The sequence below is a fragment of the Alternaria postmessia genome (genome assembly GCF_024291825.1).
Source record: "Alternaria postmessia strain BMP 2775 chromosome Unknown scaffold_59, whole genome shotgun sequence".
Classification (NCBI taxonomy): Eukaryota; Fungi; Ascomycota; class Dothideomycetes; order Pleosporales; family Pleosporaceae; genus Alternaria; species Alternaria postmessia.
This window is the reverse complement of record NW_026260132.1, coordinates 1-66,611: the sequence shown is the minus strand read 5'-3', so window position 1 is coordinate 66,611 and position 66,611 is coordinate 1. Positions and strand designations below refer to the sequence as shown.

General features: G+C 51.9%; 22 protein-coding genes and 1 non-coding gene across 23 annotated transcripts; 11 read left to right on the top strand and 12 right to left on the bottom strand.

Annotated features, from left to right (window-relative positions):
• Positions 1 to 746: 746 nt before the first annotated feature.
• On the bottom strand, positions 747 to 1,764 carry J4E82_007963 (uncharacterized protein; the record flags this gene model as incomplete). Its single annotated transcript, XM_051734203.1, has 2 exons — positions 747 to 1,577; positions 1,633 to 1,764. 2 exons carry the CDS (start codon positions 1,762 to 1,764, stop codon positions 747 to 749), a joined length of 963 nt encoding a protein of 320 aa, XP_051586022.1.
• A 259-nt stretch (positions 1,765 to 2,023) lies between these two features.
• Positions 2,024 to 5,688, top strand: TOF1 (Topoisomerase 1-associated factor 1; the record flags this gene model as incomplete). The annotated part of the gene is made up of 4 exons (XM_051734202.1): positions 2,024 to 2,107; positions 2,155 to 2,386; positions 2,433 to 4,604; positions 4,652 to 5,688. 4 exons carry the CDS (start codon positions 2,024 to 2,026, stop codon positions 5,686 to 5,688), a joined length of 3,525 nt encoding a protein of 1,174 aa, XP_051586021.1.
• Positions 5,689 to 5,976: 288 nt separating this feature from the next.
• J4E82_007961 (uncharacterized protein) lies at positions 5,977 to 7,526 on the bottom strand (the record flags this gene model as incomplete). The annotated part of the gene is made up of 2 exons (XM_051734201.1): positions 5,977 to 6,513; positions 6,759 to 7,526. 2 exons carry the CDS (start codon positions 7,524 to 7,526, stop codon positions 5,977 to 5,979), a joined length of 1,305 nt encoding a protein of 434 aa, XP_051586020.1.
• Positions 7,527 to 9,227: 1,701 nt separating this feature from the next.
• Positions 9,228 to 9,610, bottom strand: RPS28 (40S ribosomal protein S28; the record flags this gene model as incomplete). Its single annotated transcript, XM_051734200.1, has 3 exons — positions 9,228 to 9,289; positions 9,348 to 9,431; positions 9,550 to 9,610. 3 exons carry the CDS (start codon positions 9,608 to 9,610, stop codon positions 9,228 to 9,230), a joined length of 207 nt encoding a protein of 68 aa, XP_051586019.1.
• A 587-nt stretch (positions 9,611 to 10,197) lies between these two features.
• Positions 10,198 to 11,886, bottom strand: J4E82_007959 (uncharacterized protein; the record flags this gene model as incomplete). Its single annotated transcript, XM_051734199.1, has 5 exons — positions 10,198 to 10,393; positions 10,902 to 10,959; positions 11,025 to 11,177; positions 11,236 to 11,427; positions 11,484 to 11,886. 5 exons carry the CDS (start codon positions 11,884 to 11,886, stop codon positions 10,198 to 10,200), a joined length of 1,002 nt encoding a protein of 333 aa, XP_051586018.1.
• Positions 11,887 to 12,867: 981 nt separating this feature from the next.
• On the bottom strand, positions 12,868 to 14,034 carry J4E82_007958 (uncharacterized protein; the record flags this gene model as incomplete). The annotated part of the gene is made up of 2 exons (XM_051734198.1): positions 12,868 to 13,718; positions 13,767 to 14,034. The coding sequence occupies 2 exons, from the start codon at positions 14,032 to 14,034 to the stop codon at positions 12,868 to 12,870; spliced, it is 1,119 nt and encodes a 372-aa protein (XP_051586017.1).
• Positions 14,035 to 14,353: 319 nt separating this feature from the next.
• On the top strand, positions 14,354 to 14,845 carry J4E82_007957 (uncharacterized protein; the record flags this gene model as incomplete). The annotated part of the gene is made up of 3 exons (XM_051734197.1): positions 14,354 to 14,380; positions 14,430 to 14,514; positions 14,571 to 14,845. 3 exons carry the CDS (start codon positions 14,354 to 14,356, stop codon positions 14,843 to 14,845), a joined length of 387 nt encoding a protein of 128 aa, XP_051586016.1.
• Positions 14,846 to 16,797: 1,952 nt separating this feature from the next.
• On the top strand, positions 16,798 to 20,313 carry J4E82_007956 (uncharacterized protein; the record flags this gene model as incomplete). Its single annotated transcript, XM_051734196.1, has 3 exons — positions 16,798 to 17,783; positions 17,832 to 19,397; positions 19,449 to 20,313. 3 exons carry the CDS (start codon positions 16,798 to 16,800, stop codon positions 20,311 to 20,313), a joined length of 3,417 nt encoding a protein of 1,138 aa, XP_051586015.1.
• A 3,717-nt stretch (positions 20,314 to 24,030) lies between these two features.
• J4E82_007955 (uncharacterized protein) lies at positions 24,031 to 26,290 on the top strand (the record flags this gene model as incomplete). Its single annotated transcript, XM_051734195.1, has 5 exons — positions 24,031 to 24,182; positions 24,242 to 24,276; positions 24,335 to 26,034; positions 26,094 to 26,184; positions 26,247 to 26,290. 5 exons carry the CDS (start codon positions 24,031 to 24,033, stop codon positions 26,288 to 26,290), a joined length of 2,022 nt encoding a protein of 673 aa, XP_051586014.1.
• A 373-nt stretch (positions 26,291 to 26,663) lies between these two features.
• On the bottom strand, positions 26,664 to 28,109 carry J4E82_007954 (uncharacterized protein; the record flags this gene model as incomplete). The annotated part of the gene is made up of 1 exon (XM_051734194.1): positions 26,664 to 28,109. One exon carries the CDS (start codon positions 28,107 to 28,109, stop codon positions 26,664 to 26,666), a length of 1,446 nt encoding a protein of 481 aa, XP_051586013.1.
• A 1,286-nt stretch (positions 28,110 to 29,395) lies between these two features.
• Positions 29,396 to 30,385, top strand: GLD2 (Glycerol 2-dehydrogenase (NADP(+)); the record flags this gene model as incomplete). Its single annotated transcript, XM_051734193.1, has 1 exon — positions 29,396 to 30,385. The coding sequence occupies one exon, from the start codon at positions 29,396 to 29,398 to the stop codon at positions 30,383 to 30,385; it is 990 nt and encodes a 329-aa protein (XP_051586012.1).
• Positions 30,386 to 30,749: 364 nt separating this feature from the next.
• On the bottom strand, positions 30,750 to 32,036 carry J4E82_007952 (uncharacterized protein; the record flags this gene model as incomplete). The annotated part of the gene is made up of 1 exon (XM_051734192.1): positions 30,750 to 32,036. The coding sequence occupies one exon, from the start codon at positions 32,034 to 32,036 to the stop codon at positions 30,750 to 30,752; it is 1,287 nt and encodes a 428-aa protein (XP_051586011.1).
• A 405-nt stretch (positions 32,037 to 32,441) lies between these two features.
• On the top strand, positions 32,442 to 35,467 carry J4E82_007951 (uncharacterized protein; the record flags this gene model as incomplete). The annotated part of the gene is made up of 3 exons (XM_051734191.1): positions 32,442 to 32,724; positions 32,806 to 34,565; positions 34,631 to 35,467. The coding sequence occupies 3 exons, from the start codon at positions 32,442 to 32,444 to the stop codon at positions 35,465 to 35,467; spliced, it is 2,880 nt and encodes a 959-aa protein (XP_051586010.1).
• A 1,713-nt stretch (positions 35,468 to 37,180) lies between these two features.
• Positions 37,181 to 41,170, top strand: J4E82_007950 (uncharacterized protein; the record flags this gene model as incomplete). Its single annotated transcript, XM_051734190.1, has 5 exons — positions 37,181 to 37,466; positions 37,535 to 38,139; positions 38,715 to 38,834; positions 38,885 to 39,345; positions 39,403 to 41,170. 5 exons carry the CDS (start codon positions 37,181 to 37,183, stop codon positions 41,168 to 41,170), a joined length of 3,240 nt encoding a protein of 1,079 aa, XP_051586009.1.
• A 2,721-nt stretch (positions 41,171 to 43,891) lies between these two features.
• Positions 43,892 to 44,998, top strand: J4E82_007949 (uncharacterized protein; the record flags this gene model as incomplete). The annotated part of the gene is made up of 2 exons (XM_051734189.1): positions 43,892 to 44,820; positions 44,878 to 44,998. The coding sequence occupies 2 exons, from the start codon at positions 43,892 to 43,894 to the stop codon at positions 44,996 to 44,998; spliced, it is 1,050 nt and encodes a 349-aa protein (XP_051586008.1).
• Positions 44,999 to 48,821: 3,823 nt separating this feature from the next.
• Positions 48,822 to 50,466, top strand: J4E82_007948 (uncharacterized protein; the record flags this gene model as incomplete). The annotated part of the gene is made up of 3 exons (XM_051734188.1): positions 48,822 to 49,131; positions 49,197 to 49,551; positions 49,602 to 50,466. The coding sequence occupies 3 exons, from the start codon at positions 48,822 to 48,824 to the stop codon at positions 50,464 to 50,466; spliced, it is 1,530 nt and encodes a 509-aa protein (XP_051586007.1).
• A 164-nt stretch (positions 50,467 to 50,630) lies between these two features.
• Positions 50,631 to 50,780, bottom strand: J4E82_007947. Its single transcript is given in 2 exon segments — positions 50,631 to 50,724; positions 50,743 to 50,780. It is a non-coding gene; the product is annotated as a tRNA-Ser (tRNA).
• A 556-nt stretch (positions 50,781 to 51,336) lies between these two features.
• On the bottom strand, positions 51,337 to 52,745 carry J4E82_007946 (uncharacterized protein; the record flags this gene model as incomplete). Its single annotated transcript, XM_051734187.1, has 2 exons — positions 51,337 to 52,430; positions 52,484 to 52,745. The coding sequence occupies 2 exons, from the start codon at positions 52,743 to 52,745 to the stop codon at positions 51,337 to 51,339; spliced, it is 1,356 nt and encodes a 451-aa protein (XP_051586006.1).
• A 565-nt stretch (positions 52,746 to 53,310) lies between these two features.
• ERG25 (C-4 sterol methyl oxidase) lies at positions 53,311 to 54,248 on the bottom strand (the record flags this gene model as incomplete). Its single annotated transcript, XM_051734186.1, has 2 exons — positions 53,311 to 53,967; positions 54,021 to 54,248. The coding sequence occupies 2 exons, from the start codon at positions 54,246 to 54,248 to the stop codon at positions 53,311 to 53,313; spliced, it is 885 nt and encodes a 294-aa protein (XP_051586005.1).
• Positions 54,249 to 56,114: 1,866 nt separating this feature from the next.
• Positions 56,115 to 57,431, bottom strand: J4E82_007944 (uncharacterized protein; the record flags this gene model as incomplete). Its single annotated transcript, XM_051734185.1, has 5 exons — positions 56,115 to 56,981; positions 57,029 to 57,086; positions 57,146 to 57,156; positions 57,204 to 57,270; positions 57,319 to 57,431. 5 exons carry the CDS (start codon positions 57,429 to 57,431, stop codon positions 56,115 to 56,117), a joined length of 1,116 nt encoding a protein of 371 aa, XP_051586004.1.
• Positions 57,432 to 59,356: 1,925 nt separating this feature from the next.
• J4E82_007943 (uncharacterized protein) lies at positions 59,357 to 63,106 on the top strand (the record flags this gene model as incomplete). The annotated part of the gene is made up of 1 exon (XM_051734184.1): positions 59,357 to 63,106. One exon carries the CDS (start codon positions 59,357 to 59,359, stop codon positions 63,104 to 63,106), a length of 3,750 nt encoding a protein of 1,249 aa, XP_051586003.1.
• A 992-nt stretch (positions 63,107 to 64,098) lies between these two features.
• Positions 64,099 to 65,349, bottom strand: J4E82_007942 (uncharacterized protein; the record flags this gene model as incomplete). The annotated part of the gene is made up of 1 exon (XM_051734183.1): positions 64,099 to 65,349. One exon carries the CDS (start codon positions 65,347 to 65,349, stop codon positions 64,099 to 64,101), a length of 1,251 nt encoding a protein of 416 aa, XP_051586002.1.
• A 218-nt stretch (positions 65,350 to 65,567) lies between these two features.
• J4E82_007941 (uncharacterized protein) lies at positions 65,568 to 66,278 on the top strand (the record flags this gene model as incomplete). The annotated part of the gene is made up of 1 exon (XM_051734182.1): positions 65,568 to 66,278. The coding sequence occupies one exon, from the start codon at positions 65,568 to 65,570 to the stop codon at positions 66,276 to 66,278; it is 711 nt and encodes a 236-aa protein (XP_051586001.1).
• Positions 66,279 to 66,611: the final 333 nt, after the last annotated feature.

Here is a 66,611-nt window from a genome sequence, read left to right as displayed (position 1 = left end):
GCTGAGGTTTTGGATATTTTAATAGGGCGTGTGGGTAGCGAGCGTAGAAACTGATGGGCCTATCTGAGGTACCTCGCTATGAAATTTTTCAATGTGATATGCCTAGCTAGCGATTAATTGCATCTTTTTGACAAAGACTGGTCCCTTCGCGTAATCTGCTGAGCATGCGACGTACTTTGGGACGCGGCGAAGAACTCCAAACTTTGCTGCCAATGATGTGTTACATAGGACGCTTGGGGACGCGAAATTCTGGTAGGGCAGATGATAAACTAGACGTAAAATCGGATGGCCCAAATGTGGTACCGTTATACACATGCTCCACTTTTACGCGTTCGACCGAAGATACTAAAGAGAAAGAGCTCAGAATAAGGTTCGACAGAATAGTTTTGAGGAACACGTCACGCTAGATCTTACGCGTTTGAAAACACGGTCTAAATCAAGTGAGGCTATCAGGTGTGAATATTGGTGATGCAAAAGGGCATTTGGGTGTAAAGTTGTATGATGGGAGCGATGAGCCGACAAGTCTATGGATGCTAGCTTTGAGAGAGTGGGTATGGGCAAAGGAGAGTTGGGCTGGGGAGTAGTTGTGTTGTCGCAATGGGTCGATACTGGAGTTCTGGTGATGTGCTATAGGCTACGTGATCCGCGCTACGGGTTGTCAGGAAAATTACTGCGAGGACGTTCAGGGCGTGCTTTGACGAAATAAGTTGCTATTTATCAATGCTCATGTTTGGGCTGCCACTCTCCTAGTAGTCATAGAACCCTTTTCCGCTCTTCTTTCCCAACCACCCTGCATCCACCATCTTCTTCAACAGCACCGCAGGTCTGTACTTGGAGTCACCCGTATCATGATACAAAACCTGCATAATGGCCAAACACGTGTCGATACCAATGAAATCCGCCAATTGTAGCGGGCCCATAGGTACGTTCGTGCCGTTCTTCATAATACTGTCAATATCCTCCTTGGCACCTACGCCTGTCTCTAAGCAGATGACGGCCTCGTTGATGTACGGCATGAGAATGCGGTTCGCGAGGAAACCTGGGCTATCGGCGGACTTGGAAGCGATCTTGCCCATCCTCTCGCAGAAGGCGATTGCGGTATCGACGGTATCCTGTGAGGTCTGAAGGCCGGTGATGATCTCTACGCCTTTTTGAATGGGGACCGGGTTCATAAAGTGTGTGCTGATGACACGCGATGAGGCCGAGAGGTCGGTTGGGTCGGTGGTTGTACTCGCTGCGATCTTGGTAATCGAGATGGAAGAGGTGTTGGTGGCTAGGATAGCGTGTGATGGGCAGATTTGTGCGAGTTGCGAGAAGATCTTGTGTTTGAGGTCTGGGATCTCCGGTACGGCCTCGATTACGAAGTCGACGTCTGAGAGGTCGTCCATTGAGGTACTAGACGTTAATCGCTCTCTTGCTGCGACGGCGTCATCTTTGGAGATCCTGCCCTTTCCGACGTCCTTTTCCAGAAGCTTGTCCGCAAACTTTAGGCCCTTGTCGATTGATGCTTGGGAATTGTCAATTAACCGGACTGGTACAGAGGCTTTCTGTGCTGCTACGAGAGCTATTCCAAGGCCCTGAAAACGTCAGCTCCGAAGACTCGCCTGTATGATCGGGTCGGCCGTTGCACACCATTTGACCTGCTCCAATGACACCCAGCTTCTTGACCTCAGCAGCAGCCCCCACGGAGGGAGTCGAGCTGAAGGCACGGCAATGCTGCCTCACTGCGCATCGTGCGACCTGTCTTGAGGCTACGGAAAACATGGTGAGTATATGCTCGAAGGATTGCAAGCAAATTGTGAGAGTTGCACACACAACATGTGATGGGGAACTTCTTTCCCCAGGCCGATGAGAGCCGCCGCGGGCTAGCCGAGGCATGACGTTGACTGGCGGCGGGAAGGAGCGAGGATCAGCCTGGGCTTGGCGGATTTGAGCGGTTTGTCCCGCATGTGGCACTTTACGCGTCGACGCGTCTTTTGGATTATCGCGACACCGGCGGGCAGTCCGAGCATCAACCACAACAATGCCTCAGACGACGCTGGACGATTGGGCGCAGGACACTGTGAACCCAGAAGTTCGCGCTCACGTCTCCAGTCTAATTTCTGCTGTATGTATCCTGCTTTGCCAATGCAATCGTCACTGACATGCGCACAGCTCGGCGGTATTGGTGATGATGGCACGTATGCACTTGGACACGACGCCCTGCTGTGTCTCAAGGACCTGCGGAAATGGCTAAAATTCGCCGACGGGCAGTACAATCGACGCGATGTTGCACGATGCATGGCCGAAGCAAACCTCGTAAAGGGCGACTTACTAGAGATACTTGCCAAGATATCACCGACTGTAACAGAAAGCGCGTGGAAACACAAGATTGCAGTTGCGACATGTATGAAAGTATGGCTGACGTACTTGGACTGTACTGACCACTATAGTGGAACTACTTGTGCCTTTGACATGGCCCAACGAAATCGACCCAACCGAAGCGACCGTAAACCACCATCGACATGGCCCCTACATCGGGCTCGCCCAGATTGGATACAAGCGTGCTATCCTGCAATTCGACCGAGACAGAATCCTTCAGACTGCCGTCAAGACTGCGCTTCCTTCAATGGCAGTACCCCTCCGCGAACGAACACCACGAGATGAAGGCATCATCAGGATCGCGCTGTATTTCATACGCAATATTGCCATGCTTGCACCACCCAACGATGCACATATGGACACTGACGAAGCCGAAGTCTCTCGATCTGCAACGATTGATACTTTCCAAGAACAGGATCTATTCCAGGTCATTCTGAGTATCGCGTCCAGCATCGGAGAGGACTTTGTCACGCAAGATGTTGTCATCCTCGAGATCTTGTTCTTCCTGCTCAAGGGTATCGATGCTGAGAAACTCTTCATGGAAGACAAGAAGCTCAACGCTAAAAACACAGATGAGCTTAAGGACTTGATGCAAAAAGAGAAGGCCATGCTCGCAGGCTACGCTCGGCATGCACCAACCCGGCACAACCGATTCGGAACAATGATATGGATGAAGCGGGATGACGAAAAGGTCACGACTATATCTGGGCAGGATGTGCTAGGAAAGGCGCAGGCTAGCATGGACAAGATGGATGCTACGAAGAAGTGGAACAAACCTCGACAAGGAAGGCGCAAGCAGGATGGTAGCGAAGAGAGAGAGGAGTTCGACCTGCCGGTGTCGCTGACATCTTCTGCACGGAAACATATCAAAGCCTTTGTTGAAGAGTTTCTCGACTCGTCTTTCAACCCTCTATTCCTGCATTTACGGAAAGCTATCGAGCGCGAGACTGAACGTGTGGAAACACGGCATTCTAGACAGTACTTCTATCTCGTATCGTGGTTCCTGAGGGCAGAGTGCGCGCGGCGGCGGACTATGAAGGAGAGGGCCGCAGACCCCAAGAGCCCAGAAGTTCTGTCTGCTGAGGATGAGAGCTACGGGCTAGTAGCCGAAGTCATGAACCAGGAGACGTTCATTCTACTCAACCGCTTCATGCAAAAGAGTCAGGACGAGAAGGCATGGCGAGATCTGAACGCCGGACTGAAGTGCTTTACCCAGATCTTGCTCACCGTGCACGAAATGTCCGAGTCAGCACTTGAAGAGGACCAAGAGATTGCTGAGAATATCCAGAACCGTATCTTCTATGAAGAGTCAACACATGATAGAATAGTCATGATTCTAAGGTCATACAAGGATCAAGGCTTTGGCTATCTCGATGCGGTCACTGAGCTTTCTCATGTCTTTTTGCGGATGCTTGAGCGCTATGCAAAGCAGAACGTGGATATGCAGATCCGCTCGAAGCGACGAGCTCGAAAGATCAAGAAAAAGAAAGCTGAAAAGCAGGGCGGAGACGGAGAGGAAGAGGGTAACGCTTCCGAGACTGAAGACCTTCAGGAGGCACAGAAGACGGTTTCGGAACGCAAGTTCGATTTCACGAGATTTGCTGCAAAGTTTGTCAACCAAGCCAGTGTCAACACTTTCGTGGCGTTTGCCAAGTATTTCAGCGATCTGGATACCGAACAGCTGAAGCGCGCGCATCGCTTCTTCCACCGTGTCGCTTTCAAAATGGAGCTTGGTGTTCTACTGTGCCGGGTGGACATCCTGCAGCTATTCAATAAGATGATGAAGGGTCCGGGCGGCCTGGACCCTGAGTCTCCTGCATACAGGGAGTGGGACGACTTTATCAAACACTTCTTTAGGCAAGTCGTAAAGAGAGTACAGGAGAGACCGGAGCTGGTAGTAGAGATGCTGTTCAGCAAGATCCCTGCAACCATCTTCTTCCTTGAACACGGCTTCGATAAGGAGGTAAACACCAGAGCGCCACGAGCGCCAGCAGAGCTGGAAGTCAAACCTGGTATGGAGCTACCGGATCAGATTGGTGTCGCTGTTGGTGTTCTTGTAAACCAGTCAAAGTCGGACCATCTCCGCTGGGTACGAGACGTACTCACATCAGCAGCTGAAGAGCGCAAGGCATGGGAAGAGGCAGCCGAAGCACAAAAGGCTTTAGTGACGGACGCAGAAGAGCGTCCAGAGGGCGAGGCAGCGGCCGATTCAGATGCCGAAACGTCGAAGCCACCGTCAATCTGTAAGTCCCACTCTGCTGCTACAAAAAAGTCTACTAATAAAATCTAGTCATCAAGCACGACACCGAAGAGCGCCGTATAGCGATGTTCAAAGACAACAAGCTACGACTACTTATGAACTTAGTCGGCTTCGAGAGACTAGGAGAACACCATGACCCAGACGCTGCATGGATTAATCCTTCATCGCTTACGTCAACACAACTACAGGAAGCCATCGATCTCATTCGTAAGTTCGAGTTCGACCCGCCGACATACGAAGACGGTAAAGCACCAGAAGATCTGCTCCGCAGCAAAGCCGCAGCAGCTCGTCGGTCTACCCGCCGGGCCGAATTCGACGATGACTCCGACGGCATAGATCGCGACCTAGAAGAAGAGGATCACGGAGAATACGCCAAAGGCGGACCGACTACGCGTGACGCAGACACTGATGTTCCTCGCAAAACACTGAAGCGACGGCGCCGACAGAAGACTCCCGTCGAGCTCGATGAAGAAGAACAAGACCGCCGAGCCGAAGCACGTCGCAAGAAGGAAATTGAGGGAAAAGCTAAAGCGTTGAGTAAGATGTATGTCTATGACTCTGGCGACGAGGACTGGGACGCTGAGGAGCATGCCGCGTTCTTTGCAAGAGAGGAGGCGATCCGTGAAGAGAACCGGAAGGTGTTAAAAAAGTCTCTGGTGTTGGGGACTGTGGAGCCGGCTGTTAGTGTGGGGAAGAAGAGGAAGGCTGATGCGACGGTCAAGAAAAGTAAGAGGAGTAAGAAGAAAGCGTTGTTTGAGGATAGTGATGATGATATGGAGGATGCAGAGAGTACTCAAGCTGCATCTGTGACTGAAGATAATGAAGACGAGGACGAAGACGGAGAGGGAACGACAGATACACCGCTTTCGAGTCAGAATGCCAATGCTATGACGGCAGAGAGCGATACGGATACGCCTAGGAAACCAGCAAGTAGTTCAGCTAAGGCTGTGGACACTGCAATGGCAGATGCAGATACGGATGACGATGAGGACGATGCACCCGTGGCGCGAAGAGCAGCACCACGAAATACAAGGGCAGGGTTTGTCATTGACAGTGACTCGGAGTAAGATACTATGTGGGGAAAAGGGGCTCACGGTATGATCTGGAATTTTAGGGTCGCATAGCGTGGTTGTTCCATATTTGCTTTCTTTGTAGGCTTTGAATACCCATTATCTCTGTTGTTGAGACAATTCCATCTCGTCCGGTACTATCACGACTTCTCAGGTTCCTGCTGTAGGCGAAGAAGCAGATGGCTTCTATCGGCAGGAACATCCAGATCCCTGCCTTAAGTGCCAGTGTACGAAGTCGGTGTATGTCTTGTAGGCAGTTCATACAAGGACGTTACATATCTGTACTTATCCATCATCGTCATTGTCCCCAGGAAACCCCACAACAGCCCTCCTTAGCCTCACCTCGCTAACTGCCCCATCAACCTCCCACATGGCCTTGCACTCGTACCGTCCCTCGAATCTAATCCAGATGTCTCTCAGGAAGAACCTTGCCAGCACCCTGCTTTGGTATAGCACAAACTTTTCGTCTGTCGGGTTAATGGTATCGTTTTCTTCTTCATTGTCTTTCTTCGGACTCTGCGTCCACTGCGGAGGTGAAGTTGGACTGGCTAAGAGTATCTTCCGAGGCGAGGACTCCAACGGCACGGTGGATTGTTGCGACTGGGATGATAACGGTGGCGGGAGGAACGACGAGGAGACGGGAAAAGAAAAGGGCGCGTTGATGGGTATGAAGGTATCCCAAGCTGGTACTCCGTTTACAATGGGACTTGAGCCCGCGACGGGCGACGCAAAGGTTTCGTACCAGAGGCCTGTGGCGCTGAACGATGCTCTGACGTACAAGGTCCATGATAACGAGAAGCCTAGGTTACGGTAGGAACCAGCCTGATTTGTCTCGTTAGTCAGCTCAGTGCTTATCGTGATGATGGAAGAGATGGTATTTGTAGGACTGGGAAAGGGGAATCGTCAACAGAGAAAAACTCACAATAACACTGTTCCCCATCCTCCTAATTACAAGAATATTCCCTGCAGTGCTTCTGTCTACTTCCCTCCGATACACAAATTCGTCAACCCGCGGATCAAGAAATGCTTCTAAACACTCTGTTCGTGTGACTGAGTATCGTAGCGACTGCGCTACAAAGACGCGGGTAAGCAGCTCCAACTAGTGGATCCTGAGTATTGAAGTACCGTTCCAGATCGATGACATGTGGAGCGCGGGCAAAACTTCCAGCTTGATCATGGCGAAAGTATCGGGATTCAGACAGAAAAGTGGAGGCCATGACAGCATCGTGGAGGTCTCCGGTAGGGTCTGAGTAGTACGTGTTGTCCAGCTCCTCTAGTTTGTCTCGCAGCTCTTCTTCATCGCGCAGACGGGCTTCTACGGCGAGTCTGGCAGGAGAGAAAGGCAGGAAAGATGTGATGGTGCTGCTGAAGCGAGACAGTGTGTTAGCATTTGTTGTCTTCTGCGGACTACATCGTCGCGGGTCTCTGAAGGAGGCTTTGTAAGTGGACGAGATGTGAATCGCGTGTATGTCTTCCCATTCCTCATCGTCAGGTTCCCAGAGGGGCTTTCCTTTGAAGGGAGAGAGGTCGCGCGGACTGGTTAGCATGGTGATCTCACTTTGTTGATCAGCGATTGTGGTTTGGGGTGTGAGAGATTGTATGGCAAGATGGAGGTCAGAAGAGAAAGGCGAGTTGAGGGAAAGCGTTGAGCTGCTGGGGTCACTGTCTGAGTCTTCTTGCGCAAACAATGGTGCGATTTCGGAGCCGTGCGTTGTTTGCGCTCCTCCAAAGTTGACTTCGGATGACGGCGACGGTGACGGTGCGGGTCGGGTTGGAAGTTGGTCCACCCAGCTGATTGTCCTATTCCGTCTAGCTAAACGCTGTAGCGATGGCATGATTGATGTGCTGTTGTCAGTGGGCATCAGTGCACCTCTATCAGCGATCGCGGAGGGTAATCCGGAGTGAAAGATAGATGCCGAACCCGAAAGTACCTTTGAAGAACCTCCTACCATGAACAATGGGGAGCTTGAAGACGATAGTGACCGCCTATGCTTTGGCGTGTGGGTGGTGTTATTCCCACTATCAGCTCTATCTTTGCTCTTACCCCATGACTTCTGACTCCAAAAGGAACTGAACAAGCCTCCACCACGACTGTTACTCCGTGAACGCGATGGCGTTGTCCCCAGAGTTGACTTGGAACAACCAGAGAGGTCTGTGCCGAAGATTGACTTTGGTGACTGTGGGGGTGTTACTGGTGGAGTTGCCTGTTTTGCACTTCCAGGTACATCTACGGATGGGTATTCCAAAGCCAGTGGCTTGAGCCTGATTGAACAAAGCACTGGAGATGTCGGTACTGATGCTGCAGGCGTGGTGCTCCTCCCATGCTGTGCTGGCAAGCGTACAGAAGTCTTCTGAGAGGACTTTGCCAGTACTTCGCATCGGCTTTTTGCAGCCTTGCTGTTGTCCATCGTGGTGCTTGAGAGGATCAAGAAGGAAAGTTAAAGCACACAAAGTTGACGGCGTGAAACATGGAGCGTTTGTTGCACGTATAAGTAATGAGAGGAGAAAGCGCAAAAAGCAAGGGTCGGTGCTCGATTGGACCTTTGCGAGCGGCGACCGTAGAGTGAGGGTTCACCATTGAGTAGGAGATGCGTCTTGGAATCTCCGCGGATGGCTTCCCAGAACAGACAGGCAATATAGGAGGATATCACAGCCCGTAGCGCCGTCGTAGTGGGACATTAGATACAGAACGCTCTGCGCTCTAGCGATGGCGACAGGTATCGTTACGGCTGTGAGGAGTAAGAAAGTGCCTCTGGGAGACGATATGGTGTACGAACAGTGCTTGAGCTTGAGATGGTAGATTGCTGTGTGCAATGTGTATCGAAGAAGCCGTGGAAAGCAAGACTACTGTGTTGTAGTATGAAGTTACAGCTCAATGATTCCCATGTCGCAATCCAAGAACGGCATCCGAGGGCGCTTCAGGGCTGAAGCGAGTAAATCGAACTGAAGTTGCTATGTGTACGGTGGTACCATAAGTATTGTAGCTATGGTTGCGGACATTTTTGACCTAACAATCCATAAGTATACGTCCGCAGGGCTAACATATATTTCATCAAGTTCGTCCAGTGGTATCGTGTGTCACTTGATAAGGTTATTAGCTGGTTCGGGAGCAAAGCATGGCGTGGTAGTCGGCGGAACGAACGTCTCGAGCATCTCCGAAATTATGAACCGATCGAAGGCTCACGGGGCGTGCCTAGAAGCAGATCAGTCCATATCCAATAACGTCAGCACCCATATCGTGTCCTGCCAGCAGCTTCCATATGTCACATCCACATCCACTACTCAATGGGAGTTGGTAGATTTTCGATTCATTCAGGGAGAGAACCCAGACTTCTTGATATATCGTCGTAATCGTATCTCCCACAGATCAACTCATCCCCATCCTCCGCTTCCGCAGCGCTAGCAAGAAACACTACGCCATCATATTGTCCATCCTCGTGAAGTCCGTATAGATGCCCATAGCTTTCGCAAAGAACTCCGGTAACCGAATGTAGAAAATGCCGCTTTCCCTTTTTCCCCGAGAGTTGTTTGCGGGCTTATCGCAGACGCCTGGCCTCACGCTCGGATTCGAGGAGGCAGAGAATGTCGTTCTCGCGGACTGTGGTACATGTATTAGTATTTTGGAGGGGTGCGCGGGGTAGGCAGAGAGTGCGTACCTGGGCCCTTGACGTTGCGGATGATGGAACGGGTCTGGTCGTTCATGAACTCGACACGGCACTGGGTGACACCACCACGGGAGCCTGTAATATATCCGTCAGCCTGCCATTCTCTCAAGTCACATTGCATCCTCCACGGTTCTTTGACTGCGCCCTTCTTCTTTCTCTTCTTCTTGTGGGGGAATTCGGAAATTTCGCGTACCGGTTCGGCCAAGGACACGGGTGACCTTGACGAGGTTGACGGGGGCCTTAGCAGAGTCCATTTTGTGCGATTGTGAATTTCGACGGGAGTCGGTTCGTTCGGTGTACGGAAGAGCTGGGTTGGGCGTTCGGGGATGGAGTCAAGCTGGCGATGGGTGAGCGTGAGGGCCGTCGGTGGGCAAATTTCCAATGTGCGCTAGCTAGGCGAGCAGGGGTCCGATGCGCTAGTGCATGGCCCACTCACATCAGCGGCAATGTCAACACCAACACCAACATCGCAGCCTCATTTCGTGGTTCTCGGTAGTCACACATTCTGCGGTAGTTTCTAAGAGCTAGGGGCGATGCGCTCGACGCCTGGTAACTTGCACAAAGGCCAGCGAAGCACCTAGAGGCCATTGCAATCATCCCGCCCACCAACCTTGGAGAGCACAACTCAACGACGAGCTGGGGCTATAGTTTGAGCTCAAGGCACCCATTCTCCTTAATGTTAGGAAACACAGCTTCCTCTGTCACGGATGCTTCGTTGTCCCAAGAAGCAATAGTTTCTGATGACAGTTTTCATTCCATTTATCTACTAAACATTATCAACAGACCACAGGCTACAAAGCGCCCAACCATGACAGCCACCACCACGGCAACTTGAAGAGGGCTAACCATGAGTACCGAGTGCATCCCTCCTGCTACGGAATCGACCGTGCGTAGCGTCGTAAAGACCATGAAAACGCTTCTTCTGTGCCTCGTCCCACAACTCGAAGTTGCCGCGAAGTACTTCAAGGGCCATGTCTAGACTCTCGCCACGCATCCATACTTCCATACCAGACAAGGAGTAGCAGGTAGTGCCGATCCTGCAGCTTCAGCAGTTGCGAATACCTGAATCGGCAGTCATGAAAATGAATAACTGATATCAAAATAATCTTTGTCGTAGCAGGTCTTTCCTGGCGTCGTGATGGAGATGGACACGGCAGTACAATTCGTTTTGTACCCGTCTCGTTTTTGATGCCTCAACTTCAATAGGTGCTTAAAGGGGTTTCTTCCCCTCACATATTCGCATATGCCGCTGCATTCCTCCTCGGATATCTTTTGAACATCTTTTGAGACGATCTTGCCGACACAGGAAGAGAAGTGAACGCAGCAGTAGCAGTAACGGTCACTGTCTCCGTCTCTGTCAAAAACGCAGTCGCTGTTGTAGTCCACGTAACGACACTGATATCAGTAGCAGTACCAACGATGGACAGCACAAAAGGCTCGGGACCCGCAACTTGGGGATGTGCCTCGTTTTCTCCGAGGCAGTATCCGAAGCCGGTTTGACATCCTGCATAGCAGTATTCGGGTCTGTTACCACAGTACCCGTACTGACTGCAGCAGAGGCCGTGTTGAGAGCCGGTGCAAGTGTAACCTTCGATAGGTCCGCCTGTTCGACTTTCGTTAGTGAGATGTTGAAGAGGGAAGGGAAAGGGGGTTTAGCAGAAGACCTACATTCACCATTGGGCGAGATCTTGAGCTCTTTATAGGGAACAGCTCGAGGCGGCGGAGGAGGTTGGGCGAAGGGATCTGGGATGGCTTGGTGGACTGGTGCGGAAGCACTTGGATCCTTTCCGAAGAAGGTCCTCTCGCCAGCTTTCTCGATGCCTGGGGTTATTCGTCAGTGTTCGTTCAGAAGACTTCTTTCAATCTGTCATCAACTTACATGTCTCAAGGAAAAGATCAGCACCAGCCTTGCACACCCAACTTGGCTCACCAGGATATCCACCTTCCCTTTCATAAGCGTCGGTACATCCGGTGCTGTTACAACTCCCTGTCGGACATTCGCCTTGCGGTCCTTCTGGAGTATATAGGTACGCGTCAGGAACGTAGAGCTTGATGCCACCTTCAATAAGCGCTGCAACCATCATTAGTCCACAGCCAGCCATCAAGCTTGAAGAGAAGACAACTTACGGCAATACATCGCATTCTCAGGCCCAGCAGTCAGGTCACAATCCACAGCACTAAGATCATACCACATGAATCCCTTGCTCGGCTCCAAATGGTACTCAACTTGGATAATACCCGCCGGTGCCACCGCATAGTGATCCAGGTCCCGTATCTTGAGGCTCAATCCCCCACCTAGCGCCTCTGTATTCCGCATCTCGTGGATTACCGAGCCACCACCGCCGGGAACCATTTGTCGGTAGGCATTGCTGCCGTCGATACCGGAGTCTCGGGGGCCGACTTGCCAGAAGAAGAGGGGGTAGGGACAGTGGTTTATGAACTTTACGATGTTGTGGCCGGAGACGACGGGGACGAAGAAAACCGAGACAAGACAGAGGAGAGAGATGAGGAAGGGCATGATGGGCTTCATGGTGGGTGGTTAGTAGTTGGTGGGTGGCGACCTACGGCTGAGAGAGCTTGTGATGGACTGGGTTAGGGAGTGAGGGAGGTACTCCCAGTGAGCTTCAGTGTAGGCTGGAGGAAATCTTGACGGAAACGTGAACAAAACCATGGAAGGCAGTAGATGTGGTTTTATAGGAAGAACGATACACCACTTTCGCTGGGTCGTCTCCGCTTGCGCTTTCTTGATATTTGTCAGGAATGATACTGCTTTACTGGAAGCAGCCTTGTCCACCTTCTCGAAATGGTGAAGAAACATCTATGGAGGTTAGACTGAGGGGTGGCATCGTGTGCAAAGCCCCAATAATGACTATCACAGCACCATGTTGGGTACTTGGCAAGGTATGCTCGTAATGCAGCACAGACGTATGCTCTTGTGGGGGAAGACCCTGTACCTTCCTCAGCGTAACATACATGGAGATTTGAAAGCGTTGATTACAACATGAACTCAAGATGGACGAGCAAGAATGGCTATCATACGACAATGTTGGGCAGATTAAGATAAATAGCTGGTTTGGAATCATGTACTCGTAATGCAATGTCAACAGGGTCTACACCAGGGTCCTCTAACCAAACTCTGAGAGTCGAATCGCCGGTCTTGTGCTGTGTGCTTGTAAGACCAGTATACTAACACGTGAACCGTAGCCTACAGTCAATTTCACCTCGGCATATCGACGTATTTTCCAAACCAACGCCATTTCAATTTTTTCGATATGTGCCTATCTATCGGGTATCATGTGTTGTTGCCAAAGCAATTTGAGTGAGGCTACGAGAGAGAGAAAAAACGTACTAGCAATGCCACCGTATTAAGAAACCCCCAAGCCTTACCCATACCAGAGAATTACGAACCCTGTTCATAAACACCATGCAATGCGCTGTCCTTGTAAATGCAAAACCAATTTTCTGAAGAGACCTCAAAATCCCAACGCGACCCTAAAGGCTCGCAAGACAACTATGCTTGCGGAATCCTGGAGCGATCGCCACCCTTTGCGATCCATTCCTCCTTGATGAGCTTGTCCTGTTCCAAGTGCATGAGCTTGTATGCAGTGCGGATCGTTCCGTCGCTGACTTCGACTGCGAGACCAATCTCTTTCGGAGACTTGGGCTGGCCCATGAGATGGGAGACGAGGTAGAGACAGGCACCAGCGATGGACAGCGGCGAACGTCCAGCTGCGACTCCGTAATGAGCGACCTGGTCCGCGCATTCCTCTGCAACCATCTGTACCTGTGTTCCAAGGGCAAGTTTGGCGCAGGCACGGGGCATGAGACTCGCAGCGCTGGTGGCTGTGGTGCCGCCTTTCTGGTTGAGAAGGTTGACGGTGTCGATGACGGCACCGTTGCCTGCGACGGAGGGCCCGCTGTTTTGCGACTTTTGTATGAAGGCCTCGAGAACCTTGAATGTACGGCCGACTTCCTTCTTGCTGACGTTGGTCATCTTGAAGATCTCGCGGAAACTGCGCTGCTGGTCGTGCTTCCTACACGCGATGAAGATGCAGCCGGCGATAATAGCGTCTTGCGATTTGCCTTTGAACAATTTGGCGTCGTCGGTCATCTTGAACAGCATCTTGGCTGTCTCGGCGGTCGGGCGACTGATGTTTTGTGAGTCGCAGAGCGCCGAGATCTGTCCGTATGCGGCCTGCAACGCCTTGTTGACTTTATCGTGGTTGCTCTTGTTGTGCGCGCGGCTCAGGTCGCGGACTCTCATACCACCGTCGCCAAAACCGATCTCCGTCTGGAGTTGAGAGCCATGAAGCAGCGGGTTCGCGGCGTCTCCGATACGCGAGGGATCGTCGTTTCCTTGATCTAGATGCAAGGCGCAACATTAGCATATGTCTCACTTGCATTTCCTACAAGCAGGCAAGTACTTGCCGTCGTTGGAGAAAGTGCGCCACTCAGAGCGCGTGTCTATAGTCCTCTCTGCGAGAACGCGACCGCAGGAACCGCAAATGGTGTCGCCGGCGCTGAACTCTTCAACTAGATTCGGAGGATTCTCCTTGCAGTCCGGGCAGATCATGGCAACGTTCAGGTCTTCCTGCCACTCGTCTTCTTTCACGGGCGCGGGCGCGGCTTCATAGACCTCGCCAGGCGACAGCAGGCGACCATCGGGAGCGTACGACATTGTTGCAGCAGTTGCGGGATCAGCTACGGATTTGTATTAGGTTCTAGCTATTGCGCGCGGTCGACCGACGACACTTGCAGACTGCTTCTGGGGCGGAGCAGGTCGAGTGAGTGTGGTGGTATGAGACAGGCTGCAGGATGGAGGAGAGACGTGACGGAGGGAAGGTTATAGTTGGAACTGCAGGCGGCCATTTGCTACTTGGCGCGCGCTAAACTGTTTGCGGTCGCGGCTCAAGCTGCGGCGGTCCACGGTTTTTCCCCAACATCGACCTTCACTGTAGCTCCCATTGCCAGCTTCCCCACGTCACCACACCTACACAATGATCGCGCAATCCATCAGGGCCTCGGTACGGTTTTGTTGCTGCTGGAATCTGGACACGTACTGACCCGCCACAGCGCCAGGCGCTTGTCCGAGTTGCCCGCCAGCAGCCTGCCTTTGTCGCTCGCCGCACTTTCATCACTCCCTCGGCCGTCCGATCAGGTGATTCATCCCAAGCGCTCACATAGGGGACCGTACTGACCCAATTGGTACTCCAGCCGACCTAGTGCAGGACCTGTACCTCCGCGAGCTCAAGAACTACAAGGTTCCCGAAGTCAAGGCCGGCGACGCTGAGGGCCACGTCCAGAAGTTCACTGTCCCCAAGGCCCCCGCTTCCCCCGAGGAGACCGACATCGCGAACGAGCTCAAGGCATACGAGACACAGGCAGTCGACGTTGAGGGCGCCCAGGGCGAGGACGACGCTGTGCTGCCCCAGGAGGACTGGTTCGAGGAGGAGGACGAGAGCATTACCACCCCTGGAGCCACTCACTAGAGCGCTGCTGGGTGAGGGAAGCCATGTATTAAAATACTAGCGACTGTGCCAATACCATTGGGCGATGAACCCAACTGAACCTCAGCCATGTCCGGGAATACGCAAATCACGTGACGTGATATATGATCAACGTGGGGGTGCAGAGCATCCAAAACTGTGACTATTGATTGGTTCCGTGGGATGTTGAGCAGTTCAAGTCGTGACTATCGATGCTGGGTCCAGACGGACGAGCGCGTTGATCTAAAACAGCTGTTCTTTGGTGCTTCAGGACAAAGGTGCCCAAACTAAACTACTCATGGACGGGCATTCTTTTTGACTCGATACAGGCCGCGATCTACAAGTACATGAGACGTGGAAGTTATACAACTAGCCTGCTCAGGGTCTAACATCCGTGCTTTGTCGTGATGGACTGGGAACTAACACGGGTCCGCAGTTGTTGGAATATGTACTTTTTGTGCATGCGCATCGCGTTTTGAGAAGCAAGCATCCCACCTTGGCAGTTGATCTGGCGTATGTTCAGGAGAGGGGGTAAAACACGTGAAGCATGTGCGGGGTGCCATGATCGTGATGAGGTTCTGGCAGGAGCTGGCTTACTTTTACGTGCCAGCCTGTAACGCTGTAACAAGTGACTATTCTGTCGCATCTATTCCCACCCAACTTCACACCTTCACTCATACGACGTGTCGCGTTTCTGACCGACTGATGCACATTGTTCCGAGAAGCGTCCATCGTACGCGGCTGGCAGTGGTGATCGCTACACATGCACACGCGACTGCATCATCGACTGCAGCGACCGTGGCCCCTCAGATAAGCCGGTCTGCACAGTTGTCTGTCTGGCATGTCCCGTCCCGATAATGCTCTCATATTCGGAACCTCGGACAAAGCACAGGATGCGCGTGGGGCTCAAGAGGCATCGCGGTTGGACTCTGCCGCAGTAGCTGCAAGCACGGTCGCCTATCTGCATCTACGGCTTTGCATACCGACGTCCTAGTGCGATGCGGACAATGGACTTTTTTTTGGTTGAGAGGTTTACCCTGAAGCACTAGCACCTGTCCACCAGTCGTTGGAATAGTCGACCAGCATTACTCACCTCGTGCTTGTTCTAGTCATGATGGAAAGACGTCGGGACTGAAACGAGGCGGTAAGCGGCGGGGGTTTTGCAATATACCCAGGTCATGGCCAGGAGATTGCAGCCATGAGAGATTGCAGTGTTCGCAGTTCACGTCAGGGAAAAACAAGTTCGTTCGCCGGGGGGCCCACTGCGCAGTAGACGCAGCCTGTCCCGACCATGTGTACGCGATGCATAGCTGGCACACCACCGGATCGCCACAGGACTTTGTCTGTGTGACGAAAGGCGTCATGCTGGCCGTGGATGGCGGGCTCCCTAAAACTCGTACCCAGCGTCGAAAGGTAAAGAAACGGCGCGGCGCGGGTCAGTAGACGAAAGGCAAATGATACCAAGAATACGCCCGTTTTTAATATAGAATTATCGCTCCGACGCGATCTGCACAGGCGAAAGCTGCGCATATGACCCCTGCTAGTCCCAGTTCGTCCGCCTGCGAAGCGTCAAAGTAATAGCTCTAACCTGCCCCCAGCGGCGTCAGCGAGTGCTGAATCTCAAACCTGAAGGCCTGCCAGTCGCTACTACCTCTTGTCCAACTACACCATTCGCTTTCGCACAAACTTCTCAGTCCCCGCACTCCAAGAGCGGCTTCCGTTCGCTCCCGGTACCACAGCCTCGTTTGTGACGTCTTCGCGTCCTTCACGCAACCCTACTGGACTTTCGCCCGTTCACTGCCACTGCCTGCACAACGGCCCGCCTGACAGCACAACGCCGCACCCGTCCCAATTCAGCGCCATGAGCTCATAAACCTCGAAGTGTGTTGACCAAAAATAACAGCCGGCCCTTTACTGCGACTCTATCCCCCCTGTTACCTCCAACTCCCGTCGCCATGCCCATCGCCGTTGCTCCGGCTCCGCGCGGCCACTACTCGCTCGCGAATGCCATTCGGGGCAGGAGTAGAGCCGCGTCAGAGGTCGGCCCGCAGCCTCCCCAGGAAACTCAGCGCGCCCAGCTACCCAAGGCCGCCTCGTACACGTACTTCCCCCAGGTCAAGGACATCAATACTGATGTGCCGGTGGTAGAACTCAGAGGCTCCGAAGACGATGTCGAAACTGGCAAGAGCGAAGAGCGAACGTCTGAGAGCAACTCAGGTGGATCGAGCCCCTCCTCAGAAGAGGCTCCGGACATAGCTGGTGTGGAAATGCCGCAACTCAGGCCCAACAATCTCTCGCGTCGTTCCTCGCGATTTCTCCCCTTCTCCAGCCGGAGCAGAGAACCGTCAGCTGAACGCAAGACGGACAAGAAGGCTGAACGCGGCCGGACCGATGCTGTGAAGAAGCAACAATCAGAGTCCCCGGCTGGCTCCCCGTCGCGCTCCCTCACCAACCTGCGGAGGAAGTCGTGGGTCATAAAAGAGCAACCGGGAGATTCTTCGTCGCCTGTGAAAGAAAAGAAACTCAAGAAGAAGAGTGCCACCGACAAGGAGCAGCCCACTACTACTACCACTGCTGAGCCAAACAAGCGCAAGACACCAACGACTACAACCACAACCAGCATTCCAGAGGAGTCTGAAGCGAGAGACGTCGTGAAAGAAGACATTCCACCGCCGGCGCCTCTCAACAAGAAGAACAAGCGCCTTAGCGGTCTCTTTGCCAATTCAAGCAGTGCCTCCAACCTGCCCTCTGTACCCAAGTCCTTCTCGACAGAAAAACTTCCACACTACCCGCAAAACCACAATCCAGTCAGCCCGACCCACGTTGTTCCGCCGCTACCACGCAACGTATCCGCGGAAAAGCTCAAGGGTGTCAAGACGGAGCCTCGCAAGAAAGATGAGCTATGGACCGCGTTCAGGACTCTCGACGCAGATCTGCGCAAGCATGACTCCCTATTCTCGATAGCGAAGTAATAGCTAACAGATGACAGATTCCAATCCAAGTCCAGTTCGCTGAAAGCAAACGTCGTCCGGACCACCCTCCTGCCTTTTCTCCGCCAATATACCGCACACCCTTCAAACCACAAGCTCCGGCCAGAAGATCTCGATCGACGCGTCAACATCCTCAACGGATGGTGGACCGGCCTCTTGGAACTTGTTGCAGGGCGGAACAATCAGTCGATATCTGGCACAGATCGTCCAGTCATTTTGGAAGGAATCGCGGCCATCATGGAGAGACCCGAATGGAGACTTTACCCGTCTCCTTTCTGTGCTCTTGCAGACCGCGAAGAGACGTTGTCCACGTCTACAACCGGCTCTGCTTCGTCTAGCCAATCCGACTTCCTCGCCGAATCCGTTTACCACAACGTTCGAAATATATTTACGCAGAACCTGCAATCTCAGATGTCTTTCGTTGTAGAGAAAATGTCGTTACGGAACGCTGCAGCTAGCCTGGTCACCTTTTGTGGAAAGACGTGCGCATATGCTTTTTGCTTCTGCCCAGGCGTCGCCGATGTGTTGGTGCGCCTGTGGAGTCCCTCACTCGACATGATGAAGCGGGTCATGGAGGAGTCTGGTGTCTCTAAGCTAGACCGACTGGATGCTGTCTCAGATCGAGTTGTGGCTGCTTTCCCTCCCATGCTTCATTCCTTGAAGTTGCTCTCGCTCAACCGACTCTTACGCCAGTTGCACAAGCCTGTGTTGCCCCCACTCGCCATGGCGAATCTTGACTGGTATGGGCTTTGGACCAAGCGCTGGTCTGGCGCTGAAAGTGATCTTTTCTATGTATTTGTCAAGCATTTCCATATTCTAGTCAGCGAATTCCTGCCTGTTGAGCCCAGTCAAGCGGAGCGCATCTGCGTGCCAGGACTCATCATGGTACATGCCCAGATATTGGTCAACCTTGATGCGACAATCAACAGGAATACCGCGCCGCAACAGCCAGTGGAGGATCCATCGAGGGCAGCAGACATCACGTTCGATGATGTTCTAGAACCCGACGCTTCTGCCTCAAACATCGCCCTCCCACCCGCGAATGCTACCCGAATGATGCAGGAGAATCGACTTATTATGCTAATACGGGATTTCCTTTCCGAGCGGAACTCGCATCTTCATATTGCCAGGCGTATGTTTGCCGACAGTTTTGCTCGTCTCCTCCAGGCCCAGGCGCGTAAAATTTCCATCTACGACAACAGTGCCTGTTACACTCTCTGTGACTTTCTCGAAGAGGCTCTCATTATCATGGTCCGCTACGAACAGCACGATAGCGATCAACACGCGGTAATGGATTGGCCATTCTGGCTTACTGTCTTCAAGGCAATGGCCGCCAGTCATAACACAGCTACAGAAATCAAACTGTACGCATTCCTCTACAGCAGCTGGTGCACGCTGTGTATGGACGAGCGAAGAAAGAGTGGATTGTGCCTTGACTTCCTTCTGGAACCCGCTTTCTTCGAAAGCCGGTTCAACCACTGGTGCCCTATGGTACGGTCTTACTTTATGCGACTGATCTGCTGGCGGGTTGCGCGTTACGATGGAAATGAGACCGATGTTGAAGTGTACGTATTCTTGACGCTTGACAAGGATAGCGAATACTAACAATGATATAGTGCCATAAAACGAGCTTTGAGTGACCGTCTCCGGTCCATCTGGTCTCACTACCTTTGGCTTCAAGAAGAAGCTGAGCGTAAGCAGATCATCTACCCGTCGACCCAGGCATGCAATCCTGCACCAGGCCGACGTTTCCTAATCATACGTAATGATAATCCTGTTGTGGCCAATAACGGCCCGTTCCTTTCGTTTGACGGCGTCGTACAAAACCCTAATCAACGAAAGCCAACTCCGACCAGCACCACTATCCCGGAAGCTGAGATCCGACCAGCCTCCGCCGTGTCTGCCGATTCAAGCGACTTTCCTGACGAGGAGTCCGGCAAGGGCAAGTGGAACATTTTGCGAAGTCTCATGGGAGGCAGCTCGAAGCAGACCGCGAAGGCGAAGAGCCCTGCACCATCCATTAAAGAAAAGGAGAATTCGAGCAAGACATCATCCCCTGCCAAGTCCACGACCGAAGCACTTGCCAACACCGCATTGGCATCCGTTCCCGCCCCCGTATCCATCCCCACACAACCACCACCCTCTACCCACCGCACCTACAACTTCCGCTTCTCCCTCGAATGGGTCGACAAGCGCTTTGGTACCTACCACAACATGCGTCTTCAACCCCCCAAACTGCCTGCTCCCGCCCAATCCCTGCTTCAACAAAAGGGAATCAATACAGAGCCTGTGTTAGCTACGCCTCCAATTGGTGCGGCGGCCACGTCAAGTACGTATGCTGGAAGAGCACTGGCGGAATGGACGTTTGTTAGTCACGAATGCCAGAACTTCTTTGATAGGAGAAAGAATGAAGGCGTGCCGACCAACAGGCAGGTCGAGACGCCTACGCTTAATGTTGAGGCTTTCAGGAGGCCGGGGTAAGGATGTATGAGGAGAAAGAGGGCTGAGGAGGAGGAGGGAGGCGAAGCAACTACATTCACTTTCAGGAACGAGTATATACTTTCGGCTGGCTCGATACCGACACACACACACGCACACACAGACTTTGACGATTTGCATACGGACTTGCTCGAAAGCGGAGCATCCCCTGGCGGCGTTTCTTTCACATCAATTCGAGGCACATCGAGCACCATTCTGTCTCTCTCTCTTGTTTAAACCCCGTCATCTGGCATGCATGGCAGTGCGCTTCTTGCATTGCCTTACTTTTCTTATTCATCACTTTCTCTTTGGGTTGTTTGTAAACTTGGCGTGGGCGTAACGTGTAAGAGCGAGTAATGGATATATTATACACTTTTTGAGGGCCGCGGAAGCTGGCTGGCTGGTTGGATATTAGATATATGAATTGTATTGTCTTTTTCTTCCTTCATCTTGCCGTCTGTGTCATGTGTCTATATTGAAAGAAGAAAGAAGTTGCACACGAACGACATGTTGCTTGTAGATGGGTATCGTATGTTCATTACGCCTAATTCTACCCTGAAGAAAGTAACTCCGGTAACTCCTTAGCCTCATCCCCTTTACGTCCCTCCCATGTATGGCTCACTTGTATATGACAGCTAGAACGATAGCGACGAGTATTCCAGCGACGGTAGCGACGAGTGTGACAACAGCGATGGCGATCGTAATCAATGTGAAGTTCGTCACGATGTAGGCGTGTAGTGTTTGGTCATCAGGCCTAGGTGGAAAGGCTATGGCTCTTGAGGATGTTGTTTGGCTTTCGTTGTTGCTAGGAGATGTGGAGTCGAATGACGGTATGTGGTGCGTAGGTAGTCCAGTGTCGGCATTAACCGACTGAGTAGGTGTAGAATTGTCAAGTTGTCCGGCTGCAGCGGGAGCAGGAGAAGACATGGTGAGCCGCACGAGGCGGTAAGGTGCGATGCTGTGTTCAACTAGAACGGTTTAGCGTGGTGCCGTGCATCATCAACTGGGACCCTCTGAGGCTGCTCGAGAAGTACGTACGGCGACTGAGATGAATTATACCTAGGTGTTCCTACGATAGGATAGTAAAAGGCTTGAGGTGTATTGAACAATGTGGACTATTTGAAGACCGCGCAGGAAAATAAGTTATATATGCATTGTTCGTGACAACTTTTATGTTAGTGTTGACCATGAAAGACTTACAGTTTGGAACCGGTGGACACTCTCGTCTGGTATTGGTTCGACTGCGCCCATGTTAGCGTAGTCGGTGTGGCTAGTGCCCGCTGCTGGACTACTGCAAACACCATGCATTTCACTCTGCGCACTACCAAACGTGGCTGCCACTCACCCTAGTCGAGCCTAGCATCCTCCCTCCGCCGCCGCCGCTCTCTTGTAGCCCTATGAAGCTGACAGGCGCCTGCCGCGTAGGCGGCTCGAGCTTTAAAGCAACGGGCGCCCTGACAACTCTAACTCCATTGGTGGAGCGCAGTGGTAGACTGAGATTTGTGAAGTTCACAATGACGTGTATGGTTAGACGCATGCAGGGACGTGGCCGTTATTCAGATCATGGGAAAGATGAGCCCGTAGCTCTCACCGTTCGTGCCTGAAAACTAGTGCTTCGAATCCGTCGCGCCTGACGATTGATCGATGTACCCTTCTAATTTATCAGTGTTCTCTCGCAATTCGTCAATGCTCTCTTACATCATGCCTGATGACTTTTGCGACAACTGCGCGATTCCGCAACCACCTTTCTCATCGTGATCACATCTGACCATTAATTCTGAACAAGAGTGCAACTTGGTATGTTCGCTGTCAATGTGTCTGTGAAGCCTCTTTGATTATCTTTTTGGCAAAGTTTCATTGACCGTCTCTCTCTCTAGCCTATCTTGACGACAAATTCGCCGATTACATTCTACACGCACCCTATAGACGACTCTTATAACTGCCTAGTATCCGTTGAAAGAATACTTGCGCAACAAACCTATGATACCGCCTATCATCTCGAAGTGCCTTTCCTATGTAATCTACTTCGCTGCAACAAGAAACTCCAATAGCAGTGCCAATGACTCGACAGAGGCATACTCTATGACATAACCGAACCAGGTCTTCTCCTCATCAGGCACGACTGTCAACTTATTGGTACGCGACAGTCTCATTTGGACGCTAGGAAGATGGTGGTCTGATGCAAGAGGTCGAGTGTGTACGGCTAGCGGTAGAATAGGCGTAAGCAGTGTAGTGTGGGTGCTAATCTGCTGAGGAGGTGGAGAGCTGCCAAACAGCTCAGCTAATTCAATGCCCTCATCAACCTGATCAGTTCTTGTGTTGATGATAGAAGACATGATGGTAATAGACATGGTAACGCGATGCGATGCTTGGTTTAACTACAAACTATTAGCGTGGTGCTATCGCGGCCCTAATTGGAGGCCAAACCACATGCGGTCATGCCCGTCGATGCTAGTGAATTAATCCAACCTCACGCAGTATATGTAGCAACGACACTCAAAGGAAGCTTGAAAGAGCTGTTCTTATGTGCAACTCTACAACTTATCTTTCTGAGAGTTCCTGCCTGGCGCTGAGGTATTTAATCCTCTAAGGTGTGTCCTTATGTTAACGCGATTGGACATGTGGAGGCGCTAGCCTCCCCCGAGTTGCACGCCTGCATAGCACAGCCGAGCTGTTGCGGCCAACGCTGGTTATCATTCATCGGGACGTAGACCAGCTACAAAACCAGAGGGGAGCAATTGGGAGAGAAATATTATGAAAGCCGGTGATTGCTGAAGACTTGCGCTTCCACTTCGTCGCGGCTGGCACCTTACTGATGGTCTCTTACGTCATGGTCTGCAAATCCATACAACAACTACGTGACACCCTAGCTGACATCGCCATCCTAGATACGCACAGCTTTTATTGTTAAAGGTGCCGAATTCAGCGACGCGAAACTATCCTTACTCCCTGACGGATGTTGTTCATCGCGCCTGGAAAAACCCTAATCTTTGATCGCGAACCCATCTTAAACCTGATTGCTTTGGTGGCTGTCCCATTATGAGGATAAAGATGTTGCCTTCGTGCTTGCCAGGCCTGAGGTTCTCGCGAACTGTTCGAAGTTGTTGAACATAACTTTTTCTGCTATATGCCGAGGTCTCTCTGCTTTCAAATCGTCTTTTCCGATTCTCCATACGTCAACGCACAACCATATCTTCATTGGAAGGATTTATCAGTTCCAGGTGCAACGACCGTATGAAGCCTCTCTTATGACCGATTTTCTCGATTTCCGCTTTCCGCAGTCCGTCCGCCGTGTTCCATGTTGTATTTGAAATACTATTCGGAACGTCATTTGAACAATCCTGAAGGATTCGCGGTCGGGTCGATCAAGGCTAATAAGGTGCACTTAGCTCCGCGAAACTGCCTCTGCCTGGTTGCATGCCCCGACAAGGATAAAAGCAAGGGTGGGTAAGATAGCCGAGGGAGGTACCACGTAAGCAATCGTTGCCATATAGCATTGAAAGCCTTGCTTATAGAAGCAAGGCCACCCGCGCATCGTACAGGAGTTGAGTTTTGCTGTTGGACGCGTACCTCGGCTTTCTAGCCGCGTAGTATTGTATATGCGAGAAGCTCTTTTGCGAGTGAATCGACTGGACGTTGCGCCCTTTGGATTGCGATTACAGGGTCATGATGCAGTATCTGGTAAGGCGATAGCCTCGTTATGCAAGGACGTCGCTTCGGATGTGTTCGGTCCGAATCAACTTTCCTATTTCATTATATATGGAAGAATCTAAGACATTCGTGAGTAGGGCGATTATGGAGGATGAAATCAAACTGCGGCAGTTGGAAAGGAGTTTAAAGTTGAGGGTCAAAACAGGATGCGACACTTGCCGGTAAGTGGCTCCACACCGATCACTCAGCAGACATGCGCAAGTTACTTACTGGTTACTAGAAAGCGACGCATAAAATGCGACGAAGCAAAACCGTGTAATTAACCGAATATCGCAAATCAGCTAGGATGGAAATGAGGACTAACGACCACCAGCATGTTACAGGTGCACAAGAGCCAATCGAACATGTGGTGGTTACAGAGACACATCGCCACAAGATTCCACGTCTCCAGCCACCGCAGCCGCGTACCGCAATTCTTCTTTCCTCGCTATTCCCCAGCGCCAACAACAACAACAACAGCAATCGCGCCGCCAGTCAACTATCTCCAGAAGCCCGTCAACAAGTCTCAGCCCAGAACCTCTCGAGAATCGCTCATTCCATTACTTTCAAACCTACACCCTACCACGTTGGACCGAGTTCTTTGACTCTCACCTATGGTGTCAGACGGTGCTCCAGTTGACCCATGAGGAACCTGCTGTGAAACACGGAATCCTGGCGCTGAGCTGTTTACATGAGAGGCTTGAAAGTGGTGGAGCCACTGCCACCAGTTCGCCGACTACTGATGGTAGTATACCCCGTGATGCAGCGCTCGTACAGTACATACGCGCAGTGCGGTATTCGAACGAACTCCTTTCTTCATTTCAAGAGGATGGAAAGGGTGATGGTCATAGCAAGAATGGGTTTGTCATCGAGAAGACATTGATACTTTGTATCATTTTTACCTGTTTCGAGAACCTATCCGGAAACTATAGGGCAGCTAATATGCATCTCCGCAACGGTCTTCGTATTCTTCACCAATACTGTCCACCTTCCCCCTCTGGTTCATCCGACACATCAACAAGCCAAACTTCCATTCAATATGCCATCGCCAAGGTCCTCCATCGTTTCGACTTTCAAACCATGATTTTTTCCGATGACACGTCCCCATATGAATGGTGGTTGGATACCGCACCAGAGATCCCGACAATCTCGTCACCAGAAGATGGTTATCTGAACAATGAGGCGGCAAGAGACGATCTGGTTGAGTTGAGTCGGTGTCTGCTATGGACTTCGGGGAATCTAGATAAGGAACCAAGGGTCACGCGGAAGAAGGATTTTAGGAAAATGTATGAAGGGGCGATAAGAGCATTGGTGGTGTGGCAGCACAAATTTGGGCTTTTTGACAGGAAGTATAGGAAAGGTACTGAAAGAGATACAGGAAGGGAAAGGGGGGACGAAGGGAAAGCGACGGATGGCGGGACTTTACTCCGGATCTACGCCATCATGATGCGGGCGATCGTTGCAGCAGGAGCAGGTCTCACGAGTGAGATGGTGTGGGATGCCTACATCGGGGACTTCAGGGAGGCTGTTGAGCTCGCGGAGACGTTGCCTATGCTCCAGCCTCAACCTAAACCACCTGCATTGCCATCGCCGCCAACATCACCGCCCTTACCCCACCTGACGATAACCTTCCATTCCAACACCGCATACCCAGTCTCCAACCATACTTCCTACCCCCACTCCTTCACATCCCGCCTGGCACCTCAGATAATCTCTCCATCCTTCGAACTCTCCCCCATGGTGCCCCTCTTTCTTATCGCAACGCGCTGCCGCGATCCGCTCGTCCGTCGGCGCGCCTTAGCTCTCCTGCTCAACTACCGGCGGCGCGAGGGTGTTTGGGATTCGCTGGCTGCGGGCATGATTGCTGCTCAGGTGCTGAAACAAGAAGAAGGAATATTGGATGCGGAGTTGAGCGAGGGAAATTGGCTGAGTATGGGAAGGGTGGAGAAAGCGGACGACATAACGGAGGAAAGGAGGTTAGGAAATCTTCTTGTGAGAGTGGAGATGAAGGATGGTGGTGCTGGGGCTATTCAAGTAAGTTGTTTTGTGTTGTGACGAGTCTATGTGGGATGGAGGCTAATTTGGTGCTACAGATGAGGTATGATAAGGGCAATGAAGAGAAGTTGAAGGCTGGGAGGACATTTGTAGGTACAGGGGAAGCTATATATGGAGGGGACATTTTGTGTCAGTAAACCTTGACACAACTCATGCGAGTATGAGATGTTTTTCTAACGAGCTTTTGATAGTCTGTGCGAACAGAGGAACTGCGCCAAGAAGTCACTGGGTTTGATGACGAACCGGGAGCGAAGATACGGTTTTGGAGTAGAGATGAAAGGATGGATGGTACTCTGTGCGATGTCAAGTTTACATGAGGTAGTGAAATGAGTGGTAATGGAAAGACTACACCTGGGACGAAGACATCACATCTATGTAAAGAGGCAATGGAATGAAGCGATGATGTAAAGAGGTAGAAGACTTTTAGAATTCATCGTAATCTATAAAAGAAACCAAGAATCCGTGGACTCAATTGTTCGTAAAATCTATAAAGTGGTGCTAGCTTCGCTTTGCAAGGATATAAAACCCATAAACGCCAGAGAAATGCTTATCTACAACAAAGGAAAGAAAGCCCTTCGTATCAATCGTTTGATGTTCCCAATCAACACTTAAGCGATGGCAGAAGAGCCACCCTCAGCCATGACAGGGTTGATCTTCTCGTCGAAGTTGAACTTGAAGTCCTGGCCGAGCTCCTTCTTCATGGCAGTGGTGACAGCCTCGAAGACGTTCTTGAAGACACCGAAGGAAGCAGGGTTGTTCTCGTCGTTGTCACCACCCTGGAAGACACCAGTGCGGACAAGGCAAGTGTTCCAGCCGTACATGTTACCACCGACGATATCGGAAGCAGGGTTGTCACCAATCATGTAGATGTTGGCGGGCAGCTTCTCGTCGTTGTGGATGGTCTCCATCCAGGAAGCGATGACCTCGTCGGCGTACTTGTAGGTAGCCAATTCGGGCTTACCGTAGACAACACGCTCGAGTTCAACACCGGTGAGCGACTTGTACATGGCCTCGAGACCAATGCGGAAGGCTCCCTGGGACATACGGGGGAAGGGGTGCTCAGTAGGGCACAGCATGTCACCCTGAGAGAAGTAGATGGGGATGCGCTCGGAGACGGGGTCCGCAGCACGGGTTCCGAACTTGCCGTTCTTAGACTGGAGAAGGTCCATGATGATCTGGATGTCGGTGGCGTAGTCGCGGCTGTCAGAGAAGACCATGATGGCTTCAATGTTGACCTGGCTGAAGTCGCGAGGGCGGGAAGTCGCGCGCTCCTCATCGGTGAAGACACGGTAAGGGGCGATGGTAGGGTCCCAGGCAATGATGTCGTTGGGGACAACAATGTCTTGGAAGCCGTATTGCTCAGCGACCTCACGGCACTTGTAGCCCTCTCCACCGACAACGAGGACGGTCTTGTAGTACTCGGCCAAGGCACGCATGGGAGTGTGCGACTGGATGAACTGCTCGGTCGAGATGGGGTTGTGGAGAATCTTGGAGAGCTGGTCGACACGGGCTTGCTCAGGCTTACCAGATCCGTTGGTAAGGAAGATGTGGGGGATCTTGATGCCGAGCTCGTTGTCTCCGTTCAAGATCTCGAGGACGCGCTGACCCTCGGGGATGAGACGGTCACCGTGGACGAGGACACCGTCAATGTCGAAGACGAAGGCCATGTCCTTAGCGGCGCGAACCTTCTCGCCAGCGAGGTCCTGGAGCTGAGCAGCGATGATGTCGCGGGATGGCTGGATCGGGGGCATGCCAGGGCGGACAGCAGCACCACGGCCATCGGGGTAGTGAACGGATGAGAGACGTGATTGCCTCTTGGAACGAGGGATGGGCAATGAGGTACCGAAGGAGTTGCGGGATCCTCTCCTCTCCTTCATGGAAGGCTGGAGAGAGAGGTTGTGCATGTAGCTAGTGGTGTCGGCCATGGCACTTCGGGTTGCTGGTACTTCGACAGCGTTCTCAGTGCCATCTTCGTTGTCAACGGGGATTGGGACCTGGGTGTTGGACTTGGTCTGAGTGAGAGGAACCTCGTTCTCTTGGACGGAGGGAGACATGATGGCGGTTGTAGTTGAAGTTTGATATAAGAATGGGGTATCAAATCAAGAAGGTAGTAATAGTAGTATCAAGCTTTACAGAAGCTATGAGTGACAGTAGATGTGGAGTTGTGTGATGATGAATGAGCAGTATCAGGGTCCTGGGGGAGGGGCTCTATATATCACATCACCCGATAGGTAGCGACTGCCATAAACCCCAGATGCCATCATCATTCGCCAATCTCTTCTAGAAAGTTTCGCAGGAGCTTTTCGCTATCCCGATTCAGGCCGGCCACACCAACCACGTTCTAGCACTGTGAGCGTTCAACAAGTACCTATGTACCCACAGTGCGACATCATTACCATGCGGAAGTGGCCGTGCATGGCAACACTAGTGGAGAAGTTTGCTGAACCAGAGAATGTGTAGGATACCGTCACCGCCGTATTATCGCCGAAAACTGGGGACCGATAGCAGCGTAGTGCTGTGAGTCGCCACAACACCTAAAAACAGCGTTGTATACCTCTCGCCGATGCCGTCGAAGCTTAGCGCAGAGCCTCATTTGACCGGACGCAGAGCGCGGCCGGAAGATAAGGCACGGTACACCGCCTGTCAGAGGTGGTTGGCGTGCATATGCGACATGTGGGAATAGCTGAGACGATTGTAGCAGGATGTGTAGACGGTACAGGCAGCTTGCAGACAGACACGGCGTTACTTCCCAGCAGTTCCTGGTAGTGACGAGCAGTGGGTGGGGCGAGGTAACCGCGGCTCGCCGAATTAGGGCGAAGGCAGCTAGCGATCTGCTTAAACGAGTGGCTGACAACGGCAGAGCCGCACGACTATTGGGACTACATCGTTCCACATTTCCTTGCGAACGAAGTTGAAGTCGGCAAAACTTCCGCGCCAGAAATTAAAATGGCTTCGCTCGGCCCGTGCTGTGGACCCTGAATCCACAACCGACGTCATTGTTGATGACGAGGGCCAACACCAGAGGGCCAACGTGAAACTGTTGGATGGGACTATTATGGAGTTTTTTCGCAATGGGACCGATGCCTGCGAGATGCCTCTGCGATCGGAATCTCTCGGTGTGAGGTCACGGCCGGCAGAGCTTCATGGTTGGGCATGGTCGATGATGAAACCTTGAAGAAAGAAATTTCAGACGGACCAAGGTTACGCTGGATATATGTAGCACAATAGTCCCAGCACGCGCTGTTGCCGCTGAATAAACCATCTTCAAATCACTTGACACCTTTCATTGTTTTGAACCTACATCACATTTTCACATCTCAAGCATCACAACACCGCAATCATGGCCCCCCTCGCGAACCAGAAGTCTTTCAAGCTGTCCAATGGCGTCATCATGCCAGCCGTCGGATTCGGCACCTTTGCCAGCGAAGGCGCGTCTGGCGAGACGTACGCTGCCGTAACCACAGCGCTCAAGACGGGCTACCGCCATCTCGACTGCGCGTGGTTCTACCAGAACGAAGGCGAAGTCGGCGACGCCGTCCGCGATTTCCTCAAGGAGAACCCCAACGTCACACGCAAGGACCTTTTCATCTGCACAAAAGTATGGAACCACCTGCACGAGCCCGAGGAGGTCAAGTGGAGTTTTGAGTCGAGTCTGAAGAACTTGGGCGTTGACTACATTGACGCGTTCCTCGTCCACTGGCCCATTGCCGCAGAGAGCGATGACAACCACCAGCCCAAGTTGGGTGCTGATGGCAAGTACATCATCAAGAAGGAGCTCACAGAGAACCCAGAGCCCACATGGCGCGCCATGGAGGAGATCTACAACTCCGGCAAGGCCAAGGCGATCGGAGTTTCCAACTGGACTATCCCCGGCCTGAAGAAGCTGCTTCAGATCGCGAAGGTCAAGCCCATGATCAACCAGATCGAAGTCCACCCTTTCCTCCCCAACACAGACCTCGTCAAGTACTGCCAGGAAAACGACATCCTCGTCGCCGCCTACTCGCCGCTCGGCTCCCAGAACCAAGTTCCCAGCACGGGCGAGAAGGTCCGCACCAACCCCAAGCTCAACGAAGTTGCCGAGCGAAGCGGTCACGACCTTGCGCAAGTCCTGCTCGCATGGGGTCTTCAGCGCGGCTACGTTGTCCTGCCCAAGAGCTCCACGCCCAAGCGCATCGAGAGCAACTGGCTCATCCCCGAGCTCAGCAAGGCCGACTTTGACGCCGTCGAGGAGGTCGCCAAGGGACGGCACACACGTTTTGTCAACATGAAGGACACTTTCGGCTACGATGTCTGGCCAGAGGAGACCGACGGTGGTGAGCTCAAGGCATAGAGCGGGGCAATGAGATCACGATGACACGACATGTTCGATTTCGATTTTTGTTTCTTTTTAGCGATACCAAAAGTCAATCGGAGGCTTAATTAGATTAGCTCGTAGAGCAATGGAATCGATCGTGAGAGATCGTGAGATTTATTATATCATGTTTGCATAGCATTGCGCACATCGTGTTCGCAGATCTTGTGCTCGCGTGTTATGACGCCTGCCCAGCAACGGCGTCTCCCCGCACGCCCAGGCCACCGGTGCACTACCATCAGGCCTATACACAAGGATTCGTGTATACGACACATCCTCCCAAAAACAACTGCGATCCTGTCGCAGTTGCATACAATTTGTAAAATAGTGTGTAGAAAACCGTTCAAGTTAAGACCAGGCGATCCAGTAGTTCCAGATTCCTCCTCTCTCTATGTTTCCTCTCCTCTTCTGCTGTTTGCTGCTGCACGATCGCTTGTGTCGGTAGAACTATCTCAGGGAAGTGCTCTTTTGTGAACTCCATAACGCTCTGCGCTTCCGCGAAATTCTCTTGTTCCATCAGCTGCCGGGCTACCCCTAGGCAAAGCTGAACCAGGAAATTCCGTCGACCCCGAGATGCGTTTAAGTATTTGATAGCGCCAGCAGGATCCTGGATGAATTTGAGGCCAGGTTTTGCGCTAGGTTGGGTCGGGTGGTGCAGTGAGAGCATGGACTGGACCGCTCGACTCCAGTCTCCAAACCAGTGGATTGATGACAGCAGGAATTTCTGGTATAATAGCGGCGCTATTGAATGGTCGGGATTGGAAATGATCAGATTTACAAGATGACCACCTGCAGGTCTTAGCACGTCATAAGCTGCTTCGTATCCTGCGTTCTCGAGCAGGCGGAACGCTTGCATGAAAACATTCATACTGCTAGTAACGTCTTTGTTGTCCGCCGAGAGTACAACCATCTTGGCTAGGAGTTGTTGTTTGAAAGTTGCTATCCGTGCGACATCTAGTCCGGTGTCTTTTGCGCGTTGTTCGTTTGATCGAATGAACCAGCGCCAGAGTGCTGTGGTCTCTCCCTCGGCTAGCAGTAGAGCCACCAATCTGTTTAGAAATCGAGTGCCGCGCCCCGATTTGATTGACATGTCGAGAAGCTGCTTTGAGTTTTCCAAGTTGCTGGTTTTGAGCCATTCAGCGAGTACAGTTGCTGGTGATCTTCCGTTCTCAAGTCTCAAGGGACTTGGGTTCGTGGTCTTCTCGAGGTACTCGAGACATACGGCGGCCTTTGGCAGAGTGGCGGAACCTGCGGCGATCTCATTGACGAACCAAGCCATGGGGTCTCTCATGATATCTACGGCAGCCGGCCCTGATCCTCTCCGACGGGGCTTCACAGCAAGAAGAGGGTTGTTCAAGATGGAGTCGATGTGCTGAGTTGCTGAATCGTACGACGACGTCTGGCGGTTTGGAGAGGAATTGCGTCGGCCATGGCTGGTGGTCAACTCTCGTGTCGGTTTCCTCTGGCTGCTCTCGGAGGGGGCGAGGGGGTGGGCGTGGTCGAGATGAGTACGGAAGGAGTTGGTCAGCAAGTTGAGGAGTTGCTGCGACTCTCGCGGCGACAGGGGGAGCTGAGGGTGGATCTTGGAGGCGAGAGTGCTCAGCACGCGTTTGCCGGCGGAAGACTGCATGGCTTCGTGTTGGTGTTGGTGTGTCTGGGCGGGTGGAGTGAGGCGGATGACGAGGGTGGACCAGGCGGTTCGGGAAGGTGCCGCCTTATGCGCACGTGACAGATTTAACGCGCGCATCATGGCAGGCTGGGACGAGACGCTCCAGCTATTCGTAGATCAATTGACCTTCAGCCCTCACCTCACTTCTGCATAAACAACAGCCTGCCTCAGCCCCAGCCAACGCGACCCTGCCGCGTCCTCAGCCATTGGAAGCTCTAGCGCCAAGCCGACGTGGTCGCTTCCCTTTAGCTGTTTCCCCAACTTTACTCCTCCCTCTACATCATCACCTCGCCTGCCCACCAATCCGCCCACACAAACACACACACCTAAGTCCCCCGCGGCTTGCCCACACATCACACAGATCCAATGTCTGAAGCACCATCTCGGCCTGCGCGAGGCAGGAGCTCTGCCCGCGGCGGCAGGGCATCATACGGCTCTCGAGGCCCCAGAAAGACCAACGGCGACAGCGCATCCTCCAACATTGACACATCAGCAGACCAAGGCGAACTTGGAGAGCTTAAGAAGCGCTACCAGTCACAGCTATCCACACTCAAGGAGCTATTCCCCGACTGGACCGACGCCGATCTCGTCCTCGCAATCGAAGAATCTGACGGTGACCTGCAGACCACCATCGAGAAGATCAGTGAGGGTAAGCGCGACCCTCCCACGTGCCCTGCGCCTGCATCACGTAATTTGTACACACGACGGGCACAAGGCTAATGCACTACAGGCGCTGTCTCGCAATTCTCAGAAGTCCCAAAGAAAGCAAAGGACAGGTCCCGCTCCAAGGCCAAGGAGAACATCGTGCCCATCGATGGCGCGTCCAGTCTGCGCGGCCGGCCCGATGGAGCCCGCCGTGGTGTCGACAGCGGTCGCGGAGGCCGTGGCGGACGGGGCACTGATCGTGGTCGCGGTGGAATTCGAGGCGGTCGTGGAGGCGCCGCCAGTGGACCTCGTGCGGCTGCTGGATCAGTCCCGACTACCGAGTCCGCTGCGTGGGACACACCCACAGTCCCAGAAGAGTCCAACGAGACCAAAAAGGACGATGAAACCGTACACGCGCCCGAAGCGACGCCCGAAGCCATAAAGCCTGTTGTAGAGGCTGGCCTGACAGCCGCGAAGAAGACTTGGGCGAGTATGTTTGCTGCACCCAAGCCCGTCCCCGCAGTTCCCAAGGCAGCACCGAAACCTGCTGCTGCTCCAGCCCCCGAAGTGCCCGCACAAGCACCCGACGAGACGCCCGCGCACCAAGTTGCCCAAGAGCCCGCCGTGCAGGCAGAAGAACTGCCTATACCCCCTGTCGCAGATGAGACCGTCGAGACCCCGCCCATCACGGCCGAAGACACGTCCAAGATGACGCCAGACAAGAGCGTGGACGATGCTGCACCTGACGTCACCCTCACACCCTCTGGAGATCAGCTAACACAGGAGAACGTCGAGCATCTGCCCGACGAGTCCCATCCACCTCCAACCGAGACAGCTTTCAGCACTGTCGCAAGCTCGAAGGATATTGGGAGTGCAGTAGCGACCCCATTGAACGGTCCTACACAAGCACCTATTGGCCGTCCCGCAATTGGAGGATTCCAGACGACCGCATTGAAGGCGACTTCTGGTACCCCACACCGAAGCGCGAGCTACCAGAGGAGGTTGATGGAGCAACAGGAGGCAGTCGTCATGCCCGGCAACCACGCCGTAGACAGGGCTGCAGTTCAGTTTGGCAGCATGGGATTGGGCGAAGGCTCGGACCCAGATGTCGACGAAGACAGGGAAGAGGCAGAGACCAGGACTCAGCCGCCCCAACACTCCCCCATTACCCAGCCCAAGACCTCTCTCCCTCCCGCTCCTCGCCAAGCATCTCAAGATGCCCCCCAACAAGAGTCTGCCCCTACACCAAAGCAGGCCCCTGGACTCCCTCCCGTCCCCCAACACCAACCCAGCCTGCAGCAGTCTCCCTCAAACCCCATTGGATCTCAAGCTATGCAGAACCAAGGATCTCAGTCCAACCAGCCCTACAACCAGTTTGCTAGGTACGGTCAGCCAGGTATTCACTCGGAGGCCTCCGCGCCACCGCAGAAGCCATACGATCCATTCGGCCAGCAGATCCCAGCGTCGAACCACTCGCAGTCGCAGAACTACGATTACCCTGGTCAAAGCCAGGCCCCGTCTCAGCCTGGTGCTTTCTCCTCCGCCCCAGACAACTACCCCTCCAACTACCTTACTTCCGAGCAACGCTCGCAATACCAGAACTACTATGGAAGCTACGGTCAGCCCATTGCGCAGAGCCAGCAGGAAGCCGGTTCTGCTCAGCAGCGTACTGGCAGTGCATTCGGCTCTGGACCTACTGACTCGGCTTATTCACAGAGTCAGATCCCACAAGTAAGTGAACCTGTTGCGCTCTCCATACTCATGCACGATCGTTATGCCAAACGAATCCGAATGTCTCATCTGAATGAGTTGCTCGAGACGGGAAAGGCAAACGACACGGACGGAGTAGGGACAGTAGCTCACGCAGAATTCTGTATTCTTCTATTATCCCTTGCTAACAACATTCTCAGTCTCAGAGCCGTTACGGTGACGCTCAGAACAGCGGTCACAACACCCCTAACCCGGCTGCTATGGCAGGTCAGGGACATGGCGCTCAAGGCCAGCACGCGCAGCACGGTCACAGTGCGGGCTACCCATACAACCACCCATACTATGGCAGCCCCTACTACGCTAACTACATGAACCAATTCGGTGGTTACGGCCAAGGAGGAGCAGGCTATGGTTCGTTCGGAAAGGGCGGCATGTACGGTCAACCCCAGCACTACGGCATGTCTCCCCAAGCTTCGTTCGACCAGCACTCGGCTTCACCCGCCAATGCAGGAGGTTTCGGCGCTTCTTCGCTCCACGATCGCGGCAGTGGTATGGGTGCAGGCTTCGGTGACTACGGTCGCTCAGCTTCTGGAGCATCTCAGAACCCCAGCGCCACTGCCAACTCTGCTGCTGCTGGATTCGGTGCCATTCCCGATACCTTTACTCGACCAGGAAACTTCCACCAAAGCTCCTATGGACAGTCGGGTAGCCAAGGCTTGAACGATGACGCCCTAAAGCCCTCGAGCGACTACAAGAGCGGTGGACCCAGCCCATCGGCTCTCGGTGCTCAGCCCGGTCGCCCCGGTTCCGCCAACCAAAGCACCCCTGGACAGGGCGGACCCCAACACCCTCAGCAAGGCTACGGCAACTACCCGAACCACCTTGGCAACAGCCAGTATGGCGGACTCGGTGGTCTAGGCCACCAGAACTCCGGTAGCCATCAGCAGCAGAGTGGCTATGGCAACTACGGCGGATTTGGAGGATACGGCGGTAGCTACAACCGCGGAGGTTGGGGCGGAAACTACGGCCAGCACTAGATCCGTCTCCTGCAAATCCAAGACGTTTGAGAGACTTGACACGTTGTTAAGAAGAATATGGGCTACCCATATCATCATGACGAGCTTGTACGACAAAGGGTCATTGTTTTCTTTCTCACGTCCACTTTGAGTTGACTGATGGCACGAAGAAGCATGTTTACATGATACGCTTGATAGGCCTCAGATTTTGTATTATGACAATCTCCTTTCTTCTCTCTTGTTCCTCTCTTGCATCCTCTCTTTTTCTAGGTCCATGTCATGCCATTGGTTATTTACGTGCTCAGTCGCGAGGCGTTTAAATCCGCAAGGGAGGGATAAAGTCAAAAAGATTCTTGTTTGTCTGATTTTGCGTGTAGTCGGCTTTTTTCCTTCTCCGGTACTTTGAGAAGGAAACTACTGTGTTAGGGTATGGTTAGGGACTTAAGGGGGTAAAGAGCAGAGCAAGGTAGCTCGATGGCGTTCACAGTTGAGCTGCTACTACAGTTGAGCTGCTACTACAGCTGAGCAATGCATATCATTGAACATGGAGCAACTTCGCGCTTTCCTCTCGACTTTGGTATTACCTCTATGCGTGCTTGTCGTAGCGAGGTACTCGGGTACTTCACATGTTACACTTGAAAGCTTGGCAAGGATTTTAGCGAGCTGCAGGTACGTACCTTTTTTGGCCGAGAAACCGGCGATCCTGCCTCCGCTTCTTCTCCTTCAACAATTCTCGCTTGCTTGCTCACGCAACCTTGACGCAAGCTCGGCGGCCCTTTTGAGAAATTTCTCGTTTTCTTTGACCATCCGCCACGCTATGACATACGCACGTGGGCCTAAGGCATGTATTCCGAGTCGTTTCCGAAAGGCCCGATAGAAGAGCGTTTATGCAAGATCGCGAGCCGTCTCGGCATTCATCGGGCAGCGTTATCAGAGTATTGCGCGATATCATGTCTTATCGACGTGAGATTGAGAGAGGTCTAGAGTGTGTACTGTTGCAGGGTATCTAGTAGGCGGATATCGCTACTTGCGTCAGCACACCAGCCTTTGAACCTAGCTGACACATTTACTAAACTCGAAGAGTAGAAAAGAGGCACGAATCCATGTATTATATATAACAGTACGGCCGTAAAAGATGAACACCGGCATCTCAACGAGACAACACTGCCGGCCGATGTTTGCTCACCGCCAACATTACCAACGCGATAACACCTAGGCATGCTCGGAACGTCATTCCAGTCAAGACCTTTATCTCCGCGCTACTGCCGCCATGATCCACGACTAATCCGTTTGCAAGGATAGAAACCAAGGGTCTTACTTTTCTAGGTAAAGCTCCCTCGACTCATGCGTCAAGGTCATCATGGTGCTGTCGGAATTTATTTTCTGGCGTGTACGCGCTGTTTTCCCAAGCGTCGACTTCGTGATACCTTGATGGTCCCTGAGTCGCTCACAAGCAAAAATCACAGAACGCCCACTCGCGCGCTGATTGACTGCAACTTTTCTTTTTGGGCCGAAACGTATGCGTCGTGGTATCTCTCTTGATTGATTGGAACGACGTGTAGTCAGCTGGAGCGACACACCGATTAATTACAGGAGCTGAGAAACGCCAACGACTGTATTTGAAGAAGAGAGGACTACACAGTATCCGGGAAGCAATCCGACACGTATCTTCACCTATTACACCCACAAAACGTATCGTGCCATAAATCGAGGTCCTGGCAAACGTCTACTGCCATGGAGTCCACGTCCTACCAAGCCGACGCTCTCCCAGCATCGCCGCTACTCCGTCTTCCTTTCGAGATCCGTCTCATGATATACGAGTACCTACTCCTACCATCGACGACGCCCACGACCGGAAACGGAACCTCAGTCGCGAACCTGATTCCCGACTTCCATACCTACCTCTCCGAAGATACGAACAATGATCCGTGTACCTTGAGCGTACGCACTATGGATCCATGGTTGGGAGTGCAAGGTCCAAGGACATGGAGACGGAGGAGTACATACCATATTAGAACCGGTACGTTTACAAGCAATCCGAGGGGAAATCTGTGAAGGGAACTGGACAATGTGCTAATGGATTCGCAGGGCCCTTTCTAACAACCACAACACCAACAACGTACCGCGTCCTCCTCTCCCCCTACACATCGCACCTCCGCCACACCGTTCCCTCCCTGCTATCTCTAAACCACCAAATCCACGCCGAAGCAAGCAAAATCCTCTACTCGACCTACACATTCTCCTTCCACACCAGCATCGAAGCTGCAGTGCCATTCCTTTCCGACCTTACACCTCGAAGCCGTGCCGCTCTACGCCATCTCAGCGTGACGAAGAAAGCGCTGCCATATAGCAAAGAGTTCGACCGCGCGGAATGGGCAAGTCTATGCGACTACCTTGCTACACCGCCGCAGTCTGCTCTCGACGGAACCGAGATTCCTGCGCCTGTTTCCCTGCGCAGCCTTACTCTGAACGTCATATCCGGCAAGCCTGATCACGGCTGGGAGTCCATAACGCCCATCCTGCCCAGCGACTTTGACACCATGCTGCGTATGAAGAACGAGTGGCTTGGCGGTCCGCTTGGTGGTGGTGGTGATTTCGGGGGCATGGATTTAGAGTGGGCGGAGCAGGTTATGGCGATCAAGGGACTGGAGAGCATTAACGTGAAGGCGATGGTGGAGAGATGTGCTAATCCTGTGAGTGAGAAACAGGCGTTTTGGATTGCGTTTAGTAAGAGTGTTGCTGAGGGGGGGTTTGGGGAGTGGATGACGAGGAGGATGGTGGTGTAGGGGATACAAACTGGTTGATTCCTTTCTTGTTTAAATGAAGAGCGCTAAAGCGAGCGATGGTAGGTATGGTCTCATTGGTGTTTACTATACATAGCCAATGGATCTTTTGGCCCCCACACCAAGCCCCCACCACGCATCTAGGATTCACCTGGTGCAGTATTTTCGTCATACTGCAGACGTACGGCACGTTGCTCAACCTTCATGTCCTGGCATATCTGTCGTCCCTTTGTTGATGGAGTGGGTTAAAAGCAGGCTAGTGTCTGCAAGAGCATTGTTCTTCTCCCACAGTCTCATCTCTTCGATTCGTATATCCGTACAGCATGGCATCACGCTATGATGCTCTACAAACTAGGGAGGATATGAACAACCCTATACGACTGCAAGAAGACCAGGATGTCGCCTCTGTATAACAGTACGAATACCAGGATGTCAGCGTGGCAAGCGAGCGCTCCAGCGTTTCTATACAACAACACGAATACCAGAACTTCAGCGTAGCGAACGAGAACTTGGTCAATGCCGCACAACAACACAAAAATAAAGATGTCCAAACAACCGTAGTTCCTGCCCACAAGGCAGAAATGCATGAAGGGCAACCCGTAACAGTACGTGCAAAATGGACCTGCATACCTGAACCTAATAACACGTCACCCAGATTGTGCGCAGAGTCGGCAAGTGGCCCTACACTCTACTCGTGCTCAGCATCCTTGGAACTGCGGCATTCATCATTTACATCACCTTTCTCTGGTTTACCGCAAGTGGCAACAAGAATTGGAAAAACATCGCTCTGTCTGGTTGGATGACGAGATCCGTCGCTATTGCGGCTGTTGTGCTTCGAACATCAACTACTGTGCAAGCCGGCCTCGCGTCATCTATGCTTGCCGCTATCGCGCTTGAAAGCACTACCGGAGTTGCCCTGCAAGATCTAGCACCTCTATCTTTGATGCGTGCGTCTTCTGCGGCGCCGTATGCTCTGCTAGCATATCCGAGGCTCGGTCGCAACGGACCAACTTGGGTTCTTCTTGTGTGGGCTGCCATCATATCGATCACAACTGTCTCCCTTCAGTTTACATCGACGATTCTGCTGGCCGACGTGAATGCAGGCTTTATTCCGAGGTAGGCTCATCTCAAGGATCTGTTGGAAGTCACGAGACAACATGTTAACCTGAGTAGTGGTCTTTCACCTTACGCATATGTGCTTCCTCAGGAGTTGTTGTTTAGGGGAAGCCTGACTGCCAACTGGCGGAGCGCTCCACGGCCGTGGCCAATATTTGCCGAATATACAGGAAACGACTCGGCTGATGGGTCTATAGGCTACTCAGACACGGGCTCGACGATGAGAGCGCTTTTGCCGTTTAGCGATACTCGGTCTCGGTCCTTCATCCATACCTACGAAGGTCCAGCCCCCGTCGTCGATGCGCGCACGATTTGTATTAGGCCAAATATCACAAATACTCGGGTACAAGCCAATACTACTTACGACCTCAAAATTCATGGGAATATTTCGATTCCAGACGACCTGCTAACAGTCCTCTTGGCCGAGACCCCCTTTACGGGCTTCAAGCCAACCGCGTTTGCGTGTGAGCCGTCGTGGAACTTCGTAAGAGATTACGGCCAGGACAAAGTTGCAGGTCGAACCTCTGCCTGGGATCTAACCGTTTGCGATATCGGACCGGCAGGTTATGGGGAGATTAAAAGCCCCTTCTGGAAGAACTTCTCGAGCACATCCACTCCTTTTCTGCTAATGAACTACACGGGTTATGTCGATCAACAAGTCCAGAACAACACGAAATTTCCACCCTTGGAACTTGCAAACTTCAATGATACAACTCCGGGACTACGCTATCATGACAGAAATGAATGGCTCGACCTCAAACAAGACGCAGATGTTCTGGACTGGTCGCATGGCAACAATTTCGCAGATAACAAGCTAAGCTTCAGTCTCTGTTTTCCAGTGTTCCGTGCCTATGTTCTCAACATATCAGTAACGTCACGAGCGCCTCTGGAAGAGCCAACGTTCTTCTATGACGTTGAAAGAAGTCAGTTTCGCTATGATGATGTACGGAAGCAACTAGTTTCATCGTCTAAACTTTTAGCAGACGAGCGGAATATTTTGTCTTTGCATCCACAATCCTGGCGACTCTTCGACAATATGACCGACCAAGAATACCCATTTGGTAACATTCTCACTATGATAACTCTCACTGGTTCAACCACCGGTTCGAGTCAGATTTTCGAGCCAGGGCAGGATCACCCAACTTTACACCTGATGGACGACATGAAAGAATTCCAGCCTCGTGCAGATTATAATATCGAAGGACTTGGGTTAGAGGTCCTACAAGAAGGCGGAACCCCAGCGGAAGCAATGCAAAGCATGCTGATGAGCGTTGTACTGGCAGACTACCAGTCTTACGTCTTCACTGAAGTTCCCGATGGCACACCAAACAGTACAGCCACCTTACGTGGTGACTTCATCACAGCGCAGGTGCCCGGAGGTAATGGACGACCTGCAACCAACCCTGCCGGAGCGACACGATCATATGTCATAGTCATGATCGCCACAGCTATACATAGCGTCGCCGTATTCTTAATATTCATGCTGTTCATCAAAAGCACTAAAAACACGCTGATTTGGGAAAGTTGGCACACCATCGCCCAAACCATAAGCGCAGTCACCGAGCCTTATCTCAGCCAGGCGGGCCTGGCCACCGACTCTGAAATCAAGAAGCAAATGAAGACCGAAGGTACTTCTAATCAAGCTGTTTCGGTCAAAACGGACGAAAGCGGAGCCAGAGCTGAAGTTGGCGTTGTTAGGCAACGGATAAAGAGCAATAGAATACAAAAGGATTCACAAAGTGATCTTTTGATGGAGGAGCTCAGGCCTGTGAGGTCTGCAAAGAATGCGGAACGGTGGAACGATAGAGATACAACCAACAATTAGTCGGGGGCGTTGCGAATTATTGATTCATATCTGCTAATAGGGGGGGATTAAATGGCATCGATGCTGCTAGGACAGATTGCCAGACAATTCGCCTGACGCTGCCAACCTACACCAACCTCTCCTTCCTGATCAACCCATCTACCTTTACTCTACATCTATCTGTCATTTCCCAAGTCTCTCATCAAGAAATGGCCAGGACATATAGCCTAATGGTAAGGCGCCCGCACACAATGGCCTTAGCGTCGCCCGGCATGAATTCGCTGGAATTGAGCATGAGGGCCCCTCAGCACAGAATTTGCGACAGTTCGCCACCGGGCGGTCGTGATGCGGGACATGCAAGTCCGAGTCTCGCTGTGTCCATTAATCTGTATTTTTCTTTGTTGACGTTGGCGTTGTCGTTATTGCAGATAGGTAAAGGCAGCCAGATTGGAGGTGGCGGTTGCAGAAGGTTGGCATAAACGTTGACGGTAAGAGTGAACTTGAGAAGATACGTCGGTCAGACACATGCGTGCTCACGACCACTGACAGCGCTGGTTCACATAGTTCCACTCCATGGCGCTCATAACTCCGTAATAATGCGCTATAGCGCTTAAAACGATGAAGAGGTGGAACAGCTGATGCGATGCACCAAAGATATCGTATCTCTTCGGTCTGCAAGACTCTGGGAAGTGTTTCTGTTACGCTCGTCAATCAACACTTCATTGCAGAGAAATGTGGTGGTGTTGAACATGATTGCCTTACCGCATAGAACCAAACACCCATCATTATCAGAACACCTTCAAGGTAGTAATAACGCAGACCAGTTTGCTTGTCAAACTGACCATAAGGGAATAGTAACGCGCCATGGATGATTGGCGCAAAAGCCGAAAAGCCTGTAGCGACAAAAGCTGACAGGCGTAAGGTTTTCCATTTCGGACCATGAAGGCTAGGGTTGATGACCATAGTCGCTGTTAGAGTTCCTAATGTGATGATCTGGAAGAATCTCTCAGCCATCGTATGTACCGTCGCATATCATTCTATACATACCATCGACCAGTATACCTTCTGCAACTGCGGTTCGCAATAAAACCCAAAATAAAGGCCGGGTATAAAACTCCCTACGATCTGAACTATAATCGCCACATAATCCAGTCTCACCCACAGGCTAGCGAATGTTTCAGAATGGCATATCAGCGTGTGATACGCAGCGGAAGTACCGAAGCATATCACAGACGTAGTTAGGAAAATTCGAAAGACGAGTTCGTCGGTCCACGTCGCTTGCGGAAAGCGACTGATGAAATAGCGGTCAAAAGAGTAGCTGGCCAAAAGAACGATGATGGCAGGAATGAGATGCGAGTAGATGTTGACGGTCTCGTTGTGCAGGTAGGATAGGCTGCGGATGCAGAGGGGTATCGATTTTGTGACGGGACGGTAGCCGGTGGTTATCCAGGCGTTGTGTGCGTACCAAGATGGCACTTCGTGACTGTCGTAGAGTTTTGCCGATGTATCGACTCGCGATGGTTCTTTGGGTGGCTTGTAGGTATCGTGACTGGCCATGGTTGAAGTCATCGGCGACGAGTATTGCAGCGACCGCAAATTAAGATTAAAAATTAGATGATGAAAAGAAGGAGACGATGCGAAAGACCAGAGACTAGAGAAAACTGCATAGGAGTTAAATCGGCTATAAAGATCGAATCATCGGCAAATAAATCCGTCAATCATTCGCGATATTATCGCGCCGCTTGAGTCAGCGCGTTGGGTGATCAGTTTGGCACGGACATATTAGCTAGGGTAGCTAGTGCCCATGTCCTGACATGATAAACACGATGCGGATTTGCCCTGCCCTTCGAGATCACTTCTGTGTGTGATGGCGATGGCGATGGCGATGTCGGCTGCGGAATCGCGCGGTTGTTGTGAGGATTTAGCAGGCATGAAATGACGTAACGGAACTTCAACGGACGGCATGTCTCCTACCACCGTGAGTATGGACAGCGCATGCAGACCGATCGCGAAACCTGGGATGAAAAATGATGAAGATTTAACAGATGTTTCGCAGTGGCAGTTCTACACATACGGGCAGTACACGACAGCCTGTTCGGAAAAAACTTTGAATCCACTTCAGCAGGTTCTCAAACGAAGGGTGGTGCTTCTCGCGCGTACTAGACGGTTTGTTGGTTCAGTCGTTAGGCCTATCGGATGCATGCCTTAGGCTGAAGGTTAGGGGCAACAAAGCCATAGTACCTACCTAGGTATTCTACCGAGCCGAAGTTCGTACGGATCCTCACTCCGACTCCGACACACCAAAACAATCAACAATCCTGTAGTGAGGAGTCTCGCACAGGCAGACGGGGTCCTGTAAGCGGTATAGCAGAATTTCCTTTTTGGCTATCCTAACGTTCTCCTACGAATTAATCCATTTTCTGTCTGTGCGCGTAGCTAATACTCTGATCCTGTTGTCATTGTTCGTCCGAGAGTACAACACATTATAGCTTCAAGTTACAAATCATGCGGCACGCCTTATACTGCAAGCAAGATGCATCAGCCCAGTCAGGACTGAATCCCGAATAGCTTCGAATCTTGTCGTATATTCGCAGTACACGGAAACGATGACGATTAGCAGATTGCGCACATTCTAGTAGGTTAGATCCATGGGATACATTACATCTTCTATAAATACGCGTACCCTTCGCATACATTACCGCAGTTCATGCATCATTATCGGTTCTCCTTCAACTTGCTACGATGTCTCATAACATTCTTTTAACAGGCGGTTCTGGCTATCTCGGCGGCACGCTTCTTGCGCGCTGGAACGAAGCACAGCTACCTTCTTACGGGAAGCTGTTCGCTCTCGTGCGCTCATCGGAGCAAGCGAGTGTAGTCAAGCAATACAATGCCACGCCTCTTACTATCGATGCATCAAACCCAGCAAGCATCAAAGAAACGATTATACACGAAAAGATCACGATCGTCTTACATCTCCATGATGTTATGGACACCACCTTCTCCACACACTCCATTGCTGGCCTAGGTGAGGTCAAAAAACTGACCGGTCTCCAAACGCACTTCCTATTCACCACCGGCGCGAAAGTGTTTTCGGAATTTGTTGGAATGCCGACAGAGCAACCCCTGCCCGACACTCACCCGGATCTTTATGCACTACAAAAACGCGCAATCGACCACACGCCACTCAAGATCTTTGGTCCAGCTCTCAAGGCTAATTGCAACGTGATCGAGGTGGCGGAAGCACATGGTGTGCGTAGCTATATCTTTGTACCGTGCATTGTGTATGGAAAGGGAGAAGGTTTTGGGAACAAGACCTCGATTCAGACCGTTGCTATCATCAAAGCCGCCAAGAAACTCCGTCAGGTGTATCGAGTCGACGAAGGTAGGCCAACCTGGCCTGTCTGTCATGTTCTGGATAATACTAGTCTATACTTTGATCTGATCCGCTCAATGCTTCAGGAAAGGTCGATAGGCTATGGTAAGAGCGGCTACTACATCGCTTCTTCTGGTCCGGTTGCCTGGGACGACATCTATAATGCGTACAGCCTTGAGCTTAAGAAGCGAGATGTCGTTGAAGATAAGACGGTAAAGGATGCGGACGATTCGACCCAGGAGAAGATGGCAGAAATCCTTGATGGAATTCCAGCGAGAATCCAGCTCGGTGGATTGTAAGTCTATTCCGGTCGTATGAAGGGGAAGAGTAAGGAATGCTAATTGCTATTCAGATGCACGCTGGCTGCTGATAATGGCCCTAAGATTGGTTGGATGCCACGGTACAAGGCGGAGCACATACTCGAAGCTGCAAAAGACGAAGTAGATTTTGTCCTGCAGAACATGAGAGACTAGTCACTCTTGTGTGCCTTGCTTGAGAAATTGTAGCCTACTCGAGTATCGAGTATCGTAGAAAGTAACTACTCTTGTCCGTATGCACGCTGTACGCGCTCTTCCAAACACACATTTCTACAATACCACAACTCAGCGCCACAATGTCGATAGAAGACGCACTGAGACAAGCTGATGCAGCTGACAGAGCAGGAAAACTTTGCTGCCAAACTTCTAGCGAAAATCAGGTTGTTGAAGCTGCAGTGAAGGTCCATATGGCCGTGTTATTCGGTAAGGTTGAGTGGTTCCTAGGTAAAGATTTGGTAGCGAACCTTGCAGCACTGTGACAGCATAGATCGACACGTGATCGGCCAGATGTTTGTGCGGCTTCACTCACTCTGACAAAGCCGCTGCACGCCAAGGTTCACATTCGCTATATCGATTGGCGTTTGACCCCCATGCCCTGGAAAATGATCTTCTCAAGATCGTGTACAGAACGTGGAGAAAGAAAAGAGAAACAGAGACCTGTCCCAGGAAAGCTGCAATGTCAACCATACCTCAGGCCTTCTCTAGTTCACGTTCTGCGTTGCGGCTACTCATGCCTACCACCGTCTTCGATTTAGCCTATGTTTGCACTATCCTCTAACTTGATGCAGTGCCATGCTAACCTATTGTAGTTAACGGAGATACATAGGTGCCTCATCGCACCACCATGTCTTCGCCCGTCGCTACGACAGCTCAACTAGCCGATAACGGCACTAGAGTACTTCAGAGTGTCAATACGGACTCAATACTACCTACGAATATTCAACTCCGACGCGCCTACACTCTACCCTCACTTGGCCTCCATTCTTACAACAACCAATCGATTAGACTTGTTCTTCTTCCAGAGCCTGGTGTGAAACGGTGGTTCACGTATGTTGTTGGGATGTTTACAATCGTTGGACTGGTTGTCTCTGTTATCGCTGTTGTAATCAAGTGACTTTTGGACGAAAGCCTTGGCTCATGTGTTCAGCCTAGTAGGGTGTGTTTTGAACACAAGAAGTCTTTTATAGAACGGGTGTGCAAGATGATTGTGGAGAAAGGCCGGAAAATTCATACTCAATGGAAGCAAGAAAAACAACAATCTTGGATGTTCTGCAGCACATACCACGAGGTCTGGTGAAGAACGATGCAACAGCCGCTTCACGTGACTCTCGCTAAAATGTTAGTGGTACAGTGTATGATAGAATACGCCTAGGCACTTACTGGGAAACGTGCCGAGGCAAATTTCAAATGAAGACTAGCTTACAAAAGTCGGTCAGTGAGTGTAAGCATATATGATTGGAGGAGGCATAGGGGACGTTCAACGGGCAACAGCACCTGGGCATTGCTGATCGGTAGGGGCCCCGCATCGCAGAAAACCATGCGCGGCAGCGCGAATGGGACGCTTGTTAAACACGACAACCCTGGAAGGACATTTCGATATAAAAGGAGCGGCGTTGGAGATTGCCAGGAAGAACACAGAGAAAGAGGATACAGGGAGCTGGACTTTGGTTATCGTTTTACGACTTGTTACTGGGGTGTTCTTCGGAAGGGGACAAATACTCGTAGACATCGATGTAGGTAAATTCGCGTTACGCGTTTCGCCACCCAATCCGATTGGTTGTACCTAGGTACCGTCACGCTAACTCATGGCAGTTGAAGGAATGGCCAGGCATAGTCTCAATCCTACTAACTCTTTACTACCAATGCATCATATCGTGCCTGAGCCTGTGTATCCCAGACGACTCGATTCAGGTAGCTTTAGCTGTTGCCATCATTGCCACAACTTGTTGAGGGATGTCGAGCAATCGCCTCGACCAAACCAGACTTCCAAATTTGACCTCTGGCTTGAACGTATTCAATGTGCTGCCCAAATCTGGGATGTCGTCTTAAGTACTGTCACCTTCGCGACGGAGAAATGGGGAAGATGAGAGTATATCATTGTGGTTGTACTCAATGTACAGTGGTGGGAAACGAGGGAAGGATGAAAGGAAAGCAGTATGCGCGCGTTCGCTGGGAATGATGGAACAGATTGTTGTTGGTGTATGCGGATGCGATATGTCATTCGTTGAAGGTGATATGGAGATGGTGTGGGGAGTTGGAGTCGTTGCTTCGAGTGTTTTCTCGCCCGGGATAGACTTGTCGTGCAATTTTTTACCATAAATCAATAAAAGAATGCCAATCAGTAGACACGTTGAGGTTGAGTCGTATGGAACACAGACAATCTGAATGAGGCGAAGGCTGTAGGTCATCCTCTAAGCTTACCAAAACAAGTCGTAAGGCGCAAAGTGTAGACCTTTTCAAGTCGAAGTCCACTGCTTATCTACAATGGTATCGGGATTCTCTAAGCTTATCCGCTGCAACTTTGGCCAATTACCAGGAGGTTACATGGGTGCCTGTTAGCGATTAGAAGGATGGCTCAGCCTGCAGCGACATGATCTCCTCACGATTCCGTGTCTTGGTCGTCTCAACTACGCCTTCACGCAGGTCGACGTAGAAATAGCGAAAGAACCCAGATTTTGGTCGACTAACCGAGTTAAGCATTGAGGAATAGGTATGGGATCATGTACCATCTATGTTATTGGCTGCCTAAGAAAGGAGACCGTCAGCAGCCGGTGATGCAATTGGTGCCCCATTTACACGCTCCCAGGCCATGCGCTGCGCCTCCATTCGCAGCGCCTCCATTCGCACTGCACTGCAGCTCAAACTCTACCGTGGTATTAATCCCCATCCGTCCTGTCTCCGCCGCGTGCTGGGTCACCCGTCTGAGCACTTCTCCCTCTCCAAATAGTAGGCTGTTGTAATAAAGACAGCAGCAAGCTGGCATTTGCACATCCGATTCTTCTGAATATTCTTAGGAAGGAATCAGTCAAGATACCCACACAATAACGAGTTTTGTCTTTGTTTTTCCCGAGGTTCGCTGCTGCTCAGCGTCGTTGTCATCACCCACCAGCCTTGACGCATAGAGTTAGTCCCCTCGTCCATGATTGGCTGTATCTGCATATTGACTTGTGAACAGTCAGCATCACCATGCGCAACCTCGATACTATACTACCAGTCTACCATCCGCCGCAACGTGCCTACACTATACCCCCAATCAATTCAAATCCTCACGATAATCGTCCGATACCCCGGACAACCAGAGTTGTCACTACAAACGAAGCCAATGTGAAGAAGACATGGTTTACATACATTGTGGAATACGCCCATGTAATAGGCCTCGGTATCGCTGCTATTGGAATCGTTGTCGCTGTCGTTGCTGTTGTGGTTAAGTGAATGGAAAAGAGTGAGGTATATGCAGGGTCATTGTAACGATAGACCATAGAAATACCCAACGTGCACGCTGCATGCGCTGCCCAAACACACATTTCTTTAGCATCATAAGTCAGCGCCACAGTGTCAACGTAGACGCGCTGAGATACGCAGACGAAGCGGACGTTGTGTTATTGCCCGGACATTAACTGAACATGGACATTCAGTGCATGGGCACTGTAGGGAGCATGGCGATCCGCCGCTAACGCCCCGCACTTTATCGCCAGATCTCTAGGCGCCGCTGATGCCTGGCACTATGTCCTCAACACCAACAACGATTGCAAACCCCACCAATAATCGTGTCTCTACACATGCACTTAGATGTATTAGCTTGCGTCGCCCATATAACTGTTCCCTTTGGGATCGCTGCCTCGCCGCTTGCTCCTTCGCGCGAACAGGCTAATATCGCGAAATCATCGCGCAGTCACGCCCTTGCCCGCTGAACGACGCCTGTCCATATTCTATATAACAGTTGCCTGTCATCTTCCAGTCTTCGTACCCACAGACCATCATGGAACTGCCTGAGGAACTTTATCTCGAGATTTTCTCATACTTGCCCCAGCATCATCTACGCTTAGTGTCTCGAACATGCCGCACTTTCGCGACCCTTACAAAGTCGTTGATGTTCCAGACAATCCATTTGGACGGCTCAGCCCAGACCGGATTCGGTCGAGTGGAGGATGGCCGGTGTGACATTCATCCAGGTCGTTCACGGACGGTGGAAGTTGGTTCTCTGGAAAGTACTGTGGATGAGTTGTTGGCACTGGACATCGCGCGCCATGTTCGCAAGCTAAAGTTCAATCCTGGCTACTACGTAGATGGTAAGTTGGGCCTATGGATATTCTATCCATGGCCAGGCAGATACTGACCTGTTTTTTTTTTAAAGGTTTCTGGTCGAACTATCGCCAATGGCTAGAGAGGGAGGTGGACTACGAGGAAGACTTCCACAGTATGTACGAAGCAGAAGACTTCGAGACGGATTCCGAGGGCGAATATGCTGGCGAATATGCTGGTATCCGTCGTCGCGCCGAGGAACGACTGGCAAGACCTGGTAAAGAGCGGAACTTGATTGAGCAGGCGGAAGCGATCTGGGTCTCCAAGGTTGAGGAGCAGCGCGAAAGGGCAGACGCAATCCTAGCGGCACTGGTTAAACTTTTCGCCCACATGCCGAGCTTGAAAGCTATCGAAATCCAAGAGTGGCATTGCGACTTGAGTGACTATGGGTTCGTAGACGGCGTTGAGTGAGTACGACTAAACTACTATCTAGATAGCGTCAGACTAACGTAGTCAGCAATGAGGTGAGTGAACAGTTCTCTGGATGTAGCACGACCTGGAAGCACCTCGAACTGCTAAGCTCTGCTCTTCAAGCGTCAAATAGTCGCATCCAGAGTCTAGTCCTCCCGAAGATTCATCCGTCCTCTATAACAACGAGTGCCGCCTTGGAGCACATGTTCAGCTCTCTCACTACACTCTCATTCAACGCCGAGAGTGTGGATTTTCTACTTGAGTCTCCAAACAACGAAGGCTCATTGCTTGCTTCATTGATTTGTCACGCATCGCAGACATTACAAACGCTTGAGTTTCGCAACATAACTACATCACATCCACAACTACCGGATGTGGGAGAGCACTACATTGAAAAGCTCTTTGGTAGCGTCAGTGCTCCCGCCTCCACATATACACCATTAGTTTTCCCGGCATTGAAAACTTTGAAGCTACGAAGTCTCCTTTTGGAAACACCGTCTCTTATCGACTTCCTCTCCCAGCAGCCAAAGTTGCAGTATGCTCATTTTGAGTACGTCTATCTTACTAGCATAGGATACAAGTGGCACAACGTCGCGCAAAAGTTGCCACCGTCATGCAACAAACTCTACATTGGTCGTTGTGGACATGAGAAATGGGCCTTGAATTCGCCCGCAGCATACAATCATATCAAGCCATTCTTACCCTTCAAAGAAGAATTCCCATCTACCTCAGGTTGGCGGCTGAACGAACTGGCTTTCCAAAGGGAAATGGATGATGACCTGCAACGGCAATTGGATGCCGGGATGGCTGGTGTGTTGTCGCCAGATCAGATGTATATGGGGAAGACGAGAGAAGAATGGGTGGCTATGATGAGACTTGCTAGCGACCATGCAGAGTTTGAGAGGATTTGAGTTGGGTCAAAGGCAGGCGACATCGGATGTTCGGAGGAAGTGTGCTTCAGAGCATGTGCGTGGTTGAGAAGTGTGGATTGATTGTTGTTTAACGACCTATTTGAAACCTCCCATTGGGTATTCGGGCGGGGTATGCCAGGGGAGGAAAAGAGAAAAAAAAAGGACGTCGGAGACAGGACTCGAACTATCAGCCGTTAGTGGAGGTCATGACTGACTATAAGAATAATGCTTACCCTGCGCGCCCGAAAGCATGTGATATCTATGAGAGCTTTGCTCTTTCGAGTCACACCCGTTAACCACTCCGGCACTCCGACTTATGATTGGTTGATTTGAGAAGTGTGGAAATTATTGGAAAGACTATTAGAGGAGTGAATTAAGGCGCATGTGTGGGATCATCAACGGAAGAGACGCGAAGTCGACAGGAGTGACCCCGTTCTTCCTGCAACATAGATACAACATAATCCTACTACAGCTAGAGACCCCACTTGGAGCTCAAAAGAAGAAGTACACTACTGAAGAGCTTTCGGACCGCGAGAAGGCTGAGCTGATTGCGGCCAAATTCCAGAGGAGAAGTTGTTGTCGTATACAGGAGTTATAGGTAGTCGCTTTCGTTGCTCTAAGTGTTCTCTTCCCTAGGATAGACTTGTCGCGCAATTTTCTACCATGAATCGAAAGAATACCAATCAGCAGATATCTTTTGAGTGAATTCCCTTATATGCCACGATATCCTATTCTTACATCCTCTGTAGCCTCACTAAACGCCTCGCTGATGACAATGCCAAACGGGTTCAATCTCGACTCTTAAAAACTTCAACGGTGAGAAGCACTCATCCCTTCCTCCCACCCCAACCCTGATCATCTCCCTCCGGACTACTCAATACCCTCCGCCCTCTTCCTATACCCCTCCCTCCTCGCCTCGCCCTCAGGCTCCTTGCCCGCCGCCTCAATAATATCAACCTTGGGCTGCTCCTCCGTCATATCGATCCTGCCCGGCCGTCTCGGCCTCAACGACGTCCTCTGCGTGATGGGGTAAAAGTACGCCGCACGCTGCATCTTGCTATCCCTCAGCCTCTCACCCTCATGTTTCTCAGGATCATGCAGCGCCAGCGCGACAACATCGCCATAAGTATCTGACGGGTCGCCAACCTGCTGGCTCGTCTCGTACGTACGCACGTTATCGTACTTGAAGCATTTGCGCGGTTGTCCTTCGTCGTCTTCGGCAATGTCAAAGTCAATGTCGGCTTCGTTGTTGGGGTCGTGCGTGGTGAAGTTGCGTTTGATGCCCCGGACCTTGCTGCGGTCTGCGGGGAGGAAGTATTCGAATTGCCAACGGGGGATCGGGGGTGGGACGGTGGGATCCAGGCGGTGCGCTTCGCGGTCCTCCATGTACTTTTCTTGGTCTTGGATTGTTTGACCGGCAGGGCGCAGGAGGGCGACGTCGAGACGCGGGTCGTAGGAGGGGTCGAGCGGGTTGTTGATGGGCGGCGCCGTGAACTTGAAGACCATGTAGCCACCCGTGTCGGGCATGGCGTCCCAGTCCGGCAGAAGGGGGTAGGAGTCGACTAAAGTCAGGTTGGGGTTTCTGGGGTGCTTGGGCTTGTTCCATGCTAGGCGCTCTTCAGGCGTTGATTCTGCGGCTCTGAGGTTGTCGGCGCTGTCTTGGCCATTGTAGGCGTCAGCCGGGTAGGCGATGTTGAAGCTCTTCAAGATGTGTCGGGCGATGTTTGTGGGATCGTCTAGTGAGGTCTCTACTTGCTTTCGCTTCCTCCGTAGGCGCATCGTGTTGGACGAGTTGCTGGACTCGAATTTGGAGCCGCCGGTTGTGCTTGATGTGACGTATTCTGTTCGTCGCAGGAAGGTCGCGCCCTGGGCATTGGTCTGCGTCTTGCCAAGCTGGTTCGGCGGTCGCATCAGCGCCCTGTCTGCTGTGCTGAGCGGCGGTGGGTGAGGCATCGCCTGGATGGCTGTTCGACGCGTTAGTCGCTGTGAGGCGGTTGCGCCGTGGGTTCGTTCTTACCAGACTCGTCTCCATCGAATACCTTGGGGATACCCACCAAGTCGATGGGCATTCCCAGCTCGGCATCAGCCTCAATGTTCAGCGACTGTTCCCGCGCCAGTCTCGACGCAAAACCTGCTGATGTGTACTGGCCGCTCGAAAGGCCAGTGTTGGGAATGTCCAGCAGCTTTGGTGGACATGGTGGAGGAGGTAGCGCATTCGAATATCGGATTTTCGCAATGTAGTCCTGGTGGACACCTGCAACAGGGCGCCCGGAGCTCATGATTCCGTTTTTTCGCGCGCCGTCGATCTGATGTGGTGGTGATTGCGCGATTTGGGCGGGTCAAAGAAAGTTGATGAAGCTCGGAATGTAGACGCGCCAGTCCTCACCGCGCCAAGACGCCTTCCGCGCTATCACCAGGGGCGGCCTCGCAGCTCGTTCACCGTTTACCTGAGACACTTTTTCCACTTCATGCTATCCTCAATAAACGTGTTCGTGCGTTTAAATGCATGTTCAACTGAGAAGATCGAATCGGTAAGTGATGAGATAATGATAGCATTCAACGTAGCGACCGTAATAGTATTAGGTAGATATTCTATAATGACCCAGCTCCTATTCACACAAACACCGCTCTGCCGCCCATTACCCAGGGTCTTTACTGTCTATTGCCGCAGCCATCATTCATGGCCGCGGTTTTCTTATAACCCAAACGCCATGTCTCATACCAGCTCCGCATGAAGCAGGTGTGGGTAAGTCGGTCGGGAGTGGTTCTACCATCTTCCCACCGGCGAGTATATGCGGCTAAAACCGACAAGACTCCGAAACTTGTGAGCATGCCAGCACTCATTTACATGGCCTTCTTGGCCTTGGCAGCGGCCAACTTGCGCTCTCGTCGCTTCTTGGAAGCCTCAGCACCAGCCTCGGTGTCAAGGACAAAGTCCCACCATCTGAAGCTGCTGGCGTAGTTACCAATGAACTTCTCGTGGTGAACGTCGTGGTGCTCGGCGCCGGCCCAGAAGGGCAGGAAGTGGTGCAGACTCCATGGGAACTCGTAACCGCTGTGTGCGTCGATGGCCTGGGACAGACGGAAAATGATCCAAACGTACATGGTCAGGATGTGGAGATCCTTGGTGATGGCGCAGAAGACAATGGGGACACCGACGGAACCGAAACCCAGGATCATGACTTCGATGGGCGAGGCGTATTCAGCAGCCAGGCCAAAGGGAGCAGAGTATTGGTGGTGGATCTTGTGGATGTTCTTGTAGAGGAAAGAGCTGGCGTGCATGGCACGGTGGGCCCAGTAGTGCCATGCGTCCTCGAAGACGAAGAAGATGGCGATCTGGTAAGCCATCTTGTAGATGCTAGGGAAAGGAACCGAGGTCTCGAGACCGAAGTATTGGCACATGGGGTGGAACAGCCAGATCTGAGGAAGCTCGACGGTAAAGTGGGAGAGGAGGACGAGGAGAGCGCATTGTGTTTGTTCCCAAGCAGAGGGGACTTTGTGCTGCGGCAAATTAGCTTTGGTCGCGATGGAGCTGGCAAGTCAGGCAAACGTACAGCTTGGATCTTGTAGCGGTTGAAGAAAGGTATGCAGTCGATGATGATCCAGGGAAGCGAGCGTCCGAAGTAGAAGGCCTCGTGGATGACAAAGGACATGATTCCTGTCGCCAGGACGTCGTTGCCCATCCATGCGTACCAGGCCATCCACATCTTCTCGAGGTAGTTGAGCTGTACATTGTACGTGGAGATGTCCTCAAAGGTGCCCCAGTAGGTGTCCTGCGCCATTGGCGTCAGGATAGACGTTGCGTTGTTCCTATCATCTGTTAGTATCACGGGTTTTGCGCGTTCGGGGCGGCTCGGAGGCGTACATTTTGGCTGTGTTCAGTATCCAAGAAAAACAATTGGCAGTTGTAGAATGAAGGAACGACTGCAGATTGCAGAGAGGTGAAGGAGCGATTGGTGGAGGTGCTGCAGTGAAGAGGGAGCAAAGTAGCTGCAAAGGAGGCGGATTAAATTGGAGATTGGCGACGCCCTGATCGACGTGGTACCACTTTCGCCACTCAAGGTTCACTCTGTTCCGGCAAGCCAACGCGTGGGTAGAAATGCACTAGTGCCTGCCGAGAGTTGCGCCAAACCAATCACCAACGCGCCCCTTGGCCGTCTATGCCCGTTTCGTCGTTCACCGCTTTGCTGAGCTTTCTTTCGGCAGCGGCTCGAGTGTCCCCGGCATCTACCAAATCACGCCAGCGTTGCCCTATGGAAGACATGTGGATCGTGTCACAGTGAGCCCACCGCATGCTGATAAAGTCGCCTGCCGCTCAAGTTCTGGAACTGCGGCATCGCACTGTTCGCTCTGGACGCTTTCGGCAGGGCTAATGGCGAGAGCATGACGCGGTCGGCCCGCGACGAATCACAACACCACGAGTACGACGCTCTGCTCAGCCCCCTCCATCATGTTGGCACTTGACATGAGCGCGTGGATGGTCGTCATTGAAGCTATTCATTGCAGCTACCCGTCTACATCTGCCATGTTACTCGACTATACAGTGACAGTTTGCCCATGCGAAGCCACCTCTCGCCACACAAGGAAGACATCAGTCGTCAAAACAACCAGGATCTCCCTGGTTTCGCAAAAGTTTCTTAATGAACGCGTATGCAAGCTTCCTCATCTCTGATAGATTCTGGACTACGCAGCGTAATAGCTTCAACTCAACCAACACTCCAAGATCCAAGACCCAAGAACTGGAAGTCAGGTCCATACTAATCAGGTACACATTACGCACCATTAGGCTGACATGTCGAAGAAAGGTCCATCGCTGATCTCTGGTGCCACTGCTCCCTTTGAGCATGACGAATTCGAAGCTCGGGAGTTCTGTGTTAGTTTAAGATAAAGAAGGGCTCAATGAGCCTACGGACGGGCTTGAGGAGGTTGGCAACGACCACAAACCGGATAGTCCGTCCAACTTCGTCATGTAGAGGAGGTAGCAGTTGTAACAAGGTCTCCGTAGGTGAGCCTGCGAAAGGATCATTACACAATATGGAGGCGCTATTCCTAGTCATGGCGTCCCCCAAGGCTAATGAACTCGACGCGTTGAATGCAACATTACCACTGGGGTACGGTTATGTGCTCAAAAAGCGCTATCAAGCGGACTTTCGTTATTAATACTCGATAATATTTCAACTTGGCATTCATCTCCGATCGGATGAAACCAATGGCAACGGAGCGATAGAAACGACAAGCGCCGCATAAAGCGAACAGCTCGGGAAGTTGCGAGCCAGGTATGTGTTCGACGATGTTTTTGAAGATCTCTGTCGGAAAGACGTGGAGTGCAGCCTTGGGCGGAAGTAGAGAAACGCATGACATCGCCGCAAGAACGCCAGTCCGATCGTGAGCTTGAAATGCTAAACGTTTGTCCACAAGTCGAAGACATCGTCCCATGGTCGTTGTCGATACCGAAGTGGCAAGAGAGTCTCGAATGTGGAGTATGTAACTGAGGGGGGCTCGAGGAGCAAGCGGGTATTGTCTTTGGGGAGTACTGAGCTTCCTGTTGCAAACTAACACACAGCTAGATCATCCTGTGTCGGCTGAACTCTTCGAGAGCTCAGTGCCAACTCCCTATAAGGTTCGTGGACCAATCGATCACCTCCAGATCAAGCAGGAAGCACCTGCCTCACCTGCGATCCATCCCAGATCGCAGAGCCCCAAGTCGATGTACTTTTGATAGGCTCAATGGGTTCGAGCGTACTCCTTGGTGGCCTAAATTCCCGACTACACCTGTCGAATGTCGGGCTAGGTGATGGAATGATTGGCGTCCTGAACATGGCCGGGTTGCCGACTAAAGGGAAACCCGGACCCGGACTTGGCTGTTCTCTACTCCTCGCCTTGCCCAGAGCTTTGCGAAAGAGCGGTCGGAGAAAGGGTACGGAGGCTGCGATGATACCGAGATTCTGCTCTACCTGACTCCACAACAGAAGATCTGGTGTGCTTAGCCCTTGTTGTATGTAGTCTGACAGCCAAAGGACGGTAGTGTGGAGTCGGAAGGCGGAGGATATGACGGCAATGATACCGACGGAGAAGATGGCGATCAGTTCGAGACGGCGTCGCAGCGGCAATGTCGAAATATTCAGGAAGAATATCATTGGTAGCGTCCAGATGATTACATCCGTAGTGAGGTTGTAGACCGCGATGAAGAGCCAAAACGGATTCGGGTTGTAACACTTGACATTGAAGTCGTGCAGGACGAAAGCGCGGTACCATACATCATACGAGAAGGCATCTGTGATTGGAGTACACATAAGAATGGACGCGATTATCTGGGATATTCCGCCGGAGATTATGATGGCGAGTAATCCGCGAACGATGTATTGGAAGCGCTTATTTGACGAAGCGATATGGTCGTAGAATAGTAGTATCGATGTCTTTATGAGACAGAGATCGAGGATGAAGTTGATGCGGTATAGCCATATTGACAGATTGGAGCCGACTATTATTGGCCTGAATGTTTCCCAGACGTAAGGCTGTGAAGTGTCAGATTTGGACTCTCAAACAGCCAGTAGCAACTTACTGTAACACTGCTGTAATCGAGGAAATGAATCATGTAGCAATGTACTACCACTGATAGCCTGTGTGAAGAAGATTCGAGTCAGTTCAGCTCATCTGATCTACGCGGATGTCCACATACCATGTAGCGATCTGGTTCTAGTCAGTGACAGCATCTCAAAAAGAGAACGTCTACTTACAATGGCTAAAAGTATGACCCAGTCAGACGACGTGAGCCTTCCAGCATGAAAATGTCGAGCATAAAACCTGAGCTGTCAACCCGATGTTTGGTCAGGCTTGCAAATGCTGGCGCACCTTAGAGCTACGACTATAGTCGATATAGAGGTAAGCACAAAGGCCAGCACGATAGAAAGCCGAGCATGAGGTGCTACTGGTGGAGGCCCTTCGGCATCCGACGCCAAAGTCATTTACGTGAACAATGTAGAACGTTGACAGGAAAAAGAAACCATGGAGGCGACACTCATGATGATGTGTAAGGAGACGCCGCAGGCACTGACTATCAAACATCTAACGGCAATATCCACAACGCCAATCGCGCGCCAGATGCCGTTCTCTAACGCAATCATGCAGCGGGAGGGAGCTCCACACAAGGATCCGAGTCAGGACTCAGCCTATCCAGACTTGGGCCAAGGGATGAGTCGTGTTGCCCGAACTGGCTGAACAGTACGGCGCGGGGAAATCCCGGCATACAGTATTAGACCACTACGAGTGGTGCAACAGCAGCCTGTATGAGCGATGCTGCATGGCTCGTCAAACCAACCTCTCGCTTCCCCGCATTCGTACCACGCGACTTTCACCTCTGCAGCCATGTTCACAGGCGTTGACAGGGTATCTATGGATAAATCTGAAAAGTGAAGCTTGGACCCACGCTTCAGACAACCCGCCAACTCAATTGTTCCTGTGACCAATTTGGAAATCCCCAGCGATAGCAGCCTAGCCTTGATCTCAGCTCTTCTGTTGACGTTCCGTGCACTCGTGCCATCGGATGAACTACCTCCTATTTCGAGTGGAAGTATTATACTCCGGCCGAGATGGGCATGTTGGAACAACACTGCGCGCCGCATCGCATCTGTTATTGGGCGCACCATATCGATGACCTAGGGTTGAAACGCGTGTCCGCTTTATGACTACCGGCTGCTCCGGTAGTTCGGGGCAGACCGTTGATTTACAGGCACTCACTGCATGTCTCAGGCGATTGCATCGTGGAGAGATCGAGCCCGCGGAGACTCATCCTAGGCGTCGACTGCCAAGGGAGCCGTTAGCCTCGTCGATGAGATGAATCTGAGTCGTTTGGTATGTTGAGGCGGGCGGACTTGAGCGCAGGATTCAGCGCGCGCAAGCGATATGAAGGTGGCTTTGTTTGTTAAGACACCAACTCATGACTTGCATAGGGCTGATAGCCACCCGCATCAATGTCAACCCTGGACGGCCCGAATGTGGTGAATATAGGGCGTGATGTTGGGCGAGTAAAACTCTAGTCAGGATGAAGACTTCGGATGCACCATGGTCCAGATCCCGGACTTTTCGTTCAGGAATCGACGCGTCGCAATGAGATGGAAGAGGGCGAGTCAGATGGTGCGTAGGCGCCGGTGAGGCGGAGATTGACAGGATCGCGCTTGCTAGCTTCTCGAATGTCACTTGCATTACGCGGAAGAGACGAAGGCGCGGTTAACGAGATCGAGCTGGTGAACCATTGACCAAACCGTGATAAACGAACATCCAATGATCGAAGTTAGCAAGGGCGCTCAAAAGAGGTGAGATGGAAATCATAGACACGGCTCGTAAATGCCGTCGATGAAAACCATGATCGGCCAATTAGCAAATGCAGGTAGAGCTCATGGGATTTATGAGTTTACTCAGTGGCTCAGGTAATGTAATGCTCAAAAAAAATTTCTCCGAGTGTACATTCTCGAAAGGCATTTGTAGATATCTGTCTACTCGGGCATAGTGGTGGTGGCGCGATGCCGCGGGCGCTGTCCGCACGCGTCCACTAGCGCGTTTAGTGATATCATCGCTCTGAGTGAAAGTATGATGAAACCATCCAACACAGTCGTGCCTTCGACGCCCACGATAATTTTTTCTCGACGCTGTACCCTAAAGCCTGGTTGGGTGTTGTCTACTGTCTCGTGATGGTTTCTTCTATGCTCTAGCGCTTTTGGCCTTTCCTTCACTTTTCTCCACTCGCCGCTGTTGCCTTCGGCGCAACTTCTCACGATTTTCTACCACCCACGTAGTTTGAGGCGCATCGCATACAGTCCCAGAAGCATTTCCCGAGCCGCCGATATAGTAGAAGCGCCTTCGTCTTTCCCATCGACTGTGCACATCCGCCACCATGCCGCCGCCCTCCGAGGACGCTGCTCCTGCGGCGATGCCCGAGATCACACTCACCAACACCGACAATCATGATGAGCCTGGTGGTACCACCGCGCACAATGGTGCATACGAGTCAGCAGAGGAACTTCCGTCGGATGCTGACGAGGAGGCACGACTTAAGATGCTCACGACTGGCACACGAGCGCAGGATGACTTGGAGCGTGATATCGGCAGGCAGGCGGACCAGATGATGACCGAGCAGGCGGACGCTCGCGACAAAAAGCGTATAGAAAAGCTCGAGGCTGAAGCAAAACGCGCGGAGGCCGCGATACAGAAGCTCAAGAACCGCCTGGCTCTACCAGCTTTGGATACGCAGAAAGCCAAACTTCGTGGCGAGATCGCGGCATATCGGGACAAGGTCGACAACTTGGATCGAGAAATGGACGGAATACAACAGCGTATCAATGATCGTCACAAGGCGCCTGGAGTGGAAGAGGCAGCGGAAGAAGGCGCAAAAGGGCCGCTGCCTAACGAAACCCGAGGCGAGTGGCTCATTCGCACAGGAAAGATCACACCGTTCTCTAAACTGGCGCAGAACCAGCCGGACTCGGGAACATTAGGCGAGGTCATGCTCGATGCTGAGGCAGAGGACATGGTGGTGGACACTGCGAAGGAACCAGTGTCACATCGCAACCTGATGAAGCCTGGCTTCCAAGACGTCGATTCTAGTTCAGAGGCCCCGAGCCCAAAGCCCACAGCTCGATCCAAGAAGCGACGGAAGGTCACTCCTGCCAGCGATACTCTCGGTTCGCGCGAATCAAGCGCGGCACCTGGCTTCACCGATCCCGACTCCGACGATGCCTTCGAGCCTGGTATGTCAGATCGCCAGCTTGCGACGTTGGACGAGTCCGATGAGGGTTCGGACGATATGGATGGAGACGACTCATACGCGGAAGAGACAACTGGTCGCAAACGCAAAGCTAAAGGCAAGAAAACAAAGAAGGCAAAGGCTACTCCTGCAGAAGAAGCTGTTGTCGAGGACCTAGCAGGTGTTGACGATGGCAATGAGCGGGTTTATCGGAAGCGCATAGAGACTTGGTCCAAGAGCCGCGCAGCTGCAAGGAGAAAAGCAAAGGCGAACAGTGGTGAGACAATTGCAGATCAGGACGACGAAGAAGAAGAGGAATGCTACCAGCCTCATCCCACTGAAGCTGATACTGAGTTCGATGGTGGATTCCGCATCCCTGGAGATATCTATCCAGCCTTGTTCGACTATCAGAAGACCGGCGTGCAGTGGCTCTGGGAACTATATTCGCAGAATGTAGGCGGCATCATCGGCGATGAGATGGGTCTTGGTAAAACCATTCAAGCCATCGGCTTTGTTGCCGGCCTGCACTACTCCAAGAAACTTGTCAAGCCTGTCATTGTAGTGTGTCCGGCGACTGTCATGAAGCAATGGGTCAACGAGTTTCACCGCTGGTGGCCTGCACTTCGGGTCTCTATCCTACACACTTCTGGAAGCGGGATGCTGGACACCCGTCGAGAAGACCGTATGGAACGAGAACTCGAGCTTCGGAATTATGGCGATTATGACACTACCTTGACCGGTGCCGGAAAGGCTGCCAAGAAGATTCTCGAAAAGGTTAAACGGGATGGCCATGTGCTTGTTACCACCTACTCTGGATTGCAAACCTACGCTGAGTTCTTGATTCCTACTGACTGGGAATGCGCCATCCTAGACGAAGGCCATAAGATTAGGAACCCAAATACTGCCATCACGATCCACTGCAAGGAGTTGCGCACACCGAACCGTATCATTCTTTCTGGTACGCCAATGCAGAACAATTTGACAGAACTTTGGTCGCTCTTCGACTTCGTGTTTCCAATGCGCTTAGGCACTTTGGTAAACTTCCGCAATCAGTTCGAGTTTCCGATCAAGCGTGGTGGATACGCGAACGCTTCAAACTTGGAGTTTGAGACGGCAGTACAGTGTGCCGAGACTCTTAAGGACGCAATCAGCCCATACCTTCTGCAGCGCTTCAAGATCGATGTCGCGACCGATCTGCCACAGAAGAAGGAGCAGGTGCTGTTCTGCAAGTTGACGCGCCAACAGCGACAAGCATACGAAGGTTTCCTGGCTTCAGAAGACATGAAGTCGATCGCCAGCGGCAAGCGTCAAATGCTATACGGTGTCGACTTTCTTCGCAAAATCTGCAATCATCCTGATTTGACGGAGCATAAGACGTTGTCGAAGAAGCTGGGTTACGACTATGGTAATCCCAACAGATCTGGTAAAATGCAGGTCGTTAAGGAATTACTGTCGTTATGGAAGAAGGGCGGACACAAGACCCTCCTCTTTGCTCAGCATCGCATCATGCTAGATATCCTACAGAAGTTTGTCAGTCAACTACCTGATATCAACTGGCGTCGTATGGACGGCGAGACGCCGATTAAGGATCGACAAAATCTTGTCGACGAGTTCAATAACGACCCGAACCTACACGTCTTCCTGCTCACAACGAAGGTTGGTGGTCTCGGTGTCAACCTCACAGGCGCCAACCGCGTCATCATATACGACCCTGACTGGAATCCTTCTACCGATATACAAGCGCGAGAACGTTCATGGCGTCTGGGACAGAAGCGAGAGGTTGAGATATACCGTCTCATGTCCGCGGGTACTATCGAAGAGAAGATCTACCATCGTCAGATTTTCAAGCAGTTCTTGACGAACAAGGTGCTAAAGGATCCTAAACAGCGACAATCATTCCAGATGAGCGATCTTCATGATTTATTCACACTTGGTGTCGAAAATGTCGAGGGCGAAACTGAGACAGGCAACTTGTTCCGTGGTTCGGAAGTCAAGTTTGAGGAAGATGGCAAGACTGCTGCTGCTGATGCAGCGGCCGATGCTACAGGAGCCGAGGACCTCGCCGCAGTAAAGGGTATCTCGCGAGCTGAAGCTTTCAAGGCCCCTGAGACTGACACGGAAGACGCTGCCACCACTAACGAGGATGGCACAACAGCCGACGACAAGCCTCCTACAGACTCCCGTCTAATGTCAACCATTTTCGCCAAGACAGGTGTTCACTCTGTTCTCGAACACGACGCAATCATGAATTCCACAGCCGGCGGTCGCAAACGAAAAGTCCAAGCCGACCCGGCATACATCCAACGCGAAGCAAAGCGACAAGCCGCCCTAGCAGCCGAACAACTCAAGAAGAGCATGCAAGAAGCCAGAAATGTGCCAGCGGGAACACCGACATGGACTGGTCAATTTGGCGAAGCAGGACGACCCGAGGCACCACGCGGTATGACATCCACACGTGGCGGTCGTGGTGGTCGTGGTGGAGGACGCGGTGGCTCTGCCCCCTCCTCAACATCCATCCTTAACAACCTCGCCGCCCGCCAAGGTCGCCCTTCGCCCCTCAACCCAGGCACAACATCCGCCACCTCATCTCGCGCCTCCACCCCAACCGCACCAACAACACCACAGACATTCCGCGGCCGCCGCATGCTCGAAATGATTCGCGATTTCATGCTTACGCATGGCGGTGTGGTTCCTAGTCGTATGCTCGTCGATCATTTTGATCATTATTGCCGTGCGCAGCCAGGCAGGAATGAGGAGTTCAAAGAGATGCTCAAGTTGATTGCTACGCTGGAGGTTAGTGGGAGTGCGCAGAGGGGCAGGTGGGTGTTGAAGGATGAGTGGAGGACACCGGGCAATAATAACAACACGGCTGGTAGGGGGAGGGGTGTTGGTGGGAGGTAGAGATGAGTGCTGGTGGAAGAAGAAGTGTTTTGGTACAGCATGGCATGGCATTCAAGGGCGTTTTGTTACTGAGAGATACCATTTTGCGACACAGTTTAGTTCTTGCTAGTTTCGGATGCCAAGTGCTGGCATGTTTACCTAGAAATATACGTTATGGAAATCTTCATTCTTCGTATAGAACGATCCGGCCCTTTTCGAGCCCCGACGCTAATGTATCCAGAGCTGCATCGACTTATTCTCTGCTACCGTGGCTCAGTATTGGGCCGTCTCTAGTGCAGTCGCAGTGTTCCGCGAGTATCGATCGCAGTTGACCAAGTCGGAGGTAAGAACGTGCGTCATAAGATTTGTAGAGTGCGGCACCAATGACGATATCATGTTGTTGGTTGTCTTCGGCTACAATCTCTGAAGGCGGTGCCCATATCTCGTTTTATAGCTGAATCCTGTGACAATATCCAGGCAATTTCTTCCTCGAGTCTTTCTGAACGTGTAGTGTTCGGAACAACAAAGTTGGTGCATTGCTACAACGGCATAGCGAAACTCGGAGTCAATTCAGATCCGCTATCAGTGTACTGACTAATGTAACAGAACTTACTTTGTTCACGGACGCCGAGAGAGCTGTCATCACTGCTCTCATCTAAGCTCTTTCCGCTGCAGCCGTAGCAAGTCTCGGGCCCGTCGCAGCTCTCAACACAGGACTCACTGCTACTGGCGTAGCAAGTCTCACTGAGGCTGTGAACAGTCTAAAGACCGCAATTGCGCCTCTTCAAGCTGCGGTGACCATCAACTGGACGACTGGATAGGCTTTAGTGACGGACATGTGAGGTCTCCGCCGGTGTCGTAACGTATGGACTTGGGGACAGGAAGGGCAGCTTTGGCTTGGTGCCGTACAAGATAGGTTGAGCTTATGTCTCTGGCACTCTTTAGATGACAGCTATTACAGTGGTAGATTTCTTGGGGGTGCCATGCATCTCAAACCATTCATTGGCCAGTCGTCATTCGAGTTCGCACATGAAATCCGGCACCGTCCGCGACGGACTCCACCACTCGTCGTTCCTCTTGTCTGGGCCCAGCGTAGTGCCAGTCCGTCTGACCAACCACTTCCAGTATTTCATCGCATGGTACATATCCCTCCCAAAGCTATGCCAGCTCGTGATCACAACTGTGTTCCGGCATCGCTGCACACGATACTTCGTCGGACACGAGCGACACTGCCAGTATATCCTTTCTCCGGCTTTGGAAGCGAATACCTGCGCTTGCTCTGACGGTGTCAGGGGTCCGAAAGTACTCACGTCAACTCGCGACTGATCTGATTCTGGAAATGCAGAGGCGATGACGTGTGTCAGCAAGCGACCATTCTGCTCTACACATCGACCATTGATGTACCGGGACGATTCGGGTGTATTTGTAGCGGTGGACTGGTGAGGGCAGAGACGGATAGGTAGAGTAAGCAGATCCGTCGCGCTGATGCGCTTGCTCGTTCGACTCCGGAAGGTGTGGACATGCTTGAGCACCAGATTACCGTCGATACGCCGACCGGTCGAGTCAAGACACCAGTATAAATCCTTCTTCATAATCTCAAAACTACCAGATAGTGTGTCAAGAAGGGGCCCGACATCGCCCTTCGAAGCAAAGTCTTTGGTTTCCTCTATGGCGTTGGTGATGTGTATTAGCACTGGGTTGTATCCTTGCGACGCATCTTGGGGGAGGTAGTCGATCATTGCATCTTGTCCAAAACACCGCTTAGTCAATTTTGTGCCCCGGTGGTTTCTTGGTGGTTGCAGAGGGGGATGAAGGATGTCGCAGCGCTGGCAGTAATCCAGTCTGTCACCCCAATCTCGCGCCAAAAGCTCGATGAAGTCATACCGGTGCGCGGACCATCGGCCTTCCTTCTTCAACGTGGCCCACGACTGCGTCCCAACTGTTTCAGCGGCCTCTTTGCATGTCAAAGTAAGGCAGATGACTGATGTCAGGGGAAGATGTGTTGCAATTTGCTCGATCAGTTCCTTTGGAAGAGCGAACAAACGGAGCTGTCTGTTGGGATCCGCGTTGATTATATCTTGATGACGAGCAAGGAATGCAAAAGTTGGCGGCTTTGGTATCCTGCGTCGAATGATGCTCGTTTTGGGAGTCGCTGATGATGATGGCGTTTGTCCGCTCCGTGTTTGTCGGCGCGTTGACGCTACGCCGTTCTGGCTTGATGCGATAGCCCGAGAACGTACCGAAGAACGGGTGGATCTCGGCATGGTCTGTAAGTGCGCTTGATCTGGAGTAATCTGCCAATTAGAGCTGAATCGACATGTTGATGGACGAATGCGATGTTCTTATACGAGGTAGATGCGAGTGAGCTAGCGTGGACACTAAGTGGTTGCTGCCTATTTACCAAGGCAGCACTCCTGCTCCTCTTCGCAGAGCAGCGTGATGCTCATCTCACCCGGATCATCTCCATCACTACGCAGTCCCGATGGCAACTGATACCGCGATATATTTGCGCGCCCCCAATGCTGTTCGCTTCGCGTCGCCAGCGTGTGTCCTTCCTCCGCCGCTGAAATGGCTCAGCGGCACCTGGAAGCTGACGAGTTCTACTCTTCCCGGATGGCGCAAGGCACGCGACGTGATGATAAACTACGCACTCATCCCAAGTCCTGCCGCTGTTACGGGCGAAGAAATTTTTACGCTCCAGTACGGTACTCAGCTTGAGGACTTCATGTTCTGGCAAGAACCATGCGGGCCTACCGTAACATATCGATCGGCAATGGGTCTGAGCAAACCGATTAGACCAGGTGGGAAAGCGAACGGCGAGCTGACGCCGGATCTGTATGGAGACACGTTCCATCACGGGGAGCGGACAAGCCTTGTTTACACACGACGTGGTAACGGATGGTCGAGACTGATTCGTCAAGGATGGGAGATCCTCGGGTACGGGATACACCCACCATCGCCATACGGACAAGAGCACATCTGCAATGCTGACGGTAACTCGTGGATCGTGATCTATGTCGCCAAAACGCCAATGGCGCCTACGGGCCTCAACATTCTCTGCCGCTTTGGACAATTACCAGACGATACCGTGGATGCGATCAGATTGATGCTTACGAGTCTTGGACACGATATGACAGCTTTGGCAGAAGGGCTTTTCAGTGTTCCCATGACGAATGAAATGGAGAAAACATGACACCTCATTCCCGGAACAACGATCGGAATGTAAGACAAACAAACGACCAGAAGGACTAACGAAATGCAAAGATCATGGTCAGAATAGACTGCTCGTAGAGCATGATCAGAAAGAGAAGTGCGACTTTAAATGCTGGAATGGAGGGGTTTTATAAGATGCGCACTGCAAAGGTTGGTACTACTGTCATAAGGTTGATTGTTGGTCTTTACTTCACATACGACCATAGGACACTGAAAATTAGGCTTCCCGTCCGCTCAGCCATATACAAGCAGTGTACCGGCGGATTAGTAGTTAGGTGGGTGACCACTAGCGAATCCCCGCTGTTGTATGTTT